The 71,013-nt window shown below is 44.9% G+C and overlaps 2 protein-coding genes across 8 annotated transcripts; one reads left to right on the top strand and one right to left on the bottom strand.

Annotated features, from left to right (window-relative positions):
* Window positions 1-20,433: 20,433 nt before the first annotated feature.
* Window positions 20,434-49,112, bottom strand: LOC102922490 (17-beta-hydroxysteroid dehydrogenase type 6). 7 transcript variants are annotated; one of them, XM_076554069.1, is made up of 6 exons: window positions 48,984-49,112; window positions 35,452-35,575; window positions 29,717-30,043; window positions 26,196-26,454; window positions 22,898-23,061; window positions 20,434-20,960 (listed from the first exon to the last, which is right to left on the bottom strand). In XM_076554069.1, the coding sequence occupies exons 3-6, from the start codon at window positions 30,027-30,029 to the stop codon at window positions 20,746-20,748; spliced, it is 951 nt and encodes a 316-aa protein (XP_076410184.1). In that variant the 5' UTR covers window positions 30,030-30,043; window positions 35,452-35,575; window positions 48,984-49,112; the 3' UTR covers window positions 20,434-20,745. The 7 variants fall into 7 exon arrangements, with proteins under 7 accessions (XP_076410184.1, XP_076410179.1, XP_076410180.1 ...); XM_076554064.1 differs by having other exon boundaries at window positions 48,734-48,994; XM_076554065.1 differs by lacking the exon at window positions 48,984-49,112 and adding an exon at window positions 48,734-48,977 and having other exon boundaries at window positions 35,452-35,651.
* A 1,508-nt stretch (window positions 49,113-50,620) lies between these two features.
* Window positions 50,621-70,773, top strand: Prim1 (DNA primase subunit 1). The gene is made up of 13 exons (XM_042263161.2): window positions 50,621-52,017; window positions 52,560-52,717; window positions 55,487-55,593; window positions 55,658-55,731; window positions 57,624-57,760; window positions 59,104-59,162; window positions 60,295-60,404; window positions 61,079-61,170; window positions 61,314-61,452; window positions 63,611-63,680; window positions 65,124-65,215; window positions 66,921-67,019; window positions 70,661-70,773. Exons 1-13 carry the CDS (start codon window positions 51,915-51,917, stop codon window positions 70,678-70,680), a joined length of 1,260 nt encoding a protein of 419 aa, XP_042119095.1. The 5' UTR covers window positions 50,621-51,914; the 3' UTR covers window positions 70,681-70,773.
* The last annotated feature ends 240 nt before the right edge of the window (window positions 70,774-71,013 follow it).

Below are 71,013 nucleotides of genomic sequence, written 5' to 3'. Positions count from 1 at the left end.
TTTGAGAAAAACAACACCCAGGGAGGTTCTCCAGTCCCAGAGATGGAGGCTGGAGAAGCCACCCGCCTGAACTAAAGCAGAGAGATTATATAGGTTGTAGGCGAGGGGTGATGATGTGTCCGCCACAAGCTGGGTTTGTGCCCAAGAAGAGTGAAAAGCTGAGTGCTTAAGGCTGCAGGGGCCACCAAGAATGTAGGACTGGAATTTCCCGATCAAGCAGGAGTGAGCTGGAGGTTCCAACCAAACACCCACACTTCTTAATAATTTTTATCAGCAGAAACACTGCCTGTTTGGGCCGAAAGACGTAACATGATTGAAAGACAGCTGGCAAACCCTCACAGGTTAACTGTCGGGAAGCTGCCCAATAAAGTTACTCAGCCCTTGTAGTTCCAGCCACTCGGTAGCTCAGGCACGACGATCATCACCTGAGCCCAGAAGTTCAAGACCAACCCTGCCTCTGAGTAAAGACGAAAACCTCTACTGTCTGTGGCGGTTTGACTGTGAAATGCCCCCCAGCTCCTGTTGGTTCCCAGCTGGCGGTACTGTTTGGGAGAATGTGGAGACTCGAGGGGGCTGAACCTTGCTGGAGGAAGACTCACTGGGACTGGCCTTGAAGTGAATAACCTTATTCCTCTGCTCCTTAACCTGCCCAGATATGAGCACACAGCCTCACGTTTCCCACCACCACCACGAGCTGCCCACCATGACTGACCACACTCCCTCATTCTGTTGGCCTAGGTAATGCCTCCCTCCATTAAGATGGCTTTTGTTTATCTTTTTTTTTACAGAGACAGGGTTTCAAGTAGCCTGAGTTGCCCTTGAACTCATAACATCCAGGCCTGACCTGGGTCTGAACTTCTGGTTTTCCTGTCTCACCTCCCAAGTACTGAGATTACAGGCTCACACCACCACACCCAGCTCTTAAATTCCTGTTATCAGGTCACAGCCAGGAGAAAGGTAACTAATATGCCTAGCCAGGTGCATATGCACGCTAGCTTCCCTGAAGCAGGATGGGCGGCCCACAGGGCAGCCCCAGGAGCATGCAGGGTCTTGACAAAAGCGTAGAAGTCAGGGCTGAGAGTGGGAGATCGTCTTGGGGTCTGGGAACCTGAAATGTGCCTCCAGGTTTACAAGCTACTCTGGTCTGGAGACTCCTTTTTAACCTTCTGTTCTATGACCTTTCCCTGATTTGAACTAGAATGTCTGTAATTACAGCCCCATAGACACACCTCGACCATGTCCTGGGAACGCATAACTCGTTCATTTAATCTCCCAGGGCCCCAGGAGAAAGGCTGTGCCCTGATTTCTTTCCACTCCTCATTTAGACTGTGTGATAACGTTGGGGTTTTGATGGGATGTAGATAGGATTTGTGTGCTTTGAGCCAACTCTACGCTGGAATGTTGTTTTGGAAAGTTGTGTGAGAGCACATGGGTTTTGTGCGTGGGATGGGTACAAAATCACAGCGATGAGAAACAGGTCGGCGGCTGCATAGGTGTAGGTGTGGTAAGGTGTGGCTTTAAAGGTGTGGTGGGACGTGTGGGAGGGGGATGAAACTATTCTATACCGTGGTTGTGGTGGTAATTACATCTCTTGGTGTGTTCAAATTCAACTATTACAAATAGAACTATTTACCAACAGTTAATTGTATTACGTGATAATATAAATATTTTAAAAGGACATTGAAAGAATAGAGAGCTTCACTAACTCAACTTCTAAAGTCCTATTACTTGTGGCAATGAATACTGGACTCCTGACTCCAGAAGGAGACTGAGAACTGGATCCCAGTCTTACAGGCTCAGCGGTAAAATTCCATCTACTTAACCTTGATGGTAACCTTTTGTTCTTTTTATGAGTTCTGTGGTATGGTGGAATGTTCCCTGGGGATGTCAGCTGATAGTACATATCACCTTTCATGATGTAGTTTCCCTGGGGCTCCTCAAAAGCAGTCAAAAACCCGGGTGACCCACCGACCTGCACGTTCTCAGTTCTCGCCATCGTGGGCTGACGGGGAGCTGGTCTGTGGGTGTGCCCACTAGGTGGCGGCGTGGAGTTAAGTGGCGCAAGGGATCTCAAGGAAGGAGGGATTTCTTGATCCATCTTCCCAGCAAGTTAACCCGCTTAAGGACCAGTTGGCGTCTCGGAGACAAGGCCTGTTACGCCACAGAGCTGTGGGGAATATATGGGGCAATGCGTGGAAGACTGCGGTCCAGGAATGGCACTGGTGTCACTGTGCTGAGCCCAGAGCAGCCTGGAGCATCCGGAGGAGCGGAGGGAGAGTCCTCATCCCCACAGCTGAGACACCAGCCGCTCCCTCCCTCCTACGCACCCCCAGCCCAGCTGAAGGCCATCCCGCCCCTGGTGCGGGTGTCGGGGGGTGCTAGCGGAGGCAGGAGGTAGAAGGGTGACTGAGGGGTGCAGCATCTTTTATGACTCATCACTCACCCTGGGGCTGGCTTTGGGTGGCAGCGGTCAGAGTCACCATCGCTCCCGCGCGCGCACTCTGTTTCTGTAGGAAACCCCAGTAAACTCGCAGGTTAACTAAAATCGACTTAGGGTGTATTCCGTACCTATGTAGTTCCCGCCACAAAATACCCGGCCAGAGCAACTCGGGAAGAAGGGGTTTTCAGCTCACGGTTCCAGGGGACACAGCCCGTCTCGGAGCCGGGGGAGGAGAGTCATAGGAAGCAGCTGTTCACGCTCTACAAAGAGTGATGAATGATGACCTCCTGGACTCAGTTCTCTCCATCCCCTCTCTCCCCCCACACCTCTTGAGAGAGAGAACATATTTACTAACTCTCAATGTCATTTTCTCCTTACTGTTCCAGGCCCGGGGCCTGGAGGCCTTGGTCAATTGGCAGGCTTAATCAAGGAGGCAGCTGGAGCCGGCAGCCTCCTCCTGAGACTCACGTGTGGGTGATGCACAGCTTGAGTGTCCACCTTCCCACCACTGATCGATTGCAAGCTAGGATAAGCTGGTCCCCATCCTTCAGACCTCAGCCTTTGATGTCTTCTTGGCAGTCAAGAGTCAGTGCCCTGGAAGCACTTGATGAGTCTGGGAAGGGACTTCTTAAGAACAAGAGCTTTGAAATAAACAGGATGTAAAATATAGAGACAACCCCATGCACTTTTGTTGCTGAGAAAAGGACACAGGAATGACAGGGAGAATAAGTCCTAAATAACATGTGAGGCCATACCCTCCCGATTGCTCCGTGGATGTGGAGGGGGAGGAGGGACTTAAAGACGGCTCTCTGTGTTCAGACACCAGCAGATCCCAAAGGACTGCATCTCAGGTGCTCACTGCCACCAAGACAAACCAGCTTTGTTCTCCTAGTTGGCAGCAGGCCCAGGATTTGGTTAAGTTGTGGTTTTTGCTGTAATCCAAGCTGCCGGACTTGCAGGTGGCCCATATCCCTCCCATCGCCGATTTCAAAATTCATATGGAGTTCATATACCTGCTGTTCTTTCAGCCCTCTGCTCTCCAATGGCCTGGGTTCCAGGGGGCCATTTCTGTTTGTAGAGAGTGAAATTTCATCCTTTGGGGATTTGAGCAAGCAAAGCCTTTTCATGGCTCCTCATAGCAGCAGAGACCTGTAGTTCAGACTTATAACACGGAAACCTTTCATTTATTCCTCTTTAAGCAACTTGACAAGAAACCCAGAACTCCCTCCCCGCAAAAAGAGGCAAAAAACCCAGAAAACAGAATCCTTGTTCTTCCTGCAGCCAGCCAGTCCCACTGTCCACGTCTACCAAACACCTGGAAATCTTCACTGCATCACAGAAAGAATTGGGTCATAGTTTTGAAAAATCAAAAAATTTTAAACTATTAACTCATTGAAAATTATTTGATCACTATTAATTCCCTTAAACCGGTAGTTACTTGTAACTCTTCTATCTCATAGGTTCAATAACTTATTTAAAGTCATAACAAATTGACTTGTTCTCAGTCGTGCTTAGGAACAGATTTGATCAACTAATAAAGCTAATCTATTTTAATTACACCCGAATTTTTTTAAATTTCATATGGTTCCTACAATCTGTAGAAAATCATGTGTGAGGCTAAAAAGAAACTTTCTGAAACTGGATGCAGCTGATGCATACAGCACTGTGGGCCAGAGGCAGCAGGCTTGCTGACTGAAGGCCAGCCTGGGCTACATAGTAAGACCTATCTAAAAAAACTAAAACAACAATGTTCAGTCCTGGCTCATGGTTTCAGAGGCTCCAGTCCCCAAATGGCCAGCTACATTGCTTTGGGCCTCTAGTGAGAATATCAAATGGTCTCATTATGTTGCCAAACCCACGTTCATCTATGTGACATTTGAAAAGCCCAATGTTTCAAGGATTAAAAAAACTTTTTTCCTGGTTGGGGGGACCATCAGCTGAAGATGGAAGGGAGTTGTGTATTCACTTAAAGAGGGTTGCTTTTACATTTAACCTAATATTCTTTGTCTAGGAATTTGGAATCCTATAGAATGTTTTTTAAAAAATCCATCTTTATCCTTGAAATATACTTCTTCTTTTTCAGGGGTCTTGTGTAACCCTGGCTGGCCTTGAACTCATATGCCTCTAAGGATGAGCTTGTGGACTTCCTGCCTCTACCTCCTCAGGACTGGAATTATAAATATGTGCTGCTAAACCCAGATTAAAATACTACTTATTTTAAAATCTTTTTTATTAGTGCATATTATTTGCACAAAATAATGGATCTCAGAATGACATGTTATACCTATATATGGTGTATTTTATGATATTCCTTTCCATTATTCTCTCTCCTCTCCCTTCATTCTTTCTTCATTCACTTTCTTCCCCAATAGTCCCTCATTCTATTGATTGACCATCTTGACTCAGCTTAGGTTACAAGCTCTTTTTGTTGTTGTTGTTGTTGTTGTTGTTGTTGTTGTTTTTCAAGACAGGGTTTCTCTGTGTAGCTTTGCACCTTTCCCGGAACTCGCTTTGTAGACCAGGCCTCCCGAGTGCTGGGACTAAAGGCATGCACCACCACCGCCCGGCCTCCTTTTTTTTTTTTATTGTTTTTTTTTTTTTTAAGATTTATTTATTCATATGAGTGCTCTATTTGCATGCATGCCTGCATGACAGAAGAGGGCACCAGATCTCATTACAGATGGTTGTGAGCCACCATGTGGGTGCTGGGAATTGAACTCAGGACCTCTGGGGGAGCAGCCAGTGCTCTTAACCGCTGAGCCATCTCTCCAGCCCCACCCAAGCTTCCTTTATGCTTGGGAATGGAGGAAGGGGGAGGGAGGCTTGAGTTGGGAAGGACTGATGATTAGAACCTTCCAGGTGCTGCTCCTGTCTGCCTGGAAAAGGCTGCTGTGAAAACTGCATTGGAAACTGGTTGGAAACCTTCTAATCCCGATACTCTCATAAATATTAAAAATACCTTGGACAGGACTTCAGAGATGGCTCAGCAGTTAAGCACACCGGCCGCTCTTGCAGAGTTCAGTTCCCAGCACCCATGTGTAACCATCTGTAACTCCAGTTCCAGGGGATCTGACACCTTTCTCTGACCTCCATGGGTGCTAGCATGCATGTGGTACACGTACATACATGCAGACAAAATACTAACACACATAAAATAAAATTAATAAGTAATTATTTTTTTTAATACCCTAGTCTTTGTTTGTTTGGTTTTTTGTTTGATTGTTTTTGTTTTTCGAGACAGGATTTCTCTGTGTAGCCCTGACAGGTCTGGAACTCACTCAGTAAACCAGGCTGTCCCGGAACTCACAGAGATCTGCCCACCTCTGCCTCCTGAGTGCTGGGATTAAAGGTGTGCGTCACCATTGCCAGGCTAAAAACCTTAGTCTTCTGTTGATACCCTCAGCTTTGAAGAGGGAGGAGAAAGGTTAGATGAGGGTAGTCAGTCTTGTTTATCAGTTTTAGTCAAACATTTCCTAACTGATTAATGTGGCTTTCTGCAGATTGAACAGAAATCTAACTCAGGGGTTAAGGAACAAATTGACTATATGAACTCTAAAACTAACGACCTGAATTGGAGAGGGTTGTTTTGGTTTTTACGATATGGTCTCACTGTGTATTACAACTTTTCCTAGAACTAGAAAGCCACCTGCCTCTACCAGGTGTGGTGGATCTTGGTGAGTGCCAGGCCAGCTTCGTCTATGTAGTGAGTTCCTGGCTAAAGTTCTTCCCGAGGGTAAATCAGGACACGGCCCTTTCCAACCTCCCAAGCAAAAGGGCAATTCCTGGAATGACTTGCAGATGGACTTGCCCGTATGACACTGTTAAAAAAGACCAGATATGGTGCTGGAGAGATGGCTTAGCGGTTAAGAACATTCACTGCTCCTACAGAGGACAGTGGGGGTCCCTGAACCTAAGTCCTTGTTCAGGGCACCATCTGCGGGAGGCCAGCTCCCACCTTTTTAAAGGGTTCCTATGAGGAGAAGTGTTGTCCCTTTTTTAGATGGTAGCTGCCCGTTAAGTCACAGCTGTCTGAATCAGCAACTGCAACTCCGTGCTTATCAGCAGCAGTTAGGCCAAAAGGGGCCATAGCCAGAGGGAAATCTGTTCCCTCAGGCTCCAACTCTTGCAAAGCTACAAAGAGAACTTAACTAAACCCTCCCCTTCTAAAGAACTCAAGATTTAAAGGCTAAGGTGGAATTCTGCTCTTCAGAGGCTGAATAGCAAGTAGTTCACCCCCTCTCCTTGCTTCAAAAAGCCCTCGTGCATTTCTTCACCCCTTCTATAAACGCTTTCTCACCTGGCTCCTCCCTACCACTTTGCATGCTCCCTCAAGTGTCCACAGCTTGAATCTTCACGAGCCTGAGACGATGAACTCTGAGCTAATATCCCAGGTCAGGGTTTGGTAACTTGAATGCCTGGCACTCTATTCCCTCAAGTCCCATTGTAGTCAAAACCCCGACAACAACCTCACTGTTGGAAGAGAACGGCCCCCACAGGCCCACATCTGTGAATGCCCAGTCGTCTGGTGACGGCACTGATTGAGAAGGATTAGGAGGCGTGGCCTTGTTGGAGGAAGAGGATGGGATTGCGGGTTTCAAAAGGCCATGCTAGGCCCAGTTCTCTCAGGCTGTGGCTCTCAGCTACGATTTTATCACCATGCATGCTGCCCTGCTCCCCACCATGATGATCAGTGGACTAAGCTTCTGAAACTGCAGGCAAGGCCCCCAGTTAAACGCATTGCACATGGTGTCGCTTCACAGCAATAGAACAGTAAGACAGCCCTTTAGGAGGTTTTTTTCCCTGGTTTCTATAATCCTAAATGATTTAATCTTGGCTTCCCCCCACACCTGGAATTTCACTAAGCTGCAAATAAGTTCCTACCAAAGTCTCCCTCTGAGTTATGGCTCTCAAAATCCACGCAGAGGGTGAGTCTAGTCAAAACCCCAACCTTCGAACCTGCCTGTGGGTCAGGACCCCTCCTCACACCTCCACCACCACTAAGAGCTCAGCTCTTGGATTCAGTTTCCAGGTTAAAGCTGCAGAGGCATCTCACCCCGCACTTGCAGATAGGGGTCGACTCTATGCTGTCCCGGAGGGGTGACTCTCAGAGAGTCTCCCCACAGTCTACTCCTGTGACCTCCTGGGGACCTCAAACTCCTGCGTAAAAACAAAACAACCAGGTGAGACTTCTCCTCCCGGGGTGTCCTCCTGCCTCCAACGCCCATATCTGAGGTAGCTAATCCTCTTAACTCTCTCTTGGCCAAGTATTGAAATTCCTGCTCTGCTGGAATTCACACTGTCTGCGGATTGCAGAGGGAACTCAGATTTCACATCACGGCCAACCGGGCTGTGCTAATCTTCTCCCATTAGAGAACACCCTGCTCAGCTCCTCTTTCTGCTCAGGATCTGTTTAGCCCCCAACTCAGGAAGTTCTTATCTCCAGTCACCTAGAAGACTCCTACATCTGCCCCTCTCTCTCTCTCTTCATCGCATCCCTTCCCCTAAGAACACAGGTGGAAATTCATGATTCAATCCTTTATGCGGAAAAATCATTTTTTAAAATATTTACCAATAGGCTAGAAAAAAAATCTCTATTTTTCTCAAAAGAAGTTAATTAATGAGATGTAGTTAAAATATATCATTCAGTGTTTCTGGTAATTGCCTCGCCTTTCTTCCCGTGTTGCGGTCAGAGACCTCTGCATCCCTTCAGTCCACTCGCCTCCACCTCAGACGCCTTCATCTCATTTTAACAAAACACGGTCCGTGACTTTGCTTTCAATATCGAGGTTAGGCAAAACGTTCTCCAGCCTGCCGTCAAGTTTTCGTGTTTTTGTCCAAGGAACACAATCATGGTTCTGTGAAAAGCCTATTCCAGCAGCCCTCCTTCCGTCTCTGAATTTATTGCCTCCCCAGGCACGAGTTCAACTAGAATTCGTTTCTTTAATTTGTCTTTATTTGCACTTGCAGAAAACTCGGCTGCTGAGTTTCTGGAAACTGCTGAGTTGGAACCAGAGTCCATTGAAGGTCGTGGGTGGCAGAAATGGGCGACTTCGTAAGACCCTTGAGTTCTCAGGGGGAAGGGGACAGACTTTTGGAAGTGACCCCAAGGGTGACTCAGAGAATTTAACAATTGCCTCAGAGCAGACAAGCCAACAGATGACATAACACGAAAAGGTCTGTGCCAACCACTAATAATCTTCCATATGAGATTTTCTTCCCAGGACTCTTAGAATTTGGGTCCCAAAGCCCAAAGTAAAACATGAGGTTTAACCACACGGAACAGTTCATCCACCTCGTGGATTAAAGATCAAAAGGGCTTACACTTGAGAGGCCCTAGGCAGAAACAGCTGAGCCGCCAGAACCGGAGCTGGCCTCAGCTTCAGGGGTGGGAAGATGTGCCAGAACCACAGCTAGGGCTACCAGCACCAGCACATGGAAAACCTGTATCTGGGTTAGGCTACAAATCCAACCCTTTGCAAATGGACTACATATATATATATATACATGCTAACCCCTGGGCCAGGAGGTTCCCCCAGGAATCCATACACAGCTTTAATCCTAGCCCAGTGTCAAGATGTGTGGTACAGACTGAGTTCCACCGGGCGCAGAATAAGAAAGAAGTTTGGATTAGAAGAGTCAGATAAGGCTTTCGAGTGAGCGAAGAATGTGGCTCAGAAGTCAGACAGCATGCCTAGCATGTGTGAAGCCCTGGGTCAAATCCCCAACACTGCATAAACCTGGTGTAGTGGCCCACACTACCTGTAATCCCGCCATGGAGGTAGAGGCAAGGGGTCCAAAAGCTCGAGACTGTCCTCTGCTACAAACCAAGTTTGAAGACACATAACACCCTATCCTCCTGGCCCCCCCAAAAGTGAACAGGATAATAAAAAGGAAACTGTTCAAAGGGGGAGACATGAACAAAGTTCTGGGAAAGAACGAGCTGGCACTCGCAGGGAGAGCCAGAGGACCTTGCTCTTTAGAACAAAGGTTGTCCAAGAGTAGGAGGGAAGCTGGATAAAGGAGCCAGGTGCCTATGGCTCGGTCAGCCATGCGGGCTCAGTCAGGGGGGTCAGAGAAGGCGCAAACACCTGCTCCCAAGCCCCTCTGAAAGCCACAGGCCTCCCCCACCGCCGGGACTCAGCACGGCAGTGCCCAGGCCTCTTCGCGGCCTTAGTCTGGCCCCTCGGCTGTCGCCGCCTCTCACCCTGGATCTGTTCCGAGCTCTGAAGTTCGGCATCAGTACTCCGCTCAGCCTTGAGTCAGGCAGGCAGAAACAGGCCGACTCCTGCCAGGGACTTGCTCCAACTTCAAAATTAGAATCATTTACACATACACAAGAATGTGTGTAAATATTATGTGGTACATCCAGGACTCAGAGGCAACTGGATACAAAGTACCTGGAACAACTTCTGATGTGATTTTATAATAAAGTTCCCTGGAGCTGAGGCGTCTTCAGTCTAGACCCAAGGAAATACGAATTCTCCCACACACTTCTTAGATCATTTTCTTTTAAATTTTCTTTTAAAATTAACAGTACTTTTTGTCCATAAGTAAGTTCTGAAGCAGATTTCTAAACAGACACAAACTTCCCACCAGTCGGGGAACTCGAATAGGGTGGATATTATCGATGTCCCCTGTGTGCCCCGAGGCGTCGCCCACCCTCATGGCTAACTACATCATCCTGAATTCTTTCTTTCCTGTCTGTCTGTCTGTCTCTTGCTTGCTTGCTTGCTTGCTTGCTTCCTTTCTGAGAGTGAAGGTGTGTGCGCCTGTGTGTGTGTGTTCCTGAGCGCACGGGCCCACGCATGCACACCCAAGGAGACCAAAGTAGTTGTTCTGAGAATTCCTTCCCTGGGGCAATGTAAGCCATGTCCGCTCCTCCTTATAAGAACTCAGCTGGCCAGTGGTGGTGGTGGTGGCGGCGGCGGCGGCGGCGGCGGCGGCGGCGGCGGCGGCGGCGGCGGCGGCGGCGCACGCCTTTAATCCCAGCACTTGGGAGGCAGAGCCAGGCGGATCTCTGTGAGTTGAGTCCAGCCTGGGCTACAGAGTGAGTTCCAGGACAGGGTCCAAAGCTACACAGGGAAACCCTGTCTCAAAAAACCAAAAAAAAAAAAAAAAAAAAAGAACTCAGCTGATAAACCCAAGATCAATCCCACCAAAGTTCATCCTGAGGAGTGCATGAGTTTCTTGACTGACTTTGGAGCATGATGAAGGGTTACTTACAGAAGCATGGGTAACCCCAAGGTAGCCTGAGTAGAAATTCTTCACCCAGCATGGATGACAGCTTCCCTGCAGCCACGAAAATGGAGTTTCCCTCTCCAGTTAATCTTTCTCTGTAACAAAATGTATTGTTAAAGCTGGCAGTCTCGGCACTCAAGAGGCAGAGACAGGCAGATCTCTGTGAGTTCGAGACCAGCCTGGGCTACAGAATGAGTTCCGAGACAGCCAGGGCTACACAGAGAAACTCTGTCTCGAAAAACAACAACAACAAAAAGTACTGTTAATTTTAAAAGAAAATGACCTGAGAAGTGTGTAGGAGAATTCATATTTCCTTGGGTCTAGACTGATGCCGCCTCAGCTCCTCAGCTCCAGGGAACTTCATTATAAAATCACATCAGAAGTTGTTCCAGGTACTTTGTATCCAGTTGCCTCTGAGTCCTGGATGTACCACATAAACCATCTTCCTGTTATCACTTCCACCCACACCAGGAATCCACAGCACATCCCAATGAGCTATTCTTCGTGTTGGCAGGGATCTTAAATGACGACCTCTACTTTCAAATCCAATGAATATTTATTAAGCAACTGTTCTGTTCAAGAAACAATCTCTTTTGGAGCCCCCTTGAGACCCGCTTGCAAGAGACAAATAATGGTACTATTGTAACTGCACAGCCAGATGCAGAATAATGATGGCTGAGAGGACATCCAGCCTTCCTTCTGTAACTCATGCTTCCAGCATCATTACAGCCACCCCAGCCTTCCCTGTGCCTTTTAAACTTTTATAACTTGAGCTGTCACGGTGGCACACATCATCTAGAAACAACTTTTAAAATCAGGACGATAAAGTTGAGGAAAAGTTTGTTCTTCACGACAGCTCCTACACCTAATGAGAAGCGATCACGGTGCGTGAGAGTGAAGCGTGCTTTTAGAGTCACGGGGCAGCAAAGTATGCTGTTCTTCCTCTTAAAACTGAGGTGTGCAGAAGTGGGAGTTTGTTGCAGACCTCCTGATACATTGGTTTACAGAGTTGGTTTTGTGTAGATAATAAGGTGAGGGTGAGATGGAGGAGTCTGGAGACACACCACGGGTGCCCTCTTTAAAGAGACTTAGTCCCAGAACTTGGGAGGCAGAAGCAGGCGGATCTCTGTGAGTTGGAGGCCAGGCAGGTCTATAGAGCAAATTCCAGGATGGCCACAGCTCCACAGAGCCTTGTCTTGAATGAAACAAAACAAATCTGTAGCGGTGACATGTACTTGAGCTCAGGTGTTCTCTTTTAAATAAGCTGTGACCTTCCACCAATCAAATTTGAACCTGTCTCTGTCAAAAGTTACCAACTTTTCATTTATAAAGTAGCTAAACTGTAAGTTGATATGGTCATGTCGATGTTAAAAAATAAACATTAAGGTAGTGGGGGTTGTGGGGGGATAAGGAGGGATAACTAACACCAGAGATCTTTGAAAAAGCCATATGGACACCTACTACTGTAGAGTTTCGTAGAGTGTGTGTGTGTTGTGTGTGTGTGTGTGTGTTGTGTATGTGTGTGTGATATGTCTGTGTGTGGTTGTGTGTGTGTGTGTCTGTGGTGTTTATGTGTGGTGTGTGTGTGTGTGTGTGTGTGTGTGTGTGTGTGATAAAGGGAGTTTAACAGTGTTACCCTATAATAGAGTGGGTGGAATGCCTCTCCCATACACCAGGGGCTATCATCTAAAAAGCCCAGTGCCAGGTATGGGTTACCTTTTGTCCAGCTGTTGCTCAGCAAGGTCCCATAGACTCCCTCCCAAACATTACAGCTGCTGCCATTGCTCTTGGTTACCCTCAGGAGCTTGACAGAAAGACCCTGTTGCAGAAGACACCCTATGCCTGTGTCGTAGGACATGGAGACTTCTCTCACACATACTTGTGTATGACCTGTCTACCTGTATCTGTATATAACTATTTATATTCTTAAGAGTTTTAGTGCTATGTGTGATACTCCATCTTTTTTTTTAACCTTTTCTTAGACAAGTCAAGCATGGTACAAATCTGTGAGTCGCAGATTTCAACTCAAGGGGCTAAGGAAGCAGGATTTTGTGGTCAGGAGCTTGAGATGTGGCTAGGCAAATTGAAAGTCCCTTTTAATATATATATAATATATGTCATATATATTATTTATATATATTATTCATATATATATGTATTAGACACAACTTTACATGTAGATAAGAAGTTGATCACTTAGAACATTTTCAAATACAATTCATTAACTTCAGTCATTTGAACTCATTAGTAATAAACTCAGAGTCACCAATAACACACTGGTGTTGCATTAAGGACAGAAATCAATAAAGCACTCCCCCTGGTGTCATTTGGCCAGGAGCAACCCCAGATGTGAGTTCTCTCCTCCACTCTCCCTGTGTCTTCCTTCTGCTGCTTGAGTCTGAATCTGTGCCTGCCTGAAGGCTGTCCTGTGAATTTGTCTCTGTGCCCGTGTGTCACCTCTGACAAAAGGCTTCACGCTCTCTCTTACTGAGCAGCACAGACAGCCTCACACAGGAAAGGAATGAGGGAAATTTTGCAGGAATCATTGACCGTGTTTAACAAGGGATGAAATCTCTGGCTCTGACCCAGATAACGTGCTGGGAGCCATTCCCCAGCAGTGGCCATGGTGGTCGGGAGAATCTTGCAGCCTGACTGACTAGCAGCCAGAGTGTTTCTTTATTTATACAGAATTTAGTTAGCAGGAATACATTTATGATGTTTTAAAACATAGATCATATCATTTTTGTTTTGGACATGTGTTTTACTTTTTTTGTTCATCTTAGTCATCATTAATAAATTATGACAGAACAGAGTTATCATTTTTAATCATTTCCCTCAAGTTTTGATATCATTAATAAACAGAGTTATCATTCTTACTCATAAACCCATAACCCAATTTTTGAGAATCTAGAGGCATATGACAGCCTGTGGTCAGGCTGGTTGTTTTGGTTGCTTTAGGGACATTAGACCAAAACAAAATCTTCAAGTCACCCTGGGCATTTTGCCATGTCTCAGGCAGTGTATTATTAACTCTTAGTGGTCAGAGTACCCAGGAAAAATCTTTAGGCCAAAACTGTTGCAGTTATTATTCAAATTCTGCCATAATACAATCAATGTTTATATTATATCCTTATAGAATTTGTCTATATGTCTAATCCTGGCATTCTGTTGTTCCTTGGCCATATGACATTATAGTGGCTCTGCATGAGCTAACTTCTAAGAGAGGAAGGTCCTGACACCTCACACTTTTATCATCTTTTCACTCTGTACTTGATCAATATGTTTCTATGTAGGGCAGGGTTGTATGCCACGTAACTGTCTGAGTGTACAGTGGGAAGAGGCTTGTAATCTGAGCTGTGGCCAACTCCTCTAGCCCACCGAATCTTGTTGACCTTTTTAATTTACTTTGTTTTGAATATCTTGTTCCAGTGTAAGTACAGAGACAGATGTTTCAAGAATGTCACATAGCCTCATGAAGAGACCTCTGGCTTCTTTTTTATGTGTCACAACCTCCAAGGCATAAGGAAGACCTTCAAGTAGATAAGGATATCTCCCTCAAAGTGGGGTGGGGTAGTATGTTCAGGACTTTCCTGGGTAAGCTTAGAAGCAGCATTCCTGGGAGAAGGCACAAATGATTTATAAGGAATTTTTTTTATCAATCCAACATCCCCAAATTGTACAAATATTAAAAATGCCGCAAGTATGTAACAGGTGGAGATGAAAAGGTGGCATGGCAGCCATCATGTGGCTCAGCTCTGCTGGATCTTTGTCAAGCAGCTGTGCTGACTTTATGACTTCTGCCGTTCCATTCAGACATGGCTGTGCCAATAACGAACCAGTGCTAACATCAGCAACACCCATGTCGGGTGTACACTCATTTTAAAAGGATGCTTTCAATCTATGTTTGTTGTTTTCAGCAAATGATTATCCTAACGCATGTACAAACACACATGCATTACTACATAGTAAGACCCTGCCCCCCCCCCAAAAAAAAAAACAACAAAATCTTAGTGCCACGGAATGCCTCCCTGCAAGTCATTGATTGGGGCGGCTGCAGAGGCCCTCAAAACAACACAGGCCGTTGCCGTTGCTCTTGGCTACCTACCATAACTAGAGGCCACCGTGGCTCAGGGGACATTGCAGAAGAGGAGGCAGGAAGAACATAAGAGCTGGGAACGAGAGCTGTAAAGTGTTATTTTCTGGACATGGCACAACTGTTGCATTTATTAACTCTCAGCGGCCGTGGTTCCCTGCACAAGATCAAGCTGTCAATATTCCAACCTGCATGGGGGCGAGGCTCATGAGGCCACACCCCTAGCTGAGGAGCATGCATGGGGGCGGAGCTCATGAGGCCCCGCCCCTAGCTGAGGAACTATTGGCAACTGATTGTGGCTGGAAGAGGAAAAGTAATTTATTTTTTAATAAATCTTATTTAATTTATTTTAATTTTTTATATGCATTGGTGTTTGACCTGTATGTCTTTGTGAGGGAGTCAGATCCATTGGAACTTGAATTACAGACAGTTGTGAGCTGCCATGTGGATGCTGGGAATTGAACCTGGGTCCTCTGGAAGAGCAGCCAGGGGTCTTAACCGCTGAGCCATCTCTCCAGCAAGGGAAAGTAATTTTTAATTAGGGATGTGGCCACTAGTAGGTTGTTCATGCTCCAGCAGATGACGTAACACCCTTGCACACACAGACAGCCCTAATTAGACCCAGGGGCTTATGAAAAAAAGGAGACATGAAGTTGGGGGGAAGAATAAATAAAAGTGCTCTATTTTAACCAGGCAGTGATGGCCCATGCCTTTAATCCCAGCACTCAGGAGGCAGAGGCAGGCGGATCTCAGTGAGTTTGAGGCCAGCCTGGGCTACAGAGTGAGATCTAGGACAGCCAGGACTACACAGAGAAACTGTGTCTCAAAAAATAAACAAACAACAACAAAAATATGCTATTTTATATATGTGTGTGTGTGTGTACACATACATACACATGTCAATATATATACACATATATATTTATAAATACATATATTATATGGTGCTAGTGAGATGGCTTGTCAGGTAAGGACGTTAGCTACCAAGTCTGACAATCTTAGTTCAATCTCTGGCATCCACATATTGGAAGGAGACCAACTTCTACAAGGTGTCCTCTCACCGACACATGCAAGCCATGACACATGCCCCCCCACAAACACACATTAACTACATAACTATAATATATACAGTATGTGGCTTATTATATTCAACAAATACTATTTACACTAAGCGAGGTACTGGGGCTGGAGAGATGGCTCAGAGGTTAAGAGCACCGACTGCTCTTCCAGAGGTCCTGAGTTCAATTCCAAGCAACCACATGGTGGCTCACTAAGCGAGGTACTAGGAACACACCAAGGTAGTTCTTGTAGTATAATATTGCAGAAACTAACCTTTCTGTAAAGTGTTGTGTGCACATGTGCACATTTGCATGTGTGTGTGTGTGTTTGTGCTGAGTAATGAAAATATAGATTTATTAAGAGTTACCAAGGAAAGTGAGAAATAACTCCCAAAATTTGGAAGAGCTCCAAGAGAGGAATAGCTTCTATATTTATTTTATTACTATTTGAAGGTTGACCAGATGGCTCAGTAACTAACAGCACTTGCCATGAAAGCCTGATGGCTTGGGTTTGAACATCAGAATGAATGCTGGAAGGAGAGAACCCACTTCTAAAAATTACCCTCTGATGACCTGGACACAAGTACTGTGGCATGCATCTGTACATGAGCACACACACACACACACACACACACACACACACACACACACACACATTCATAATAAACTAAAACGGGGCGATGGCGGCACATGCTCTTAATCCCAGGACTCAGGAGACAGAAACAGGAGGATCTCTGTGAGTTGGAGGCCAGCCTGGTCTACAGAGTGAGTACCAGGGTTGTTATGCAGAGAAACCCTGTCTCAGGAAAAAAACAAACAAACAAACCATACCCCCCCCCCAATAAACCCAAAATACTACTAATAATGAGGAACTAAAAATAGGAAACATTTGAGTCAAACACTATATAATGTTTAGTTGGCCCCTACCCTTATGTACTTAGCACATAGCTTAGGAAATACGTCACTTCACTTCCATCTCTAGTGACACCTCTCCTCCATCCCTAAAGGACTGTCCTGAAGGTTTGAAGTGTTTGCTTTTCACAATTGCTCCGCTGGACAAGGCTTCTGTGCGCGACAGGCGGCCGACATCCAAGGTTGCTGTTCTCTGAAAGAAAGAACTTGCCCTCCCACCATTTCCCCACTTCTCATAAAGCTTCCTCTGCGGCATCAAGCTTCCACCCAGAGCTCTTCCCTCGGTCTGCGCATCTTGTCCAGTCTTGCCTTCCGTCTCTGAGTTAATGGGGCGTAATAAGCACGAGCAAACTGCAGGCTAGGTCTCCACATTCGGGGAAAGTGAGTCTCCCCCACCTACTCGTCAAAATTCTCTTGGCTTCTCCTGCCTTTTTGCTCTTGCGTTAAATTTTAAAGTCAAATTCTCAATTTGAAAATAAAATGCTGCTGGACTTTTGATTGGACTGTAGTCACACTGAATTTATAAATTATTTGGGGTGAAAATGATGCTATGCATTGCTTTGTGACCCTGAGACCCCTATTTGTGAGTATTGTGTATGTTTACATTGATTTATTCTTTCTCCAAGCTCTTTCCATAAAACCTCCTGGTATTTATTTTAGGGGAGATTTTGCTCATCATCAGAGTCAGTACTAAGCACTTTCTATTTTTGTGAGTCTGTATCAGTTTTTTTTTTTTTTTTTTTTTTTTTTTTTTTTTTTTTTTTTCTGTATCAGTTTTAAAGTCCTTAGGCTGGACAAGGTCTAAGGTTCACTCCAGAATGGTCTAGGTTGGACTTCAGAGCCATGACATCATTTGATAAAAAAGTTAAATCAGGGACTGGAGAGATGGCTCAGAGGTTAAGAGCACTGATTGCTCTCCCAGAGGTCCTGAGTTCAATTCCCAGCAACCTCATGGTGGCTCACAGCCATCTGTAATGAGATCTGGTGCCCTCTTCTGGACTGCATTCATACACGCTGTATACATAATAAATAAATAAATAAATCTAAAAAAAAAAAAAGTTAAATCAACAGCCTGTGGTATGGGGAGCAAACCACTAAAGAAACACAGGAACCCAGCGGGGTTTCAAAAGGAGTAATTTAAAACACAGTGATTGGCACAGAACAAGGACTTGACCTCCAGAAGAAGTTATGTTGACTGTTTTGTCTAGTATCAGAACTACAGATGAATATGGAACTCTAACTACTAGGTTCCTTTTTCATCATGGCATTTTTACAGGAATTCTAATGGAAGCACATAAAGAGACAAATGGTTTGTGTGATGTGATTTAATACAATGAGACGCCCCAACTCACTCAGGGCAGTACTAGCTGGTGTCCCTCTGTAAGCCCTTCATACTGGCTTGCCTCTCTTCCAAAAGTGACAGAGGTAGATGCCACCACCCTTCTCTCTTACACAGTCTGTCTTAGGGTCACTATTGCTCTCTGGGGGCAAGAGACAGGAAGGTCAAGAGTTTGAGCATCACCCAGGCTATACTGTGAGACCTTAGTCACAAAGCAATGCCTTTTCAGGCTGGGGGTGAGGCTCCAAGGCAGAGCACTTGCCTAACGTAAACAAGGCCCTGGGTTCCAGCTCTAATATCGCCCAGAAATCTTAGCAATTAAAAATAACAACAGCAATGCAAGAACCTGGGTCCAGTTCGCTGCACCCATGTGGCCGCTGCACCCACCCGGGCACAGAACCCAGTTCCAGGATATCTTATACCTTCTTCCAGCCTCTGCGTGTACCAGGCATATACATGATGCACACACGTACATGCAGACACTCACACACACGTAAAATATAAGTAAAGGACTTGTTTAATTCAATAGGACTGACAGGATGGCTCCGTGGGTAAAGATGCATGATGCCTAACTTGGGTTTGGTGGGAGGAGAAATCAGCTCCTGCAGGTTGTCTCTCTGACCTCCACATCAGCACTGTGGCACAGATGCACACACACACCTGCACAAATAATAATGTTGATGTGGAATTAAATTTTCAAATTGACAGGCAAAGTGACGCACACCTTTGATGCAAGCACTTGGAAGGTGGAGGCAGGTAGATCTTTGAGCTCTAGGCCATATGCCAGTACCTCCTTGTTCTTGCTCAAATTCATGGCTTCTTTTTTCGTTTATTGTTGTTACGTGTGTCTATGTATATATTCCTAATATAACCTGCTCCATCTACATAATGTCACTCTGTCATTTTCAGGGCTGACCCTTTGGTACTAGATAAACAGTGGGTGTGCTCTTCCCTGAGGAAGACGGTTTCTCCCACTCTCAGCCTTCCTTAGTTACCTGGAGTTCTTCGTGTAGAGTTGAGGCCCCCTGGGCTTTCCTGTGGGAGCCGGTTTTCGGGTTCCTCGTGGCTTTACCCAGCAGGTCCGCATAGAGGATGATTAGGACCACGGGCCTGAGTGCAGGTGTCTGAGATGGCCTGCACTTGGCTGTGCTGGGGGAGGAGGTCTTTTGCTCCACCCCTTGGCGTCTCTATAAAAACCCTGGACCAGAGACAGTCGGGGGCCGTTGGAATAGGTTCCAGGCCCTCCCGAGGCTATCCTTTATTTTCTATCTGTTTATCTCCGCCATATAAATCCTTCTATCTAACATTTCCTGCAGCTCGCACTCAAGAAAACTCTAGGGAGCTGTGGGGGTGGTGGGTAAACGCCCCTCACTTTCCCCGGTCCGTGTCAGCATGGTGGTTGTTGTCTTTGTTCGGCTCATGTTCAGGCAGCCATGTTGGTGGGACTTGGAGTGTAGCTACTAACATGACAAGGAGACACAGCGTCACCGCAAACTCCCTTATCCGCTGGCTCTTACTCCCTCTGCTTCCTCTTCAGCAATGATCCCAGAGCCTGATGAGCCGGGCAGCGGTGCCACACGCCTGTAATCCCAGCACTCGGGAGGCAGAGCCAGGCAGATCTCTGTGAGTTCGAGGCCAGCCTGGGCTACAGAGTGAGTTCTAAGACAGGCTCCAAAGCTACACAGAGAAACCCTGTCTCGAAAAACCAAAAAAGAAAGAAAGAAAAGAAATATGAGTACAAAGAAAATATGTAAAAATGCTTTTCATTTCTCACAAGAGGAAATGAAGAATGTCTGAAGGTGATAAATGAAGAAATCTAGTGTGTTATAGTTGGGTGTGCTGGCACCTACCCAGCTCAAAAAACAAACAAACAACAAACAAAGTGAGCTCCAGGACAGCCAGCCAGGGCTGTTACACACAGAAACCCTGTCTTGAAAAAACAAAAACAAGGGGCTGGAGAGATGGCTCAGGTTAAGAGCACTGGCTGTTCTTCGAGACGTCCTGAGTTCAGTTCCCAGAACCCACATGGTGGCTCACAACCATCTGTAGTGAGATCTGGTGCCCTCTTCTGGCCTGCTGTATACATAATAAATAAATAAATCTTTAAAAAAATAAAAACCAAGACAAATAAACAAGCAAAAAGAGTCTCAGTTGGGGGCTGGAGAGATGGCTCAGTTGTTAAAAGCAGGCGATGCTCTTGCTAAGGACCCAGGTTCGGTTCCCAGCCCCCACGTTGGGGGGGGGCTCACAACCGTCTATATTCTGTCACCTTTGACCTCCTGGGACACCTGCACTCTCACACACATGCCCACACACAAACATACCTAAGTACATAAGGAAAGACAGGTTAAAATGTTCTTACACAGCTCTGTTTAATTGGACGAGAAAGGATGGCGCACTATGGCGATATTCTCAAGAAAATGATTAAAATAGTAGTAAATCTGGTGTATTTGTAATGTGAACATCTTGACTAAGAGTGAGACAGGCAGATCTCTAGGAGTTCCAGGCCAGCCAGGGTTGTAGAGTGAGACCCGGTGTCTGTGAGGGTGGAGAGGAAAACGGTTCAGGCAAGAAAGCTTGTTAGCATGGATAGCTTGGGTCCGAACTAACGATCACAGAGACACAAATGATTTCTTCACTCCAAGAGCCACCGACCCGGGAACCTTCAGACCGCTTGAGCTGGCTTGCACCTAGCTCTGAATATGTAGTCCTTCAGTGGCGTAGGCAAGTAAGCGAGAGGGATGAAGATAAACTGGGCGTCCCAGCCCGCGGGGTATCGGGTGCGCGGGTGCCTGGAGGTCAGCGCGTGCTCCATGCAGTCGGTGACTGGGCTCAGGTCGGCACTGCACTTCTCGAAGTTTCGTTTGGCGTTGCTGCAAACTGAAGGAAAACAGAGGAAGGAGGTCAGCAGTCTCTCCTCTGGATCATTTAAAAGGTGCGTGTGGTCACAGAAGGCTAACTAGGGTTAACCTACATGAGGACCAGGATTCCAGATCAGACCTGTGCGTCCTGATATAGTAGTCACTAGCCACACGCATGAAGATCAAACCTTTGCTTTTATTTAATGCTAGGAATTGGGTTTGTTTGTTTGTTTGTTTGTTTGTGAGTCAGGGTCTCTCTGTGTAGCCCTGGCTAACCTGGAACTCGCTCTGTAGACCAGGCTGGCCTCCAACTCACAGAAATGTGCCTGCCTCTGCCACCCAAGTGCTGGGATTAAAGTATGTACCACCACTGCCCAGCAGTAAATGTTATTTTTAAAACTCAACTCTAAGATTTTCTTTTCAACTGAAATTTTTATTATTCATTTATTTATTATGTGTACATTTATATATGTCTGCACATGATACATCCCATGTGTGGGGGTCGGGGGACAGCCTTGGGGGTTGGTTCCGTCCTACACCTTTATATGGGTTCTGAAGATTGAAGACAGGTCATCGGGCTTACGTAGCCAACACTGTTACCAGCTAAGCTATAATGCTGGCCCTCACCTATAAATTTGTGCATTTTAGCTGAGTTATAACTTACATATCATAAAATCCAGCCAGTTAAAATGTACCGACCATGGGTTTTAGTGTGCTTAGAGTTGTACAACCATCACCACATTTGAACTTTAGAACATTTTCTACATTCTTAGAATAAACCCTGCAGGATGGGCATGCAGCTCAGTGGCAGAGTTCTTGGCTAGAACATGCGTGGCCCTGGGATTGATCACCACATGACACCACACACACATATACACACATACATATATACACCCACATACATACACACACATATACACACATACGTGTATATACACCCATATACATACACACACACAAATACACACACATATATGAACACACACTTAAAACATAAACCACAATACATAGACATACACTTATATACAAACACACACACACACACACACACACACACACACACACAACCCTGAAGCCATTCTTCTCTCTCCAATCTATCCAAACCAAGGCAACATCTAATCTGTCTGTCTCTATGGATTTGCCTGGGCATTTTATATAAATGCATTGTATTCATTGTTGTGTGTTGTGGGTTGTGTGTATTATCGTAGCATGTGGTGCATGCCAGAGAGTGCTCTTAGAAGTCACCTGTGTTTTCTTTTTCTTATACAGGCACGCACACCACCTCTATGCTCTAGTCTACCTAAAGAAAGACTCTGGGGCTAGGGACACTGCAGGAAAAGTGCTTTGCTGTGGAAGAATCCTCTTTTACACTGTAAAGATTTGTCACTCAAATTGGTTTAATACAACGCTGATTGGCCGGACAGGAAGTATACGTGGGACAACCAAACTAAGGATGATGGGAAGGAGAAGGGTGGAGTCAGGCAGAATACCAGCCAGACGCTGAGCAAGCAGGACATGTAGAAAATGAGGTAACAAGCCACCAGCCATGTGGCAAAGCATAAATAGACATATGGGTGAATTTAAATGTAAGAGTTAGCTAGTAACAAGCCTGACCTATCGGCCAAGCATTTGTAATTCATATTCAGCCTCTGTGTCCATTATTTGGGTATTCGGGACTGGGCAGTTGGGACAGGAAATGTCTGTCTATAAAGCTTGCCATACAAACCCCCAGAATCCACATAAAAAGCCAGGCCATGTCTGTAATCCCAGCATGGTAGGATGGAAATATAGGTCCTGGGACTTCCTAGACTGTTCATTCAGAGACCTTGTCTCAAAAACTAAGGTGGGGGAGTGAGAGATGACACCCAAAGTCCACCTCTGCTCTCCACATGTGCAAACACAGGCAACCCACACACACATACACACACAGACCTACATACACACAGAGTAACTTACAATGGTCAAAAAACTGCTGTCCGTAGGCTTCCTTGACATGCTCGGGGGCTGCTTCCCAGACTTTCTTGCTTCTCTCAACGATTAAGTCTGCATCGGTCATTCTAGTTCTGAAGCTCCCAGGTTCAATTATGCTGACTTTCACCCCAAAATCTTGAATCTCACACCTGAAATAAAAGTACTTAAATTACCTCCTTTGATGAAAATAATCACTATTTTCAGTTCTCTCTCTCTCTCTCTCTCTCTCTCTCTCTCTCTCTCTCTCTTTCTCTCTCTCTGTGTGTGTGTGTGTGTGTGTGTGTGTGTGTGTGTGTGTGTTAGTTTGAATGTAATTGACTCCCATAACCCCCATAATCTCATAGGGAGTGGCTCTATTAGGAGGTGTGGTCTTGTTGGAGGAGGATGGATGGATGGATGGATGGACAGACAGGCGGGCGGACGGACAGACAGGCGGACGGACGGACGGACGGACGGATGGACGGATGGATGGATGGATGACACATGCCTTTAATCCACATCTTGAGGCTGGAGGGCACACCTTTAATCTGGCCCACACCTTCTTTTCAAAGTGTATCACTGTGGGGACAGGCTGTGAGGTCTTTTTCTTTACTCAGTATGACAGTCGGCTTCCTGTTGCCTCTGAGTCAAGATGTAGGACTGTCAGCTCCAGCACCACATCTGTCTGCACGCCGCCATGCTCCCCCATCATTGCTCATAAATGGACTGAAACTCTGAAACTGTAAGTGAGCCAGTCTCAATTAAATGTTTTCTTTGTAAGAGTTGCTGTGGTCATGGTGTCTCTTCACAGCAATAAAAACCCAAACTAAGTCTCTCTCCTCTCCCTCTCCTTCTCTCTCTCTCTCTCTCTCTCTCTCTCTCTCTCTCTCTCTCTCTCTCACACACACACACACACACACACACACACACACACACCTATAACAATAGCTTTACTGCAGATTTTAAAGGACAGAGAGCCAAGTGTAGTGGCACACCTTTATCCCAGCACTTAGGAGGCAGAGACAGGTGGATCTCTGTGATTTGAGGCCAGTCTGGTCTACAGAGTGAGTTCCAGGCCAGCCATGGCTACATAGTGAGACCCTGTCTCAAAAGCATAAAATAAAGGACAGAGAAATAGGAAAAATAATAATTTAAACATTCAATAATTGGAACGTGATTACACCAACCCCTATAACCATTAATCTGATCATCCGAACCGTTCTTTTGCTTTATTTGAATTTTATTTTACTCTGCGTGTATGTGTTTACCACATCATACCTGTAGGAGGTCAGAGTCCCACTGGCAGGTGTGTGTGTGTGTGTGTGTGTGTGTGTGTGTGTGTGTGTGTGTATGTGTGTGTGTTTACACACCGTTCCTGTAGGAGGTCAGAGTCCGACTGGGAGGAGTCAGCCCTCTCCCCCTGCTCGCAGGTATTCAGGATGACCTCAGCTGGTCAGGCTCAGCAGCACATGCCTGTGCTCACTGAGCCACCCCACCAACCCCTACGTGGCTCTTTTAACAAGAGCACAGGCTGCTCTTCCAGAGGACAAAGGTTTGTTTACCAGCACCCAGATGGCGCCTTACAACTGGCCATAACTCAAGTCCCAGGGCATCTGACACAGTCTTCTGAGCTCTACAAGCACCAGAGATGAACGTGGTACACACATCTGCATTCAGAGAAACCCTTGTACACAGAAGATGGACACGGTGCAGACACCCACATGCAGATGTGCACTCATACACGTAAAATAAAAGTGTTAAGTACCCAGGAGGGGAACGGAAGACCAGTAATGAAGAAAACAGCATTGATTGTGATGGTGCTGTGCTAGGTGTTTGGTTTTTGTTTTTGTTTTGTTTTGTTTTTCGAGACAGGTTTCCCTGTGTAGCTTTGCACCTTTCCTGGATCTCACTCTGTAGACCAGGCTGGCCTCGAACTCACAGAGATCCACCTGCCTCTGCCTCCTGAGTGCTGGGATTAAAGGCGTGCGCCACCACCGCCCGGCCGCTAGGTGTTTTATATGCATGAACTGAACATGTTAATACTGAGTTCCTCACCTCAAAAATTTCACAGTGAGTAAAGAGCCCACATCCAGAGAAGGAAGATGGTGAGCAACAGACTCTCCACTGGAGCCTCAGACAGAATGAGGCTCTGTCAACAACCTCACCAGATTTTTGACTCTGAAGAACTCTGAGGGGATAACTGTTGTTTTAAAACACCACAAACTTTAAATTCCTTGTGATAATGTATTATAGGAGCCATGGGAAGTGAATGATTACTACAAGATCATATTCAAGCCTCTTTTCCCAAGATCAAGCCCTGCTAAAGGGAGTTTGTACAAAAATATGTTGTACCAGGGGGTGGACTGCTACACATGTTCCTACGTCCACAGCTGATTGGACCACGGTACTTGCTTGACTGGAGGACAGCCGGTCTTAGGTCTAGACAGTGGCTCTGTCTATTATTACATATGACATAGGCAAATATTTAACCTCCTCTCTGCAGTTCCCAAAGACACAGACTGTCTTCCAGGAAGAAAAGCAAAAGCCATCCTCCCTGCAGAAGGGGAATCTTGGAAGGGATGAATCTTGAGAACTAACTGTGATGTAGCGACAGAAGATAAGGACTTTGGGCTAGAACACCATTCTGCCAAACCTTGACTGACAGCTGAATTTTGGAAAAAAACTTAAGTTTGGGTCTCAGTTTCCATGAATTAGTAATAATACCCACATATGGGATTTTTGATCCAGACCAGTGTGGTAATGCATGCTTTTAATCCCAGCACTTGGGAGGCAAGGCAGACAGATCTCTTTGAGTTAGGGGGCCTGCCAGGGGCACTTGGTAAGATCCTGTCTGAAAAAAAGATTGATTGATTGATTGATTGGTTGGTTGATTGGTTTTTAGATAGATGATACACCTGTAACCCCAGCCCTGGAAAAGTTGGAGTAGGATGCTCAGGAGTTCAAGGCCAGCCTCAGCTACCTGAGAAAAGCAAGGCAGAGGTCAGCCTGGGCTACCTACAACGACAACCCTGTTTCAAAACAACCAACAAAGGATTTTAGGTGGCTCATGTCCGTAATCTCAGCATGCAGGAAGCCGAGGCAGGAGGAGGGCCTAAGCTTGAGGCCAACAAGACCTAGAGAGAGAGATCCAGGCCAGACTGGGCTACAGAGTGAGGTCCTGTGTCAATCAGTACCACAGATATGGGGAGTGACCAAACACATAGCCCGAGAAAGCTCAAAGCACAATGTCCGCGGCAGTGACGTATTTGGGACTTTTGATTTTGATCCTAATGGAGTCAGTTACCTCAGTACATCTGAAAACGCTTCGACGCCATACTTGGAGCAACTGTAGAATCCTGCACAAAAAGCAATCCTTCCCAAAGCACTGGAGACATTGACGATCCTGCCCCGAGCCTTCTTCACCAGGGGAAGCATGCTCAAAGTCACCTGGATCAAACCAAACAGGTTCACTTGAAAGACATCCATGCAGTCCTTGGGTTTCAGCCACTCCATGTAAGCAAATGGTGGGAAAACGCCTGCGTTGTTAACCAAACCCCAGAGTCCTGAAACAACAGAATGTAAATCAAGACTTGAATTTCTGATGAAAATAACAGTGACTTATGCTGGCCAGTTTTCCTGCTAATAAACAACTAAAAATGCTAGAGAAAAAAAATCAAGTTTTAGCCCGGCGGTGGTGGCACATGCCTTTAATCCCAGCACTTGGGAGGCAGAGCCAGGTGAATCTCTGTGAGCCTGGGCTATAGAGTGAGATCCAGGAAAGGTGCAAAGCTACACAGAGAAACCCTGTCTCAGATAGATAGATAGATAGATAGATAGATAGATAGATAGATAGATAGATAGATAGATAGATAGATGATAGAGAGATAGACAGATGATAGATAAAATTGAGATGAGATCTCCTTCCATAGCCTAGGCTGACCTATAACTAACGATTCTCCTCCTTCCACCTCCCAAGCGCTGGGACTACAACTGTAAACTACCATGTCTGGAAATACGTATCTTTTTTTTTTTTTTTTTTTTTTTTTTTTTTTTTTTTGGTTTTTCGAGACAGGGTTTCTCTGTGTAGCTTTGCGCCTTTCCTGGAGCTCACTTGGTAGCCCAGGCTGGCCTCGAACTCACAGAGATCCGCCTGGCTCTGCCTCCCGAGTGCTGGGATTAAAGGCGTGTGCCACCATCGCCCAGCTGGAAATATGTATCTTAAATATATCAGTAGACAGGGGCTTTTGGCTTGGGGGTTTTGTGCTGCCTGGTTTTATGTCAACATGATACAAGCTAGGGTTATGTGAAAGGAAGGAGCCTCGGTTGAGAAAATGTGTTCATAGGCTGCAGCCGTGGAGCATTTTCTTAATTAGAGATTGTTGGGGGAGGGCCCAGCCATCAATCATGGTGGGTGGTGCCATTCCTAAACTGGTGGTCCTGGGTTCTATAAGAAAGCAGGCTGAGCAAGTCATAAGGAACAAGCCAGTAAGCAGTACCCCTTCATGGCCTCTGCATCAGCTTGTGCCTCCAGGATCCTGCTCTGTTTGAGTTCCTGTCCTAACTTCCTTTGATGCTGAACAATGATATTTAAGTGTAAGTCAAATAAACCCTTTTCTCCCCAAAAGCTGCTTTGGTCATAGTGTCGCACAGCAATAGTAACCCTAAGACAGGTTTATTTTTGTTGTTGTTTTGTTTTGTTTCTGGTGTGTGTGTGTGTGTGTGTGTGTGTGTGTGTGTGTGTGTGTGTGTGTGTGTGTTTGAGACAGGTTCTTTCTATGTGGCCCTGGCTATCCTGAAACTCACTATGTAGACTCACTTCTCCACCTGCCTCTGCCTCCCAAATGCTGGGATTAAAGGTGTGCACCGCCACTCGATCCTATCAATAAAAAAATTATTAAAAGTCAGACCAGGGCTGGAGAGGTGGCTCAGAGGTTAAGAGCACTGGCTGTTCTTCCAGAGGTCCTGAGTTCAATCCCCAGCAACCACATGGTGGCTCACAACCATTTATAATGAGATCTGGTGCCCTCTTCTGGTTTGTAGACAGAACACTGTATGTGTAATAAATAAATAAATCTTAAAAAAAAAAAAAAAGTCAGACCAAATGCTAAGGAATGCAATAATCTAGAGAAAATAAATAGAACGAGGATTTCTGGTTTTGATTTTTAAGGGAATTTGTCAACCACTGTGAACTTTAACTTTAGTAATTCTAGAGGTGGCAGGTTTCCACAATACCTTCTGGACTTTAAATCCTAAGAAATGTCTTCAGTCAGAAGAAAGTCATTTTAGATGGAAGATTCTCAAGAAAGAATGATGGAACTGGCCATAGACACAGACGCACATGCCTGTTATCCGAGCACTCAGGAGGCAGAGGCAGGAGAATTGCTGTTAGTTCAAGGCCAGCCTGGTCTACATAGGAGTTCCTAGCTAGTCAAGGCTACATAGTGAGACTGTTTCAATAATAATAATAATAATAATAATAATAATAATAATAATAATGGTAATAATAACAACAACACAAGAAAAATCTTGGACTGATGAGATGGTTCAGCAAGGTTGCCAGGCAAGGCTTGATGACCTGAGTTTGATCCCTGGAACCCAGATAAGAGGGAAGGAGAGAATAAACTCCATGAAGTAGTTCTCTGATCCGCACATGCACACCACGGCACGTGCATGCCCCATATAATAATAACAAATCATGTATTTTAAAGGAAAAAATTGTACTTGATAAACTAGATTAACAAACTTTGGAAGAACTGAAGTGAAAACCATGTGTATTGTAAAGTTTGGTAGTGGAGAATGTGGAACAAAAACTTTGGTCAGGGAAGTCAAGTGTGGTTGCTTATAGTCACAGCATGGGTTTCAAAGAAGAAATGGAATCTAAAAATCTCCCGAACATAAAGAATTGTTTCTTGGGGCTGGAGAGATGGCTCAGGAGTTAAGATCACTGGCTGTTCTTCCAGAGGACCTGGGTTCAATTCCCAGCACCCACAGATGCTTACAACTCTCTTACTCTAGTCTCAGGGTATCCAATACCTCCTTCTAGATTCCATGGGCACCAGGCACACAAGGGGTACACAGACATTCATGGAGGCAAAAACCTATAACACATAAAATAAAGTCTTTAGAAAAAAATTTTAGCTGGGCGGTGGTGGCACATGCCTTTAGTCCCAGTACTTGGGAGGCAGAGGCAGGCGGATCTCTGTGAGTTCGAGGCCAGCCTGGGCTACCAAGTGAGTTCCAGGAAAGGCACAAAGCTACACAGAGAAACCCTGTCTCTAAAAAAAAAAAAAAAAAAAAAAAAAAAAAACAAAACAATGCTCTATGAGGGAAAATCCGTTTTCTCCAGGGGAATGACACTAGATATATCAACACATTCTAGGGCAGGGCCCACGCTCAGGAGTAGTCAGGCAGCACAGATCAGACTCCTTGTAGTGGTTTTCTTTTTGTTTGCTTGCTTTGTTTTTTTCCCCCATAGAGACAGGGTTTCTCTATGTAACAGCCCTGGCTGTCCTGGAACCCACTTTGTAGACCAGGCTGGCCTTGAACTCACAGAGATCCATCCACCTCTACCTCCTGAGTGCTGGGATTAAAGGCGTGTACCACCATGCCCGGCTTTTTGTTTTTATTTTTAAGAGAGAGAAAGAATATGAAATTGGGTTGGGGAAGGGGCTGGGAGGAGTTGGGGGACAGAAAAGAATACAAAAAAAAAAGTGTTGCATGAAATTATCGAAGAATGAATTTTAAAATGAAAATAGATAAATACCACTATATTGAATATTTAAAAAGAGATAAAGAAAAATTAATAGTGAAAGTATTTCTTTGTACCTTTGTTCCCAACACGCTCCTTCACCCACTGAGTGGCTGCCACAATACTCTCTGTCTTGGTGACATCGAGGATCACCGTCTCCAGCCTGTTTGATGTCTTCCTTCTCAACTCCTCGGCTCCCTTCTCAGTCAGACATGCAGCCAGCACCCTCATGCCTCTCATGTCCAGCTGTCTGGCCAGCAGGTTCCCAAAGCCCGAGTCACAGCCAGTGATGAAGACATACTTGTCTTGGAGATGGCTCACCACCTGCCTCTCACGGTACCAACGCAGAAGTTGGTAAAGGACCACAAGGGTCACCAGGTACAACCACATTTTGAGGGAATGTCCTTGAATAGAAAGAGAATAGATTTTGTCATGCAAATGGATTTGGATGTGGCTTAGAGGATATGTATCACAAATTGCTAAATGGTCTTATAATAAAAAACTTGGAGCCAGATATTGATGTAAATGCTGAAAGATCAGAGGTATGCCACACAATCCTACAGGCCAAGCAGTCATAGAAAGATCAAATCAAACTCTAAAAGATATGCTAAATAAACAGAAAGGGGTACCGAAAACCTCCAGAAATAGATTACATAATGTTCGATTAACTTTGAATTTTCTCAATGCTAATGAGAAAGGAACAACAGCTGCAGAGAGACATTGGATAATAGAAAAAAATACCAAATTAAATCAGCCTGTATACTTTAAAGATGTGTTGACCTCAGAATGGAAACCAGGATATGTATTATATTGGGGAAAAGGTTTGGCTTTTGTTTCCACAGGAGAAGAAAAGCTATGGATACCAACAAAATTGATAAAGGTTTGATCTGAACAAATGAGACCTCTTAATTAGAGGAGGTGATAGTTCATCAACCAACGTGACTCTTCAATTTAAACTAACTTATACCACTAACAGATGCTTTTCATTTAGTCAGATATAACTTGCCAAAAGGGAACCTCCCCAAAGTTAGGATTGGGGAAGGGTTTTGTTTTTGTCATTCAGGAGAATGAAGGCTAAGGAATCTGAAGAACACTGGACAAATGAGACATCTGAAGAAAAAGGACAAATCATACAGAAAAAAAAGTCCCACAATGTAAGCAGTGAACCATGACCATGCCTAACAGCAACCTATGAAGTCTTTGAAAGGATGATGGGGCCCACAGTGACAATTCCACAGGGACAATAATAATCCACTAAGCTGACAAACACCACTCAAAGATCAGCTTTGGACTACAGACTGCTCAAGACCATATCAAGATGGCTAGCTGAGATGACCCAGCTTCACAGACTACTCCAGTCAGGACTTGACCATAATCCTAAATTTTCTTTGTGTGCCCAAAAGACTACCAGTGCCCCCAATCAGCAGGAAGTAGCCTAGAAAACTACACTCACATTCCCAAAAAATAGATTATGGATGTTTGTTTAGAATGGTTTGTTACCAGTGTCAATTGATAATGGTCAGGAAAAACAGCTAAACAAAAGAAATTAGATTCAGGGTTCTTGTTTAAAAAAAAAGAGAAAAAAGAAAAAAAGAAGAAGATATAGATAAGAGGTAGATTATTAAATATGGGAAAAGAAAGATATAGAAATGGTGGGATAAAGGGATAGATTATTGAATATACTCTGAAAAGAAAAAAGGGAGGATATGGATATGATAAGATAAAAAGATAGATTATTGAATCTACCTTTAAAAAGCAACTACTAGTTTTAAATATTTTACATTGGATTGGATTTTTGTATATGTATTCAAATTATGTGTATTGATACAAATTTGAGATTGATTTTGTTAGAAAATACTGTATATATATTTTTAATCTTGTTCAAGGTATTGTACCTATATAGTTCATTTAACAATGTAATGCAAATTTCTAGTCCTTGAAAGTTATTATTACCAGTTAATTAGGATATAAAGAAATGCAGGTTAATAGTTAGTCACCTATTACAATCAAACCTGTAGTCAGGTTAGGTATGTTTTCAAGGTCAAACAGAGATATATTTTAGATAGACAGGCCATCTTCAAACACTTCAGAGATCTACAGACTATGGCATTTAAGATGTTTTATTAACAGAGGTTCTTTTTTTTTTTTTTTTTTGTTTTTTCAAAACAGGGTTTCTCTGTGTAGCTTTGTGCCTTTCCTGGAACTCACTTGGTAGCCCAGGCTGGCCTCGAACTCACAGAGATCCGCCTGCCTCTGCCTCCCGAGTGCTGGGATTAAAGGCGTGCGCCACCGCCGCCTGGCAGAGGAGGTTCTTTTTTTAAATGAAAATGAGACATGTCTGCTCCTGGTAGCACCAATCTACTTCAGAGATGATGGGCATCAAAGAAACTCCATATGGAGTTTACTTTCTTTGTGGCAAAAGTTATCCACTGGGCAAGAAAGTACCCTTACATGAACTGCTGACAGTATGCTGTCCAAATGGACAAGCAGGACACAAAAGAAAGGACTGCCGAACCTTGCTAAGACAAGATAGTAAGGCCCTTTAGAAAACCCTGCTTCATAAATGAGTCTGTGAGATATTCTAGGCCTGTAGGCTGAAGATGGATGCCCCAACATTGCAGAGGAACCTTGGGTGACTGTCCAGGCAGCCGGCTGTTTCTGTCATTTCTCACATTTTTTTGGAAGTCATTTGTTTGTAATTCTGCTTACTCAGTAAATATTATTTCCTTCTCAGGTCTCTGATGGAGTTGAAGACTAGATAGTTATAGTTTTCCTTGTTAACAAATTTAGAAAAGAAACTCACTAAAGAGGCATAAAGTGTATAAGTTTGAAAGACATCAAAAGGAAGTTTTCAGTTGGTAATACAAGTTAGGATAGAAAGTAAATTAGGTACAACATTTTGAACTCACCAAAATAGGATAGATAATAGAGTATTTTCTCTGAATTTTTCAAATGTTTATGGACTGTACATTGTGTATGTAATTCTTGACTGTATATATTGTATATACTTATTGTATATAGTTTTTCTTATATTAGTTATAACCTTTTATTATTTTAGACAAAAAAAAGGGGAAATGTGATATATTGTGTACCCTAATAAAATTTGTCTGAAGATCAGAAGACAGAACAAGCCATTAGATTAAACATAGAGGCCAGGCAGTGGTAGCACACACCTTTAATCCTAGCACTTGGGAGGCAGAGATCTGTCTGGATCTCTGTGAGTTCAAAGCCACCCTGGACTACATGAGATTGACTCAGTCTATGAGAGAAACAGAGCCAGGCAGTGGTGGCACACACCTTCACAGGAAGTGAAGTCTGAGCAGAGAAAGGTATATAAGACGTGAGGAGACAGGAACTAGAGGCTTTTTCAGGCTGAGGAGTCCCAGAGGTAAGAGGTGGTTTGTTCCTTTGTCTCTCTGATCTTTCAGCATTTACACCAATATCTGGTCTGGGTTTTTTGTTATAAGACCATTCAGCAATTCGTGTTAGAAGGAAGAGCTCTTCACCAGCCCTGGGCTCGATTGCCAATAAGAAAAACAGAGAGAGTGCAGTAGAGTACAATACAGTGACAGATATCTTAGCAGAAGTTATACGCCCATTGCCAGGTGTGTGGCACATGCCCATGATCCCAGTATCAGGAAGGTGGAGGCCAGAGCACTAACCATATGTCAAGTTTTAGGCCATCCTAGGCTATATGAGATGCTATGTAAGAGGGAAGAAGAAAAGTTACATATACTACAAAGAAAAACTCCTAGATTTGTCTAAGAAAGAAAGAAAGAAAGAAAGAAAGAAAGAAAGAAAGAAAGAAAGAAAGAAAGAAAGAAAGAAAGAAAGAAGGAAAGAAGGAAAGAAGGAAAGAAGGAAAGAAGGAAAGAAGGAAAGAAGGAAAGAAGGAAAGAAGGAAAGAAGGAAAGAAAAAAAGAAAGCATGGAGGGAGACCGGAGAGGTGGCTCAGCAGTTAAGAACTGCTTGTTCTTCCAGAGGCCCCAAGTTCAATTCCCAGCACCCACACGTCAGCCCACAACCGTTTGTAACCCAGTCCCAGGGGATCAGATCTGACGCCCTCTTCTGGTCTCTGAGGGCACTGCATTATGTGGTTCACAGACATACATGCAGACAAAACATCTAATACATAAAATAAAGGTTAAACAAAGTTTTAAAGATCTTACAGTGGCAGTTGAGGGTAGATTAAACAGGGATTTGTTTGTGGGGAAATCAATTAGAAGACCCAATAGTTTGTGTGAGATATTACATGCAGAGAAATTTATAAATATAGACCAATCTGCATGGCTGTTCAAATTGATTTCATGGGCTGGGATGTATCTCTGTTGGTAGAGTGCCTGCATCAGGCCTTGAGTTAGATGCTCAGCAACCTACAAACCAAGTGTGGTGGCACAAGTCGTAATCCCAGCACTCTGGAGGTGGAGGCAGGAGGATCAGACATTTGAAGTCACCCTCAATTACTACATAGAAAGTTTGAGGTTACAGGACAGTCTGTCTCAAAAAAGATAATGAAATACATGTGACATGAAAGCAAAAACATTTCAGAGAGAAAGAGGACCAGCAAAGGGTGGTAAGAAAGCGGTGGGGGGGGGCATATAACAAAGTGTAATGATATGTGTATATCAAAATGAAATGCCATGCAGTAGCACATTGCTTTATAGGCTAACTACAAAACAATAAAGAAAGGAAAAGATTAGTGTTCAACGTTGCCTGTTTCTGTATGGAGTTCTGGAGAACTGCTGACCATTTTTTGTCAGTCTATAAGTGTTGGCTAAACAATATAATCTATGAATAGAGATCAAAGATAACTGTGGAGGTGCAAAGACCTGAGGAGGCCTCTCCCACAATGCCTGCAAGAGGGGACCCTACACAATTCATTTCTTAGTACATCATAAAGAGCCCCCCATTCCTGGCCCCTAACCTCCTCTCTCTTAGTTCATTCTATCTCTCTCTTTAATTTTTTTTTTTTTTTTTTTTTGGAGACAGGATCTCATTATATAGCCCTGGCTGTCTGGGAACTCACTATGCAGATCAGGCTAGCTTTAAGCTCACAGAGATCTGCCTGCCTTTGTCTCCTGAGTACTAGTATCAAAGGTGTGCGCCACCACACCTGGCTGTGCCATGCTCTTTCTTATAACTTGCTCTTTAATCCTAGCAAGTAGTTTCCAGTGTGCCAGAGAAGACAGGTTTTTCTGGTTTTCAATGCTATCACTATGTTGCCCAGGTTGGCCTTGAACACTTGGGCTCAAATGGTTATCAGCCTCCCGTGTAGCTGGAACCAAGGACTGGCTGCTGTGTGCAGAAATACAGGTTTTGCATTACCTCTACATATGTTTCTCTCACTACTTCTTCCTTTTTTCCCCAACCTTTATCTATTTAGAAAATAATACTTATAACCAGGCAGTGGTGGCGCACACCTTTAATCCCAGCACTAAAGAACCAACAACAAACAAACAAAACCTCAGTGTATTCTCTGTTGAATTTTCAGTCTTAGTGTGCAAACAGACAAGAAAATGCAGTCTCTGATGGAGCCACTGAATCAGTGAATGTTGCGGTCAACAGCTCCCAACCCATGTTCACGCAAGGAACCCTAATGATACTCGGAGGGTCCCTCACCCAAAAAAGTTGTGACGGTGGGAGCAGGAGCTTGTTAGGGAAAGGGACTTCTATGGGAGTGGGAGAGGGATAAGAGATTTGAATGGAGGGAATACGATCAAAACGCATTTACACACATGCACTCGGGTTCTCTAGAGGAAAAGAACTGAGAATGAAAACAGACGTTACGGAGGGGATGTGGAGATTTACTTACACAGCACGCACTCACTGTCCGTGATGACTGTCTCCACACTGGAGAGGCTTAGAACCCTGCACCTCAGCAGTCCCGGCTGTCCTGGAAGGCCTCGGGGATTCCGGGGGAGCCTCTGGTTTTCAGTCTATGTTGGCCAAGAGAGCAGAGTTCCGATGTTAATGAAGGATGTCAACACAGACGACATGCTCGCTGGTGAGGGTCTAAGGTGGGCATGCAAAAAAAAAAAAAAAATCAACTGCTTCTCCCTCAGACTTCGTGTCTAGGCCTCCACCAGAAGGTGCCACCCACTCTGGGGAAGGGGCATCCTCCTTCAGCTAATCCTTCCAGGAAATACTCTTACAAACCTGCCGAGAGGTATTTTTCTTAGTTGATTCCAGATCTGATCAAGTTGGCAACCCGAAAGATTAAGCATCAAAACCTCCCTCTTTGTCAACTTGACAACCAATCACACTTCATTTCATACCTGATTTCTAAATGAAGACAACAATGTCATAATTCCATCTCACTATCCTATATACAACTGAAAATACACTTTCTTCTTTTGTAGTTTTTTGGAAACAGGGTCTCGCTATGTAACTCTGGCTGACTTAGAATTCATTATGTAGACCAAGCTGGCTTTGAATTCAGAGTTCAAGAGCCTGCCTCTCTGCCTCCAACGTGCTGGGATTAAACACGCGCACCACCACACCTGGCTGCTATCCTTTTTTAAGTAGGATTTTTGGTTCTTTGAGAATGCCATGCAGGCACCTATGTGTTTTGATCGTAGTCACGCCTCACCTGTCCCCCCTAACTCCTCCCAGATCCACTCCCCACCTCCTGACCCTCCTCCAAACTTATGTCCTTTTTAAAAAATATGTTTCTATATTTGTGTGAGTGAACGTGCCTGGCGCCTGCAGAAGTCAGAAGAGGGCATCAGATCCCCTGGAACTGGAGTTACAGTTGTGTTAGACAGTGGGTGCTGGGAATCGAACCCAGGTCTTCTAGAGGGCAGTAAGCACTCTTAACTGCTAAGGCATCTCTCTCCTGCTCCCCAGTTTTCTTTTTTAATAGCTCACTGAATCCAGTTAGTGCTGGCCATATGCATACAGTGTAGGGTCACTCCCCAGAGGATGGTCATCCTACCATCTTTGAGAGCCACACCCTTAAAAAAAAATTCCTCTTTCTTCCCAAGCAGTTGTCTAGTATCAACAGCTCCTCCACTAGGAGTAGGGGCTGGTGAACCCCTCCATGGCTCCAGGCTGGAATGCTGACTGCCTTGAATTTGCGCCTGACTTGTTCAAGCAACCACAGACACTGTAAGTTCCCGAGGGCAGATATCCTGTCATGTCCAGGTGTCACTGTTTTGTCCGGGATCTCACGACGTCTTCCAGCCTCCTCTTCCAAGATATTTCCTGATCCTTGGAGAAAGGTCTGATATAGATGTCTCATTTATGGCCAAGACACTTTTTTTTCCCTCTGCACTTTGACCAGCCGTGAGTTTCTGAAGATGTATTCTTAACAAAACAGGACAGGGGCTGGAGAGATGGCTCAGAGGTTAAGAGCACCGACTGCTCTTCCAGAGGTCCTGAGTTCAATTCCCAGCAACCACATGGTGGCTCACAACCATCTGTAATGAGATCTGGCGCCCTCTTCTGTATACATAATAAATAAATAAATCTTAAAAAAAAAAAAAAGAAAAAAAAACAGGACAGAAGCATTGACAGTGATGACCAGTCTCATTTCTGTAATGGGTCTTGTGGCCTTAACTGGTGTTTATAATACCTGCTCTGTGTTTCCTCTACCCTCAGCAAGGACCTCAGGGGTCTCAGTTCTTTACCTGAAGGGGAAGCTCATCTTTTCAATCCTGAAATGTTTGGACCATTTATTATCCTGCCTGGATGGTATTGTAGTTTCCCATTGACTTTAATCTTTCACAGGATGTGGTTACACCAAGAGATGCCCTCAAGAATCCTCGGCATTCCAGATCTACCCACATACTTCTTCAAACATCTTTCTCACCGAATTTTCCAATCGTGTTCCTTCTGTGCCCCTGACCATTTATCCATTCCGGTGGCCACAACCCATGAATCAGTATATTTGCACATCTGGCCATTTTTCCTTCAAAGCAAAATGCTCACCCATCTGATTTACCTCAAGTTCTGCCCACTGGGAAGAACTGCCTTCAATGGTGACCTTGAGGATTGTCTCAGAAAGGAGCTGTAGTACTGCGACTGTCCACTTCTGGGTGATGCCTGCATAGTGTGCAGAACCACCCCTAAACCAGGCCCTAGCACCTGCCCTTCCTCAGTCAATCATCGGGCACACCCAAGAAGCCAAAGGTGCTTGTTTGGGACAGATGATGTGGTAACAGGTGCAAGACCCATGTACACTTGGGTAACTTCTTCATGTAACTGACTTGTGCCCTCAGGACCTACCTGTTCAGGCCCAATCACACATACACTGCATCCATTTGACGGGTTGATTGGTGCTGTTCACATCCAACTTTACAGCCGGGTGTGTCAGGCAACACCCAGTTCATATTGGGCAGCTCAGGTTGCGTGGTACCTTGGGCCCATTGTCAAATGTCCAATTTCTATTAAGGCCCAAGAGCAGACCGAGAAAGCTGTCTCTCAAAAGGAGAATAGTCGGGCGGTGGTGGTGGTGGTGGTGCACCTCTTTAATCCCAGTACTCTAAAGGCAGAACCAGGCGGATCTCTGAGAGTTCAAGGCCAGCCTGGGCTACAGAGTGAGATCCAGGACAGGCTCCAAAGCTACACAGAGAAACGCTGTCTTGAAGAGAGAGAGAGAGAAAGAGAGAGAGAGAGAGAGAGAGAGAGAGAGAGGTGAGATCATTGAAACACAAAAAGAGGAGGGAAGACTGGGCAATTCCTCAGCTCTTGCACCTAACATCCTTGTGGAACACTGCATCATCAAGAAAGATTTTTTTTTTTTTTTTTTTTTTGGTTTTTCGAGACAGGGTTTCTCTGTGTAGCTTTGCACCTTTCCTGGAACTCACTTGGTAGCCCAGGCTGGCCTCGAACTCACAGAGATCCGCCTGGCTCTGCCTCTCGAGTGCTGGGATTAAAGGCATGCGCCACCAACTCCTGGCAAGAAAGATTCTTGATACACTGCACTTCATAATTGGAAAACTGGAATACACTTCAAAAATTGGAAAAAAGAAATACATCACAAAGTTGACATGAGGACACTTGAGATAAAGTTTTTATACAGTTTAGTGAAATGTGTCCAAGTGGAAGCTTGTTGAAGATTCTGAAATTATCCTGGAAGCAGAAGTCCATGTCCCATCAACAGAATACAGATGCCGGATTGGGAGCCTGACTAGTATCATGTACTGGATGCCTGGAAAGGTGGTGCAAAATGTGCTTGATCTGCATTGCCAAGCACAGCACCACCTCCTGGAGCCTGAGTGTCCCATGCACAGTTCTGCATGAGAGTGATCTAATTCAGAATGTTTTCATAAGCCAATTTTGTTTGTTTTTCAAATAGCCAGCCTCTGCAAAAACACCGAAGGAGGAGGAGGAGGAGGAGGAGAAGGAGGAGAAGGAGGAGAAGGAGAAGAAGAAGAGCCTCCATATGATAATAGAGCCTTGCTCAAAAATCCCAAGGACCCCTGCTTTGATTATCTATGAGGGGCTTGGCAAAGGCTCCAACAGCATCCTTGTATGCCACTGCCGGGTCTGCTGGACCACGTGGCAACGTCAGCAACGCAGCCTGGACCTGTTGAAGAGACTTCTCCGGTTGCAGGCCCCATTCAAAACTAACAGCTTTTTGAGGCACTTGGTATATGAGCCAGGTGAGGAATGTGCTGCCTACAAAATCAAAATAGGTCTACTAAGCATTGTGCTTCTTTCTTGGTATTAGGAGGGGCCAGGTACAGTAACCTCAGAAGGAATGTCTTCACATGGCCCACATTACTGGACTCCTAGAAAGGTAGAAAGCCCTTGGATTTCGGCTACATTTAGTTCCCGTCCTCTGATACATAAATGCTTTACCAACAACTCCAGAGTGGTTGCTAAATCTTGCTCACTTGGTCCAAACAACATAATGTCATCAATAGAATGGACCAGCGTGAGACCTTGTAGGAGAGATGGGTGATTAAGATCCTACCAACAAAGTTATGACACAGGGCTGGATAACTAGTGTAGAGTGACATTGTGCTGATGGCCTTGCCATCTGTCGGTGATAGTTTTTGCCATTTTGACACAAACTAGAGTCGCTTGTGGCACGGACTCCTCAACTGAGGAGTTTCCTCCGTCAGATTGGCCTGTTGGCATGTCTATGACACAGTCCCATGTTTAGTGACGCGTGTGGGAGAGCCCGGGACCACCGTGGGTGGTGCCACCCATGAGCAGGTGGTCCTGGGTTGTATAAAGGAGCAGGCTGAGCAAGTCGTGGAGAGCAAGCCAGTGAGCAGCATGCCCCTGCGGTCTATGCTTGCGTTCCTGCCTCCAGGTTCCCCCTTGAGCTTCCGCCCTGGCTTCCCTCGATGATGGGCTCTAAGCTGTAAGATAAAATATACCCTCCCGGGGCTGGAGAGATGGCTCAGAGGTTAAGAGCACCGACTGCTCTTCCAGAGGTCCTGAGTTCAATTCCCAGCACCCACAACCATCTGTAATGAGATCTGACACCCTCTTCGGTATACATAACAAATAAATAAATCTTTAAAAAAGAAAAAGAGGGGCTGGAGAGACGGCTCAGTGGTTAAGAGCACTGGCTGTTCTTCCAAAGGTCCTGAGTTCAATTCCCAGCAACCACATGGTGGCTCACAACCATCTGTAATGAGGTCTGGTTCCCTCTTCTGGCCTGCAGGCAAACATATAGGCAGAACACTGTATACAGTGTTTATTTATTTATTTATATAAATTTTATAAAGTTTATTTATATAAATAAATCTTAAAAAAAAAAAGAAAGAAAAACATAACCTCCCTTCCCGCATCGATTCTTGTCACCGTGTTTATCACAGCAACAGAAACCAAAGTAAGGCACCAACTGAAAGCAACTTGCTTCTGGTGATCCTTATCCAAAACAATAGGGAGATGGTTCCGTGTTAAGAACACTTCCAGAGGACCCAGTTCAATTCCCAGCACCAGCACAGCAGCTCAAAACCGCTTGTAACTGCAGTTCCAGAGGCTCCAACATCCTCCTCAGGCCTCCACGGCCATCAGCACACATGTGGTGCATATACATTCATACATTCAGGCAGACACACACATATACAAAAAAAATCTTTAAAGCATGCGCATGCATACACCCATACATGTCAATGTACAGTCTAACAGAGGCAATTCTTCAACTGAGCGTCCTCCTTCAAAAGTGACTGTAGTTGGGGAAGGATGGGAGAAGGATTAATAACAAGCATTTTCAAGGAGGGAGGGTGGTCACAAAGTTTCACCCCTATGCTAGGAGCTACTGGCCATTGACGGCTGCAGATGGAAATAGAGTCAGTTTTCTCCAGGGTTGTGGCCCCTGAGGGGCTGGCTACCCATGCTCCAGTCCCACACCCACTACATACTGGGAGGGGAAAGTGATGAGGGTAAATAGAGGCGCATTAGAGATGAGAAAATGGCAGTGGATTTGAAAATGGCGGTGGATTTGACCAAAACGCATTATATGCGTGGGTGGAATTCTCAAACAATAAAAAGAAAACCTTTTTCAGTATTGTAGCAAGGTCCTTCCTCAAGCGGATCTGGTCTCCCCTTTCGGAGCTCTGAGTCTTTAAACCGGCTCAAGTCTGGAAATTAGTTGAGGGGCCTTAATTCTCTGCTGTTATAATTCAAGGTTGTAGTGGTATTGTGTTCCCCAAAATATTGTACACCCTAATAAACTTATCTGGGGTCAAAGACAGAACAGCCACTAGATACAAAGGCTAGAAAATGGTGGCACTCATACCTTCAATCCTAGCATTCCAGAGGCAGAAATCCATCTGTTCAAGGATACAGCCAAGCATGGTGACTCACGCCTTTAATCCCAGAAAGGAGCCTTTAATCCCAGGGAGTGGTGGTAGAAAGCAGAAAGGTATATAAGGTGTGAGGACCAGAAACTAGAAGCATTTGGCTGTTTAAGCATTTGCCTGGTTAAGCTTTCAGGCTTTGGAGCAGCACAGTTCAGCTGAGATTCATTCTGGATGAGGACACAGAAGCTTCCAGTCGGAGGAAACAAGACCAGCTGAGAAGTTGGCCAGGTGAGGTTAGCTGTGGCCTGTTCTGTATCTCTGATCTTCCAGCTTCACCCCAATACCTGGCTCACAGGTTTGATTTTATTAATAAGAACTTTTAAGATTCCTGCTACACAAGGTAGCTGTAATGATTTGAAAGAAAACGGCCCCCAAAGGAAATAGCACTGTTAGGAGGTGCGGCCATGTTGGAGGAAGTGTGTCACTGTGCTTTATGGGCTTTAAGGTCTTATATGTGCTCAAGCCATGCCCAGTGAGACAGTTCACTTCCTGTTACTTTTGGATCAAGGTGTTAGGACTCTCAGTTCCAGCGTCTGCCTGCACCCTGTCATGCTTCCTTCCATGATGACAACGGACTGAACCTCTGAACTGTAAGCCAGCCACCACAATTAAATATTTTCCTTTGGGGTTGGGGATTTAGTTCAGTGGTAGAGTGCTTGCCTAGCAAGCTTAAGGCCCTGGATTCAGTCCTCAGCTCCAGAAAAAAATAATAAAAAATTGTTCTCCTTTATAAGAGTTGCCCTGGTCATGGTGTCTCTTCCCCGTAATGGAAACCCTGACTAAGACAAGAGCCTTTCATTAATCTTTTCTAGAAATTTTCTGCATGTATAGACTGAACTTTCTACCTGTGTCACTTCTGGGAACCAATGTGGGATTAGCCAAAGGTCGACTCAGACCGCTGTGAACATCGCTTTGCCTACACTGTGCACACAGCAAGGACACTTACCTTGCCTCTCTGGTGCTGACTCGTGGCCCTTGACACTCTGTGATCCATGATCCAATTAGAGCCATTGCTTTGAGTCAATGAGCGGCCACAGTGCCCGCTGTCAGGTCTGGCATAGAGAGGACAGCAGGAACCAAGCTCTTCAAGTACACTGTGCTCCTCTCACTAATCTGCTTCTTACGGTATTAGTGAAGGACGGTTCTTCTGGAGCCACACACACATCACGGCCACACACACACACACACACACACACACACACACACACACACACACAGTGGGGGGGCAGTAAATTAATGTTTGTAAAAAAAAATTTAAGCAGGGACTGGAGAGATGGCTCAGTGGTTAAGAGCACAGCTGTTCTTGCAGAGAACCGGGGTTTGATTCCCAGCACCCACAGGATGGCTCACAACCGTCTGTAACTCCAGTTCCAAGAGATCTGACACCCACCTCTGTCCTCTGTGGTCACTGCAGGCACATGGTTCACAGATATATATGAGGTCAAACATCCAAACACATGAAATTTTTAAAAAAAAAATCTTTTTTTTTTTTAAATTAAGGTAGAGGCTGGATAGTGGTGGCGCACACCTTTAATCCCAGCACTCAGGAGTCAAAGGCAGGCGGATCCCTATGAGTTCGAGGCCAGCCTGGGCTACAAAGTGAGATCCAGGACAGCCAGGGTGTTTACACAGTCTCAAAAAACAAAAAACAAAAATAAATAAATAAAATTAAGATAGAGATTGATAAAGGAAGACATCTGACCTCAACCTCCCGCTTCCAAAAGCACACTCACAGCTGTGTTCATCAACACACATACACACACACACACACACACACACACACACACACACACACACTAATACAAAATGCTGTTATACTGCAAAAATTGTAAGTAGAGAAGTAGCATCTACAATATGGTTCTATTCACACACAGCAAGTATTTTGCATCCATTTTATTTATTTTTTATTTATCCCGTGGTGCTGGAGAATGAACCTAGGGTTCCATGCATACTAGTCAGGTGCTCTGCCACTGAGTCACATCCCAGCTTCCTTTCACTTCCTCTTTTGAGGTGGAATCCCACCAAATGATCTAAGCTGGACTTAAACTCGCTCTGTAGCTCAGACACACATACTTGGTTTCTGTTTGGTTTTTGTTTTTGTTTTTCTTTTGAGAAAGGGTCTCATACAGCCCAGGCTGGCCTCAAACTTGTTCTGTAGCTAAGGATGACCTTCACTTTCTGATCCTGCTCCCTCTACGTCTCAGCGTGTTCCATCTTACCCACATCCTGCAGTGTAGGGACTTGAACCCAGGGCTTCACACTAAGGAAACACGTGACCAACTGAGCCGCGTCCCCAGCCCATACATACACGGTTTTTAAATATGTTATTGTGTGTGTGCTCATGAGTGCTTTCAACTGCTGAGCCATCTCTCTAGCCCTTATAAATACACATTTTTAAACTTGTAAAATAGGGGGCAGGAAAGTGTTATGCAAGAATAAATATGATCAAAATACATGATAAACATGAAACCTATTATTGTGCATAATATACGATAATAAAAACTAAAGAAATGCAAAAAAGTCACATATTGTTGACAAGATAGATTTGAATAAAAAATAGCAATCATAAAAGTGGGAATCATAAATGCTAAAGATAGGAAAAGCTAACATCCAGACTAACTTCAGGGAGAAAGGTGTTTATGCACAGGACCTTTAAACATTCTTGTGAAAAATATGGAAAACATATGTGATGGTTTGAATAAAATTGGCCCCCATAGGCTCATTTAGTTGAATGCTCGGTCACCAGGGAGTGAAACTTTTTGAAAGGATTAGGAGGTATGGCCTTGTTGGAGGAAGTGTGTCACTGGGGTGGGTTTGAATGTTTCAAAAATCCATTCCAGGCCTAGTCTCTCTCTGTCTCTGTCTCTGTCTCTCTCTCTGTCTCTCTCTCTCTCTGTGTCTCTGTCTCTCTCTGTCTCTGTCTCTCTCTGTCTCTGTCTCTCTCTCTGTCTCTGTCTCTCTCTGTCTCTGTCTCTCTGTCTCTTTCTGTCTCTGTCTCTCTGTCTCTGTCTCTCTCTGTCTGCCTACCTGTGTGGATCAGGATGTTAAGCTCTTAGCTGCTTCTCCAGCACCATGTGCACTGCCATGCTCCAGCCATGATGATAATGGACTAACCCTCCAAAACTATAAACAAGCCCCCAGTTAAAGGCTTTCTCTTGTAAGAGTTGCGTGGTCATGGTGTCTCTTCACAGCAACAGAACAGTGACAGAGACAGCATAATGACATATAACGTTGTAATAGTTAATTATTATTTTGTTTGTTCTGAGTAGGAGATACAGAAAGACCCGCCTGGAAGCCGGAAAACTTCACAAAAGAGGAAGAAGTAATGGGAAATTTAAAAGAGGGGGTGGCTTCCAGTTATTGTGAACCCTGTGTACAAAAGCATAGATGCTTCAAGGCCTGGAGAGGTGGCTCAGAGGTTAAGAGCACCGACTGCTCTTCCAGAGGTCCTGAGTTCAATTTCCAGCAACCACATGGTGGCTCACAACCAACTGTAATGAGATCTGGTGCCCTCTTCTGGCCTGCAGGCAGAACACAGTATACATAACAAATAAATAAATCTTTAAAAACCAAAAACTACTTCCAGGCTGCTTAAGGCCGGGGACTGTGGCTCAGTGAGTGGTAGAAAGCTTGGCAGAGCCTGTGTGTAAAGCCCGGGGTTCAATCCCCAGCACATCAATAAACAAACTGATTTACACCACCAAAGTTCAAACTTCAAAGAAAGCAAAGGTGTATGAAGTAAAAGAATCGAGGAAGGGCTGCGTGTGGCGGCACAAGCCTGTAACCTTGTAAGAAAGCTCAGACCAAAGGATCGAAGTCCAAAGCCTGCCTGGGATACATAACAAGTTCCAGGCCAGGCCAGACAACTTAGTGATACCCCCATCTCCAGAATAAACTGTTTGAAGTGACTGGCAAAAGCAGTGGTAATCTGAATCCGGGTGACGGCGGAAGGGAAGGGCACATTCCAGAGATACTGGAACCAGGAACAACACAGCCTATCGATGACTTTGATGAGGGAGCGAAGAGGTCGAAAACTCACAGTGACTCCCACATTCTTCTCCTGGGCAAACAGGTTCATAGTCTAGCATGGAACAGTTAGAAAGACCGGGAAAGCAGGAAGCAGGTCTGCCTGCTGGCTTTGCAGCCCACTGGAGAAGCTGTCTGTCTGTCCCAACCATTCCATAAAACAGCTCTGGCAGAGAGTGTCCATGACTTCCTACTTGCCCAAACTGCTGGGCCCTCTCTTGGCTCTCTCCTCTCTTCTCGTGGCTCCCGTGAAATTATTCCTAGCTCTGCTGTTCTTCGCTTTCTTTGGCCCTTACTGGCTTCTTTTCCTCTACTCAGTGTTAAGAGAATACCTGTAAGAGTCTTCTCCTGGCCTCCTTCTCTCTTCTCACTATACACATTCTTATTTGGTGATCTCGGTCATCAGTCTGACCTGAATTCAAGTGACCCCAAATCTCTGATTTCAACCCAGATCTCTCTCCTGGCATCAAGTCTATAATTTCCAACTGCCTGCTGAACACTTGCCTCCTGGGTCCATCTAATATTTTGTAAACTTCTAGCCCCTTCTTTATAAGCAGGCCCTGTGCTGGCTACTAAAAATAGAGGCTCATAAGGTGGATGTACCATTTGAACTCTCAGAATTTAAGTCTTTGCTTTCTGGTGGTTTGTTTGCTGGTCTCAAACGGAAGACCTCATACATGCTAAGCATTACCACTGAACTGCATACCCCAGCCCTAGAATCCATGGTCTTAATAGAGAAAACAGATAGCAAACCCAAAATGCAGCATACACCACTAATACATTGTACCAAGGGACACTGTGTAAGGACTAGGAAAGAAAAGCAAAGGCCACTTTAAAGGTCAATCACCTTAATGCCTTGAACTCAACCTGTTCAAAACTGAAATAATCAAGATTTGTGGCAGTCTGGTCTTCCTCCTGTTTTTATGTCTGTACATGTATCTCCAATCTGTACATCTACTCAATAAATATTTAACACACTTATCAGTACTTACAAGGTTCAAGAAAATCCCCTTCTACCCAGTTGCCCTAGTCCACAATGTGGCAATCATTTTAATCCCTTTCCTCCTCCTCCCCCACACGTGGACAATATTAACTCCGCCTCTAGTACCCATCCCACCACCTCTATCTCCAATCACTGCCTCAGTTCAGGTCGTGGATTTGTCCTCTGCTTCCAGCCACCGCATCTAAAATCGCCATCTCTGTTTGCTTTTCTTCCCTCCTACTTGCCAGCCTGTGGCTCCAGAATTTATTTCTGAAACACAATTCTGATTATGTTTCTCCAGTGGTGAAACCCAGCCATGAGGTGATAGGTACCATCCTCTGTTCTTAGGAGGCTGTGAGTCGTGAGTCCGAGGCCAAGCATAAGCAGCATACGGAGAACAGCACGCCCCTCCCCCACTGTCTTCAGATAAATCCAAATTTCTATGGGAAGAGCAGAGTTTGATGTTATGTTCCGGTTGAAGTCTAATAATCCTTTCTTGTAGGCAGCCTTCAGGGAGAGGGCTAGATCCAAAGCATATGTAGCTTTATGAATAACAAGAAAATGTGCACAAGGACCCAGTCAGTCGATAAAAGTCTAGTACATAAATTTATAGGTAACCTTTAAACTTTTCAATTTCCTATACCAAACCTGTGATATAGATTAAAGAACCCTTGCGAGGTTCTATAATGAATGTTTTATTAGCTTTTGTGGCCATCACTTGCTTTGGCCTTAAAGGAAATGCTAGTTTAACCTGTGGATTAAACTAAAACTTTCTCATTAAAAAATACGGTGTTGGTAAAAACACACTCTGCCAGTTTGCTGTGATTTTAAATTTATCAAATTTAAGACATCTAGGTATCATGGTCCTGTGCCAACAAAACACATTCTCCTATCTCTTGTTCTTATCTTACCAAAAAGGAAATTAACTGGCATAAAGGTCCTTTGAGTTGTCAAAGAACTTGCTCATTTCAATAATATTTTCACTCCCCAAATTTCCCATCAAATATTGGCATGATAGGCATTCTTATTTCCTCTTGATCGAGCTGAATGAAAGTGAAGGATGAATACCTTTAATGTCACTGCCCTCGGCTTGGATGCAGTGCTTACACCTTGCTGGCCTTTTTAGATCCGCTTCCCATTTTGCCATCGCTTGAACTGTGTCCGTGTAGAACTATTGACAGATTCCTGAACATATTCCAAGCCCTTTATACGTTTGTGTCTGTATTTCTATGCCAGTCTTAATCATTATCTTCAGGAACTGTGTTGCGTCAATAGAGGGCGGCTCAGGGGTTAGGAACACTTGTTGCTCTTCCTAAGGAGCCAAGTTCAGATCCCAGCACCCATATTGGGCAGTTCAAAAGTGCCTGACACTTGAGTTCCAGAGGGTTTGATGCCCTCTGCTGGCCTCTGTAGACACCCGAACATACGTGATAGACACAAAAATCCATACACATACATTTAACAAAAGTTTTAAAATTTCTAACTACGCCTATAACACTTTATTAACCTTGTTTGTGCCCATTGCCCCAGCTAGACCTTCAGATCCTTGGAAGCAGAAACCATATCATTAATCTTTTTCTCCCCAGAGCCTCCCTTCATGCCCAACATAGATCGTGATAGCGAAAGGACCAAGCAGACGCCATGACAGGATGTCAGTCTTCTCTCAGAGATCAGGCCTCAAGTTCAGTTTCCTGAGACTTGAGCAAGCAGTCTCTGGGAGGGCTGTGAACAAAAGACATAGTCCTCATGGTAGCTCCCTTTCGGCACGTACTCTGACTGCTCAAGGTTCAGCCAGTTGTTTACTGTCTGGGACCCCTCACCAACTTAGAGCTACATGTATGAGTCAAGGACAGAGCCGGGGACACTGAGACAGCCCCCACAGGCAGTACGTGCTAGGCCAGCCAGCCTCCATGGCAGCTCAAGGACAGAGCCTGGGACTTGTCCAGGCCTGCCCAAAAATGATAACTATAACCCCCAACCAGTAAATTCAAAGGTTATATACCTCACCCAGTCATATGACGCAAAGGCTTGTACCACCCTGCTTTCAGTTTTTTTTTCCTTTAAAAACCCCTCAGGGCCATCCTTATCCACCTGCTTAGTCAGCTTGTTGGACACGGACCAAGCCCTGGCTTGCTTGTTATCAATAAACCCCTGTGTGTTTTGCATTGGGTATCAGCTCTGTGGTGGTCTTGCTGGGGGAACGGGGGGAGGGGGGGTGGTCTCGAGACATGGGCACAACAATAGTATTATCTGAGAGGCAGAACCACCAAGCTAAACAGAAATAGATATATGGAAGGGGATTACTAGGGGCATTGGCTCACATAATCGCAGAGGCTGAGAAGTCTCCCAACGGGCTGTCTGTAACTGAAGTCCCTGTCGAGCCGATAGGGAGGCTCAGTCCAAGTCCGAGTCTTCAGAACCGGGGAAACTGACCGTCTAACTCTCAGAGTAAAACCAAAGGATGCTGTGCGAGACACTGGTTGACTCCTGGAACGCAAAGGCCTGGGAGTCCAGCAGTCTGCCCTTGAGGGCAGAACTGAAGTGTTCCAAGGTTGGGAAAGAGTAAATCACCTTTCTTCTGCGCTGTTTGTTCTTTCTGGTCCCCTAGCTGATTGGACGGGTCCTGCCCACAGGGAAGGCGGATCTTCCCATTCAGATTAACAATTCATTCATTGATGTGCTCTTTAAACACCCATAGGCACACCCAGAAGCAATGTTTTACCAGTCAATATTCTAGGTATGCCTTCCTTGATCCTAGGTGGCATGTAAAACTATTGTGCATTTATTCGTTAATTATTTGCAGACTAAGTGAATAAATTAAAGAAAGTCCAATAGGTTTAGGAGACGGGAGCAGTAAGGTGCAAGTTTGAGACCAATCTAGGCAATGTAATGAGTCTCCTTCCTATCACCTCCAATATATTGATAATTTTAAAGCAATGTGAGAAATAAAAAAGATTAAAAAAAAATATACTTCACAAAATAAATTACTCTTTTAGCTGCCAAAAAAAAAACAAAACAAAAAAAAAAAAAAACACGAAAACTTGCAAACTAATGCTAGAAATTGAACTAAAAAGAAATTCCAAATGATAGGTGTCCTGCTCTGCCGAGCTTGAGGGAAGAGGCTGGGACTGATTAGATATTAGCTCTCGAAGAGGAGAGGATGGTATAGTCAGACGGCATAAGTCTTGAAGGGGGAAATGGTTTTACTACTTCTGGATGAACTCGCAATGGGAATCAACAACCAAAAAAGTGGCAATACTGCCTCCCAGTGGCATTTGGCATAAAGGCCGCCACCCCAGGGCCCTTGTAAGATAAATCACTGGGGTGGATCCGGTCTATGACCTCCACCTCCCACCCCCTGCTTCACACTGCCCTGCTTCTTTACCCCATAAATACCCCTTCAACCATACCCTTGAGGAGAAAGCTTTGAGACTTACGACCTCTTTATGTTGCCTGTCCCTAGAACAAACCCTCTTGCCAAAGCCCTTGCTTAGGTGATTGACATATAGAGGCCCTGGGTCCCCAGAGAGCTCTTGATGCTGAGTCTGCATAAGTCTCTGCCGGGTTCCTTCTCCTTTATCGGCCTCTCTTCACTGGACCACTCCTAAGAGGGTAGGGACACTCTTTCCCAGGCATTTCTATTCCCGCTGGGCACACCCTAGAGTATAAAAAGTAGTGTGTTAATTGCTTTTTTTTTCCTAATTGTTTTGTTGTTGTTCGTATGGTTTTTGTTTTGTTTTGAGACAGGGTCTCCCTGGGCAAGGGTCTCCCTGCTGGCCTGGCACTTGATAGACCATGTTGGTCTTGAATTCTCTGAAATTCTCTGACTCTGCCTCCTGGGTACTAGGCTTAAAGGTGTGCGCCACCACCCAGCTGTTTGGTTGGTTGGTTGGTTTTGGTTTTTCAAGACAGAGTTTCTCTTGGTAACAGTCTTGGCTATCCTGGAACTCACTTTGTAGACCAGGCTGGCCTCAAACTCAGAGATCTCCCTGCCTTTGTCTCCCAAGTGCTGGGATTAAAGGCAGGCGCCACCCACACCTGGCTGTTTGTTTTTAAATCTCAGTTTAATAATTTAAAATTAATTAAAAAATCTCAAGGAACATAACAAGGCATGTAATCGTATCACACAAGAAGCTGATACAGGAAGGTTGGAAGCTCAAGGCCAGTTTAGACTGGTCTTAGTTTAGAGACAAGATCTCAAAAGAAAGGAAAAACAAACAACAACAACAGTCCTGGGAAGGTGGCACACGTGGCTTCAGAAAAGAAAACTGGGTGGGAGCTCCACCTCAGCCCCTGGCACCCTGGCATCCTATACCCAAGAGTCTGGAATGTTCTGGTGGGAGATCCACCTCAGCTCCCCTCCCCTGTCTCTTTCCCCAAACCCGCCCCTTCAAAGCCGGCCAAACACAGCTCCTCCCCCAGAGAGTCTCGAGACCACTCCCACCGGGTATTTGAGCTGCATCCCAGAAAACAGACAGGTGGTTTTCTGGTCTCTGCAAGGCTGGAGAATCACCCTGGAAGGCTTTACCCATCAAACCGGGGCTTTTTCTAATTCAGTCTGATTTGGTTTGATTTGGATTGCTGCGTCGGTGGAGAGGTTTATCGGGGTGCAAAAACTTATCAAAAACTGCAATGTACTACTCTTGACAAGACAGCTGGAGTGAGAACCCTGTCAGCAACAAAACGCACTTCACACAAATAGGATATGCAGGGGTTCAGGAAATCAGCTGTGTTTTGTGGAAGTTACCAGGTCCCTAAGGAAATAAGAAAGCTCTTTGCCAACCGGAGTGGGGAGTCCATTTTTGGAGTTAGGTTGTTAATTTACTAAAACCTTTTTGCCTCTTCTCGCCCTTCCAATATTATTGAAAAAATAAAACTTGTGAAAAGTACGGGGATTAGGTGGCTGGGGAAATTGCTCAGGTAAGGGTGCAAGCCACCAAGTCCGATGACCTGAGTTCTATCTCCCAGACTAGGACGGCAGGAGAGAACCCACTCCTGAAAATTGTCATCCTCCATACCCACGACGTGGCACATGAACACACATCCACAAAATAAATAAATAAATGTAGTTAAAATTTTTAATGAAATTTGAGATGTGTTGAGCTAGCCAGAGCTACACAGCAAGAAGCTTTCTTTCAAAAAGGAGAGGGGGAAGCTGGGCAGTGGTGGCTGACATTTTTGATCCCAGCCCTGGCTGCCCTGGAACTCGCCCTGTAGACCAGGCTGGCCTCAAACTCATAGATACTGGGTTTATTTGTTTTGTTTTATGTGTATGGGCCTTTTGTGTGCATGCATGTCTTTGTACCACATGCATGCAGTGCCCACGGAAGCTAGAAGAGGGCGTCAGACCGGTCTCCAGAAAGAGCAGTCCTGCGGCACAGCGCGTAAGAACTACAATTCCCGGCAGTCCCTGCGGCGGCGCGCCACGCCCCCGATGCGTGCGCAGCCGTGGAGCCCTGTGCCGTTCCCGCCAATTCTCGTGTCAGTCTAGTTCCTGGCTTCATGGAGCCGTTTGACCCTGCGGAGCTGCCCGAGCTGCTCAAGCTGTATTACCGAAGGCTCTTTCCTTACGCCCAGTACTATCGTTGGCTCAACTACGGCGGAGGTGAGGGAGGCGGGGAGCGGGACGGGCGGCGGGGCCGGGAGCGGCGGGGAGGGTATTCCTGCACCATCCCCGTCCCCATCCCCATCCCGCCCCACCACCGCAAAGACACAGAAAGACAGGGGGACCTAACTGTCCTGCCCGCAGACGGTGTTAGCATGGGGGTGTGACCTGCAACCAGGTCTGCCAGTGCCCGCCGATGACAGACATTTCGTCTTTAAAATATTTACACCTCCCGTTTATTGTTCCCTAGCAAATGTGGAATAGTACGACCCTTCACATTACAGGCTAAGTAGAACAGTGTTGGGCCTAAAGGGGACTCCTGAAAAATATTCTAGAGGGCCTAGTGACTCACACCTGTAATCCTTACATTCGGGAGGCTGAGGCGGTGAATTTTTTCACGAGTTCAAGGCCAACCTGGGCTCCATAGTAAGTTCTAGGGCAGCCTAGTCTATACAGTAAGACCCATATATGTATATTCCCCTTAGTTGAGGTTATATAATGCCCTAAACTGAATAAAGTACCACATTAAAATTGTTTTGCAGTGACAAAGAATTACTTTCAACACCGTGAATTTTCATTCACGCTGAAAGATGACATTTACATTCGCTACCAGTCCTTCAGCAACCAGAGTGATCTGGAAAAGGAGATGCAGAAAATGAACCCGTATAAGATTGATATCGGTGCTGTATATTCTCACAGAGTAAGGAGTCTTTTTTCTTTTTCTGTATTTTGTTTCATAAGCTGGAGTGGGTTGGTGCCCCCAAGTTTTGAAGGTAATGTTTTAGAGTTCGTTATAGTTGATGGAACACACTGGTTTTGCCTGGCATGCATGAACCCTTGAGTCCATAAACCAGGTGTGTTGGTGCGTTACCTGTAATCCCAGTGTAAAGGTAGGGGAGGCCAGAGGATCAGACGTCCAAGGCCATCTCGGCTGCGTAGGAGTTGGAGGCCAGTCCGAAATACATGAGACCATGTCTTTTAAAAGAAAAAAAAAATTCTTGCTGGGGTGGTGACACACTCCTTAAACCCCAGAGGCAGGTGGATCTCTGAGTTCGAGGCCAGCCCCGTCTACAGAGTGAGATCCAGGACAGCCAGGGCCTGCAAGAGAAACCCTGTCCCTGAAAACAAATGGACAATAAACCTTTGATTTGATTGACTAAAAGAGAAAAGTAAATCAATATTCGAAATCGGTAAGCCTGAGGCTGAGAGATAACTCAGTTGGTAAAGTGCTTGAGGACCTGAGTTGAGAATCCCAGTACCCATGTCCCAAGGCTGAGACAGGGGGATCCCTGGAGTTCGCTGGACAGCCAGACTAGTGGCATCAGGGAGCTTCAGCTTCAGGAAGAGACCCTGTGTCGCTAAGGTGGAGGGTGGTTGAAGAAAACACCCAACTTCAGCCTCTGGCGTACATACGTGCACCTGCACACACAATAAGTATAGAAGTTTTTATTAAGTTTCTCATTAGAGGAGCTGGGATGTAGAGTAGTCACAGAGCCTGTGTTGTGGGAAACCCTGCATTTGATCCGTGTTGCCCCAGGGGTGGGGACTAATGCTATTCTAATGCTCTTTCTAATGCATGAGACCTGGGAGCTCTTAGGAGTTTCCGTCAATCCTTTCTTTCCCTAGTTCTAAAACTATACAACTGTGCGCCTTGGTATGTCCCTTTATCGTCTGTTCTGAGATAGTGACTAGACCGTTACCATACTTGTGGTCCTCACTTGTGGGGGGAGCTACACTTTTTGTAAACATCCTGTCCTTTTTCTTTGAAATATCTTATTTCTGGGGATGTCGATGATAGTTTATTAAACTCGCTTCTTTTACACTCAAACCCACCCCACCCCACCCCATTCATCATCTTCCTGCTTCTGCCTCCTGAGGTGCTGAATTTACCAAAGCACCCAGCTATGGATGTGATGTTTTTACTGGAAAGTGATTTGGCTGAGCCGTATTCTTAGGGACTCTGAGCTAAGTTTCTCGGGTCTTTCTCACAATAATATCTCCACTAGCATAGAGATCTTCGTTCAGTCACTGGCCTGTCCCTAGAGCCTAGAACAGTGCCCGACGCATCTGGTCAGATTCTTCTGGAAGGAATCTAGTTTCCTGCCTGAGTTGTCAGTGGAAAGCAACGGACGTGAGGGGAAAGGACTGGATCTCTGCGTAAGGAGATGGCTCAGCAGGAAGAACCATGCTTTGGGCCCGAGTTCAAACCTCCAGCATCCACCTAAAAGCTGGTTGTGTCTACAACCTCCGTGCTAGGAGGCAGAGGCAGGTTGTATCTGCACTTGCACCTACAACCTCCGTGCTAGGAGGCAGAGGCAGGAGGATCACTGGGGCTCCCTGGCAACCCGCCAAGCTCAAGTTCTGTGAAAGACCCTGTCTGCAGGAGAAGTAATCAAACAGGACACCCAACATCCTGAACACGTTCTCTCTCTCTCTCTCTCATACATAGACATAAAACTAAACACAATTTAAAAGAAAGGGCTGAATCTCAGCATTTCATGTATAAATACCCGATCCATCTCTCTGATAGCAATATAATATACCCTTCTTCAACTGTGCCTTTTGCCCCCCAAGTCCCAAGGCCCTCTTTTATGTTTTCCAAGTAACAGATCGGGTACCTTCTGGGAGGGCAGTGGAGGAGCAGTCACTTAGCTCTGTAGATTTACAGAAGAGCTAAGTGCTTCGAGGAGAGCTGGCTGCTTCAAGGGCTGGGGCGTGCTCAGTCGATTGTTTTCCTAGCATGGAGGCTCTGGGCTCTGGCTCCGGCTCTGCATCATCTGGGTGCAGGGCACATGCTAATAATTCCAGCCTCAGGTGGCAGCAGGAGGACGAGAAGTCCAAGATTATCTTTGGCCACATAGGGAGTTCAAGGTCAGCGTAGGCTACTGAAACCCTGTCTCAAAACAACAACCAGGACTCATATATTTTAATCTGTTGATGGGAATCTAAAATAAGTAGATATTTGTTATTTGTATGTACAGTAACAAAGATTTGTGAAACATCCTGTAATAGGGAATTATTTGTATAGACATTTAAAAAAAAGATTTATTTTATTATGTATACTGTGTTCTGTCTGCATGTACCTCTGCCCACCAGAAGAGGGCACCAGATCTCATTACAGATGGTTGTGAGTCATGTGGTTGCCGGGAATTGAACTCAGGACCTCTGGAAGAGCAGCCAGTTGCTCTTAACTACTGAACCATCATTCCAGCCCATAATTTCTTTGTTAGGAGCCTAAAATAGCTTTATTATTTCTATCATGCAACATATATTTATAGAGAATTCATTAAACCCTATTCTAAGTAGATTAAAAAAAATAAAACTACCATTAATTCAGATTGAGTGAGATCCCAAGTAATGGACTCAAAGTACCATAGACGTTGTATTATGCAACTTCTGTGACTCATTTTTCCATATGAATAGACATGGACAACTCTCACGGAAACTGATAGGTATTTTGTATTTGTAGCCCAGTCAACACAATACAGTGAAGCTAGGAGCTTTCCAGGCCCAGGAGAAAGAACTGGTCTTTGACATTGACATGACAGACTATGATGACGTAAGGAGATGTTGCAGGTAAGCACCTTCCTCCTGGAGTGGGTGGTGTCACTGACAGTGAGTAACGATGACTGTGTTCCAGTTCTGCAGACATATGTGCTAAGTGCTGGACTCTGATGACAATGGCCATACGAATCATAGACCGAGCGTTGAAAGGTACGTGCCAGTCAGGTCTGCTTTCCTAAGTCTCCGTATTTCATGATCAGATCTCCTACGTTTCTGGTGTTTCCCCCTGAAGCATAAGAGAAAAAGAAAAGGGAAACGTTTGTAGTGAGAACATTAAGACAGGTGTCAGACACACTAGTGTATCTTCCCCCAGTACAGTCCACTAGAGCAGCTCTGTGTGCTAGGTACTGTTCCCCACAGGAAAAGTGAGAAAGCAAAAGGAAGACTCTTACCCAGTCTGGTTTTAAACTTACTATAGTGCTAAGGATGACTTTGAACTCCCGATCCTCCTGTCCCCCTCCGCCACCCCGCAATTACAGTGCCTCTGAACTGGTTCCCAGCAACTGTGTGGGTTGGCTAACAGCTGCTTCTAATTCCATCTCTAAGGGGTCCAATACCATCCACTGGCTTCTGCGGGTAACACCACACATGAGCACATAAATATTAAAGAAAATAAGTCAGGAAAGAAAGAAGTCCTGTCAGAAAAATGAGAATGAGTTAAAAAAAAAAAAAAAAAAGCAAGAGCTCACCAGACAGTGGTGGTGCACGTCTTTAATCCCAGCACTCGGGAGGCAGAGGCAGGCGGATCTCTGTGAGTTCGAGGCCAGCCTGGGCTACAGAGCGAGATTCAGGCTCAGGACACAGCAGGCTGATGTAGGTCGGTGTGATTAAAACAAGAAAGCTATTGCTGTGAAGAGATACCATGACCACGCAACCCTTATAAAGGAGAACGTTTGTTTGGGGTGGCTCACTTATAAACCAGAGGTTTCGGCCTATTATCGTCATGGTGGGACATGGCAGCGTGCAGGCAGACATGGTGCTGGAGCTGTGAGTCCTACATCTTGCAGGCAATAGGAAAAGATCTGTCTCTCTGGGCATTACTTGAGCCTATGAGACCTCAGCCCGCCTCCACAGTGGCACACTTCCTCCAGCAAGGCCACACCTACTCCAATAAGGCCACACCTCCTGATAGTGCCACTCTCTTTTGGGGGTCCTTTTCTTTCAGACCACCACACTGTGAGCATGACACCTGGAGTTGGATTTCCAGCACCTGGTTGTGAAAGCCAAGCTTGGTAGCACACGCCTGTAACCACAACCTGGGGATGTAGAAACAAGAGGATTCCAGAGGCTTGCCCAGCCAGCCATCAGCTGAATCAGCAAGCTCCAGATTCAGTGGGAGACCTCAAAAAATAAGAGGACAGGAATGGAAGGACATACAGTGTCAGCCTCTGAATTCCCCACATGTATGCACGGGCACACACACCCACATATCATAAACACAAACGTAAAAATAAGAGAAAGCCGAGTCTGGTGGTGCATACCAATAATTTGGGGGGTGGAGTTAGGAGAATCAGGAGTTCAAGGTCATCCTTGGCAATATAGCAAGTTTAAAACCAGCCTGAGTAGCGGAGCGATGGTGGCGCACGCCTTTGATCCCAGCGCTCAGAAGACAGAGGCAGGTAGATCTCTTGAGTTCGAGGCCAGCCAGGTCTACAAAGTGAGTTCCAGGACAGCCAGAGCCACACAGAGAAACCCTGTCTCAAAAATTAAAAAAAAAAAAAAAAATCAAACAAAAAAACCAGCCTGGGTAACATAAGACCTTGTCTCAGAGTACAGCCCCCAGGAAGTGGGGGGCGGGGAGATTAAAGTACTTATGGAAAACATGAGAAATGAGTAAGCAAAAGCTAGGTTGTAAAACTGTCTTAAGGGGCTGGAGAGATGGCTCAACCACATGGTGGCTCACAACCATCTGTAATGAGATCTGGTGCCCTCTTCTGGCCTGCAGGGACACATGCAGGCAGAACATTGTATGCATAATAAATAAATCTTTAAAAAAAAAAAAAAACTGTCTTAAAGCCTACTATTTCTGCCCCCCCCCCCAGAGGACTTTGGATTCAAGCACCGCCTCTGGGTGTACTCGGGAAGGAGAGGAGTTCATTGTTGGGTCTGTGACGAGTCCGTTAGAAAGCTGTCCTCTGCCGTGCGCTCTGGGATAGTGGAGTACTTGAGTCTTGTCAAGGTAAGCCTCTCTGAAATAGCAGTTCCCGTGTCCTTACCTAGTAGATACTACCAAGCACGGGACTTTCAGTAACACAGAAAATTACCTTTATAGCATTCATGTTTCAGAGTAAGCAATCTTAGCAAAGATCGTTCCAAGTCATAGTAACTAGTTTTTGAAAGATGCTTCACTCGTGAGCTCACTGCAGCCGTCTGCACCCACTCAAGTTCTTCATGTGATGGGGGCCGTCAACAATTCATGTCTCATGGGTGGAAGACGGGTCCCTGCGGCCCCGCCCCTTCCTGTGGGACAGGTCGGTGACGACATGTAGCCACGAACAAGTTTCCCGGCTCTAGGAAATAACCTCTCACCCACACTGGGGCAAGAAACCTGAATTAACTCGGAGTCACACACACAAAAGAGCTGATAATGAGAAGACCCGTTGGGAAGAAGGGTTTCGGTGAAGGGGGCCGTGTGAAAATAACTAGAATTCATCGTGTAAATACGTGAAACTCAAACAATAGCTAAATTATTTATATCTCTAAAATATATATGGCATCTCGTGTCCCTAATTATAGCACCCAGGGACTGAGGCAGGGGGCTATGAGCTCCAGGCCCAGCCTGGGCTTGAGAGTGAGACCCTGCCTCCAACAACAAAAATGATGCCAATTTTTTTTCTGCTAAGTATCCTCCTCTGTAGCAACAGGGAAATTAGTTTGCTTCTCTAGTTAACTTTGTCAAATAAAGTTAAGAGGAAGTTGGAGATCTGGAGAAGATCCTGGGCTGGTTGCTCAGTGGTTAGAGGCCCTTCCTGCTCTTGCAGAGGACCCTGGCTCGGGTTCCGCACTGACGTGGTAGCTCACAACCACCTGTGACTCCAGTTCCTGGGATCTGACTCCATCTTACGGCCTTCACAGCTACAACTCTCTTGTGGTACACACACACACGAACACCCAGGTACACAGACACAAAAAGAAAACCTTTTTAGTAATGAAATAGCATCCAAGCTGCTATACTTCCAAATTTAGCCACTGTCTCTGGTTTTTATATGGCTCTAAATGGGATAATAGAATATATTAAAGATGGTTTTAAATAATTTTTTTTTAGATTTATTTATTTATTATGTATACAGTGTTCTGTCTGCACGTATCCCTGCAGGCCAGAAGAGGGCGCCAGATCTCATTACAGATGGTTGTGAGCCACCATGTGGTTGCTGGGAATTGAACTCAGGACCTTTGGAAGAGCAGCCAGTGCTCTTAACCTCCGAGCCATCTCTTCAGCCCCGGTTTTAAATAATTTTATTTAGGCTTTATAATATACATAAATAAAGGTCTTTTTCCCCCCTCCGGTGGTTTATTTTTCAGGGTGGTCAAGACGTTAAAAAGAAAGTCCACCTGAGTGAAAAGCTTCATCCGTTTGTCAGGTCTGTTGGGAAAGACTCCCTGAGCGTCTCTGGTTTGCTACATGTGTTTCTAGAAGTCTCTTGCTGTCAGTCTTCACCCCCGAGGAGTAGTCACTGTTGCAGCTATCAGCCTCCTAGTTTATGTTCTACCATGATTCTCAGCGACCTTCACGACTTCATGAGAAATGTGACAGTCTCGGTTGAAAGATAAGAAGAGTGGGTTCTAGAGAATTATGTGGGCTGCTTACCATCCCACAAGGCACCGTTAACGTCTAGCACACAGGCCCCAGTTTACCAACTTCTAAAACCCATGCTTCCTCTACCCCTGTTCTGCCCTGTGCCCTTCATGATGGAGGCACCACTCCCCTAAGTGGATGATGTGGAGGGCTGGGCCTGCTCTACTTAACTCTAGAGTTGTGGCAAAAACAAATGAAACAAGGTGTGAAGAATATTTGTAAATTCCAAGCATTATGTCCCTGTTGCCAGTTTTTTATTTTTTTTTTTTGAGAGGGTCTCTGTGGCCCTGGCTGGCCTGGAACTCACTCATTGGACCATGCTGGCCTCTGTAGAGATCCACCTGCCTCTGTTTCCCAAGTGCTGGGATTAAGGCGTGCGCTACCATTGCCAGGCAGCTGTTGTGATTTTAAAGCAAGAAACTAGATCCTACATGTAACACTGATATGTTGTCCTAAGTCGGTTATTTATACCAGTGTTGCGTGTTCTATGGTGTTAGTAACTGTATAGATTGTAGGATTTAAGAAGTAATCATTTAGACCAGTCATGGCAGCACACACCTGTTTTTTTCAAGACAGGGTTTCTCTCTGTAAGTCCGATCTCTACAGAGGCCTGCCAGGTCTCCAGAGCGAGTTTCCGGGGATCCAGAGTTATACAGTGAAATGCTGTCTCAAAATAAAATAAAAAATTTGTAAAGAAAGCAAACTTTTCCCCAATACCTACCCATCCTATGATAGGTAACGTGCTAGGTTATTTACCTTTTAAGTGTCTAGTTTTAACTAACTAACTAAAAGGTCTCATTCCATTCATCTAGTTCTAGGAATTCAATAAACAGTAACTTTGCCCAGTAGGAGAGTGCCTGTGTGTCCTGCGTGTTGCTAATGCTGTGGGGATTTTGTTGTTACTGTTATTCCTACAGGAGATCTATAAACATAATTAGAAAATACTTTGAAGAGTATGCCTTAGTTGGCCAAGATATTCTTGAAAATAAAGAAAACTGGGATAAGATTTTAGCCCTTGTTCCTGAGAATATCCTTTCCTGTGATTACTGTGGGGGTCAGTCCTGTCAGCCTGTGACGTTACAGATTTACACTGCTTGCATAGTCTCCTATGTTTCTGGAAGTTTAGTCTTTTTGTTTCTACACGTCTACATTTTTGTATCACTGGGCTGCAGTAAGAAATGGGACCACTTTGTAAAATAGTTTTCTCATTTTGTAAGTTGTTCCTAGAATTAATGGTTAAAGAATAGGGAGTCATTTAGTCTGGATATGTACAAGACCTGGGAAAAACTTCATTATGTTATAATAACTTATAATTATTTTAGCATCTTTCTGTCATTTCACTACTAAATTTTTATAAAGGGTTTTTTTCTTTTTGTTTTTTTTTTTTTTTTGTTTTTTTTTTTTCAAGACAGGGTTTCTCTGTGTAGCTCTGGCTGTCTTGGAACTCACTCTGTAGCCCAGGTTAGCCTCAAACTCAGAGATCCACCTGCCTCTGCCTCCCGAGTGCTGGGATTAAAGACATGTATCACCACCACCTGGCTATAAGGGAATTTTTTTGCTGCTGTATGTGCCCAGCATTTGCGTTTTAGGAGTCACTGATAGTGTCCAAGTGTGTGAGGCTTCAGCATCCTTGCAACAGCACACACCACAGACTGACTCACCGAGGTCCCCAGGTTAGCGTGTTCCTTAATGATGTATCACCGATTCACGATGAGCTTCAGAAAGGCTTTCAACGCCTTCACAGTTCGTCTCAGCGCTGGGACCATCTGAGGAAAGTGATCAGCGCCTCCCAGGTATTGAAACCTGTCTTTGCCAGTATCACAATACAATTCATGATTCAGTTAAAGATGGCTGAAGAAGATCTTTTTTAACCATCTTTGAAGCAATCCTCAGAAGTCCCTTCTGACCCTCATGGCGGCCTTACGTCTGCTTCTAGAATATGAAGAGTGATAAATGCGGTCCCTGGCTGGAGTGGGAGATCATGCTGCAGTACTGTTTTCCACGCCTGGATGTCAACGTGAGCAAAGGCGTCAATCATTTACTGAAGAGCCCTTTTAGCGTCCATCCTAAAACAGGTGCAGTGTGAGGAAAGTGGGGAAGACGAAAAGAAAGACCCTTTTCTTCTGTTTTGAGACAGGGTCTCACTGTGTAGACCTGGCGGCTTCCCTCACAGACATTTGCCTGCCTCTGCCTCAGAGTGCTGGGATTAAGGCGTGTGCCACCACGCCTGGCTCGTTCTTTTTGGTGTTAGTGGGGATGTCGTTAATTGTGAATAGATATATATGTCTGTGAAGTTGAGGTTGAAGGACCAACTTGTTGGCTAGTATCTGCATGCTCTGACCTTGCCTGCTAAGCAGCTACCAGGTGAACTGCTGCTCTGTCAAAGTTGGAGGGTTGTGGGGGGTGAGGCTCGGTTTGTAAAGTGCTTGCCTAGCCTGCACAGAAGCCCTGGGTTCCATCCCAGCAACCATAAGAGGTGTGTGATGGCACAGGCCTATAATCCCCCCGATCAGGAGAATCACAAGTTTGACGTCATCGTCAGCAACATGGAGTCGGAGGCCAGCCTAGGCAATATGGGAGCCTTGTCTCAAAAAAAGAAAAAAACTGTTAGGAAAAGCAAACTGGAGCCAAGTACAAAGTGTTTGTTTATACTCCTGTGCTTCCCGCACTCGGGATGTAGAAGCCAGAGGGAAGCAGAAGGACCAGAGCCATTCTTGGCTACATAGCAAGTTCCAGGCCAGGTCAGGTACTCTCCATAGTGGGACCCCATTTCAAAAGAAATCATTATATCCTCAGCCCTTAGATGTGAGTTTTATGTATTGTCCTGGGTGTAGATTGTTTTGTTTTGTGTTTTTTGTTTGTTTGTTTATTTTTTCGAGACAGGGTTTCTCTGTGTAGCCCTGGCTGTCCTGGAACTCACTCTCTAGACCAGGCTGGCCTCGAACCAGGTGTAGATTTATAAGATGTCATCAAAGGTCGTATGTCGCTTAGCAACAGAAATGCCTTTAGAGAAATATCATTTACTTTATTATTGTGCAAACATCACAGTATATTTTTATACAAACTAAGCTGCTTATTGCTGGACAATATCTTATAATGTCACCACTGTATGCAGCCCATCAGTTGACCAAAATACCTTTCTGGTCACATGACCGTATATTTCCAAAACGCTCCATAAAGATGTCCAGCGTGCAACTGGTGAGGTATCGCGGCAGGTAAGAGGCACTTGCCACCACACTTGATGACCTAGGTTCAATTTTCTGGACCTACATGGTTGAAGGAGGAAACCAGCTTCTACAAGAGGACTCTGACTTATACACACACATATAAATAAATGCTTTTTTTAAAAAATGTTTAAAGATGTCCAGGGGCAGGCTGGAGAGATGGCTCAGAGGTTAAGAGCACTGACCGTTCTTCCAGAGGTCCTGAGTTCAATTCCCAGCAACCAACCACATGGCAGCTCACAACCATCTGTAATGAGATCTGGCGCCCTCTTCTGGCTTGCAGGCATATATGCAGGCAGAACGCTGTATACATAATAAATAAATAAATCTTTTAAAAAAAAAAAAAAAGATGTTCAGGGGCTGGATAGATGGTTCAGTGGTTAAGAACACACACTGCTCTTCCAGAGGACCTGAGTTCAAATCCCAACACCACCGCCTATAACTCCAGCTCCAGGAGAATCTGCTGCCTCTGGCCTCTGCAGGCACCTGAGCTTGTGTACACAGAACACACACACACACACACACACACACAGAGTTAAAAATAAGAGGTCTGATGTAGTCAAATATGGTGGTGCATACCTGTGGTCTCAGCACTTAGGGGGTTCATAAGTTCAAGACCAACCTGGGCTACGTAGTGAGGCCTTGGCTCCAAACAGCCTGAGCATGATAGCTCATGCATATAATCCATCCCAGTACTCAGGCAGAGACAGGAAGACTGTTGCAAGTTCAAAACCAGCCTGATCTACATAGTAGGAGCTATATGTCTCCAAAAACCCTATGATAGCAAAGCCTTTGGGAAAAAAATTGTGTGTGTGTGTGTGTGTGTGTGTGTGTGTGCGCGCGCGCGCGCGCGCGCGCGCGCGCTAAGGATTGAATATAGAACCTCATGCATGCAAATCAAACACTCTACCACTAAACTATATCCCAGCGCTTTGTAAAAATTTAACCAAAAATAATCCAGAGACACAACAGCCTATGATCATGTGTTTATAACTTCTGGTTCTTACAGGTCGCATTTCTGTGCCGATTGATTTTCAGAAAGTTGATCAGTTCGACCCATTTACTGTTCCAACTGTAAGGTATGTTCCAGATCATCGATCATTCCTTGTTTACAACTATTCTCCTGAATTCTAAATAGATTATCCTAGATCCCTGGATAGAGATGTAGCTTTACGGGGTGACCTATTTGATTGTGGAGGTACTTAGTACTAGGGATTATATGGTGATACTTTAGGAGGGCCATGCATGGTTTTAGCTGTTGTGTGGGGAAAAGCATTTTAAGATCAAATAACCCTCTGAGGGCTAAGGGGCACAGCTCATTAGCAAGAGTATTGGGTCCAGTCCACAGCATCAAAAATAGTAAGTCTGGGAAATACTGATTCAAGCATATGAAAAGTTTTAGGCGGCGCTTGGGAAGATGGCTCCCTGGGTGAAGTACAAGCATTAAGACCTGAGTTGAAGCTGGGCAGTGGTGGCACACACCTTCAATCCCAGCACTCGACAGGCATAGCCAGGCAGATCTCTGTGAGTTCGAGGCCAGCCTGGTCTACAGAGCGAGATTCAGAACGGGCACCAAAACTACACAGAGAAACCCTGTCTCGAAAAAAAAACAAAAGACATGAGTTGAAGTCACTAGACCTTCTTAGAGCCAGGCACAGTGACACGTATCTGTGATCTCTGTGTCTGTGGTGAGATGGGAGCAAGAGACAGGACAATCCCCAGGAGCTCGCAGGCCAGTTAGCCCAGAAAACACCCAACAGGTCGAGGTGAGGGTCAACTTTGGCTGTATGTGTACTGTAACTCACATACACATGTGCATACACGAAAGTTTTAGCCTAGAGATGTATACGGATGTAGCGCAGTGACAGCACTTGCCAGGCGTATAGCTTATACAAGGCACTGGGTTCGACCCCAGAACCGTGCTAAAAACAGATCTTGCCAGGCATAGTGGCATATATACCATGGATCCAGAGGCAGAAGGATCACAGTTCTAGGTCAGGGCGTGGAATGTGGTTTAGCACATAATCACGGGTGATGTGGAATAGACCTGTAATCGCAGGCGCGGGGAGGGCGGAGGTGAAACAAGAGAATTCAAGGTCATCCTTGGCCGTGTGACAGTTTGAGAACACCCTGGAATACGTGAGACTCTTTCTCAAAATTAAAACAAACATTCTAGTCACCTAGAGCTACATATTGAGACCTGCCGAGTGTGAGAGCACTTGTATGTACAAGGCCCTGAGCACACACACTCTGCTGCTGCCTTTCCTAATCCTTAACAATGTGCTGGAAAAACTCCAAGAAGAGATGATGCAGCCTCAAATCTACTTGACAGGTTGTTTGTTTATTGTTTGGTATCAGAAGTGGTGCCTGGGGTCGTTTACATACTAAGACCGTCAGTCACCACCAAGCTACCCCTCAGGCAGATGTTTTTTCACAGAGAGTTTGAGCTTCCTGTGCTAATGTCAGTGGGTGATGTGAGTCTAGGAACCAACTTTAAAATTCCCGTATTCTATTGCTTGTAGCGCCATCTGCAGAGAATTGGACCTGGTTTCCACTCATGAAAAGGACAACGAGGGGCATGAAGCCGGATCTGATAGCAAACCCAGAGTCAGAGGTAAGTTAGTGACCTGGAGCTGCTCTGACAGACCTGTCCGCACTCCTGTAACTAGTTCTTAGAGTCAGGCCACGGTGGGGCATCGGATGCTGTCACTGCTCTGCCCTTCTCTAGTGTAGCCTGTGGAGTCTTTAAAGAATTGTGTCATCACTGGGCAGTGGTGGTGGCACATACCTTTAATCCCAGCACTTGGGAGGCAGAGCTAGGTGGATCTCTGTGAGTTTGAGGCCAGCCTGGGCTACCGAGCGAGATCCAGGACAGGCTCCAAAGCTACACAGAGAAACCCTGTCTGGAAAAACCAAAAAAAAAAAAAAAAAGAAAGAAAGAAAAAAGAAACATACCTCAAAATGATAAAGGCTACTATAAACAACCAATCCATAGTCAATGAAGACAAACCAAGGACATTTCCTGTAGAATCAAGAACAAGACAAGACAAGGGTGTCCATACTCTTTTTATGTTTTGTATCTTTTTAGGTTTTATTTATTTTTATTTCATGTGAATGAGTGTATGCCTGAATGTAATTGTTATATCTGTACACCATACACACGTAGTACCCATGGGAGCCAGAAAGGACATTGGATCCTCCTGGAACTCGAGTTACAGCCAGCTGTGACTAGGGGTTGGGGGTGGGGAACTGGAAATTGAACCTGAGTTCTCTGCAGGAGAAGCAAGTGCTTTCTACTGCTGAGATATCTCTCCAGGCTGGCCTTGAATGCACAGAGATCCGCCTGCCTCTGCCTGTCAGTGCTGGGATTAAAGGCGTGCGCCACCACCGCCCGGCTGAGGTATGTTTCAACTATTCCTAAAATCTCCAGAACTTTATCATGAAGGCATGTTAAACTTTTTCAGATGCCTTTTCAGCATTAATAGAAATGCGTGTGGGGTTTGTCTCAAGTTTATTTATATGATGTATTACCTTTATTGATGTATATATGTCGAACCAACCTTGCCTCTCTGGCACGAAGCCTATTTGTTCATAGTGCATAGTCTTCTTAATGTGTTCCTGAATTCAGCTTGCAAGTATTTTGTAGAGAATGTTTACGGCTATGCTCATCAAAGAGATTGGTCTGTGGTTTCTTTTGTTGGTGTGTCTTTGCCTGGCTTTGCTACCAGGATAAGATTGGCTTTGTAGAGTGAGTATGGTAGTGTTCCTTCGTTTTCTGTTTTTTAAAAATTGGCATGAAATCTTCCTTGAAAGTTGGATAGGTCAGGCAGAGTAGCACATACCTTTAATCCCAGCAGGAGGCAGAGGCAGGCAGATCTCTGAGAGTTCTAGGCCAGCCTGGTCAACAGAGTGAGTTCCAGGACAGCAAACAAAACAAAACAATTCAACAGTGACTGTCCAGTCCTGGGTGTGTGTATGTGTGTGTGTCTTTTGATGATACTTTCCATCTTATAGTGGGTCTGTTTAGTTATTTATATCTTCTAGACTTATGGGAGATGATATGCACTTAGAAACCCTGCTTCTGAGTTATCCAGCTTTTTAGAGTACAAGTTTTCATAGTTCTCTCTAATAACGCTGTTTCCTTGGAATCTGGTGGAATGGCACCTTTATTCTCTAACTTAGGGCATTTGTATCTCCTTTCTTTCTTGATTTTTATCAAGGTGGTTGAGGGTTTGTCAGAGAACCAGCTCTGGTTGTTTTAAAATATTCGTGCTCTTCTGCCAATGTGCTAGCTCTGACGTACACCCTTTATACTCTAGATTACAAGAAGACCAGTCTAGCACCATATGTGAAAGTGTTTGAACAATTTCTTGAAAACCTGGATAAGTCCCGGAGAGGCGAACTTCTCAAGAAGAGCGGTAAGATGATGTCCCCTTGTGTCTAGGATCTTCTGAGTTTGAATAGTTTGAAGCTCCCAGCAAATGAACAACTTAGTGTTTCTAGTCTTTGTAAAACTAATCTTTGTCTAATCTAGCTTAAAAAATACTGATTTGGGCCGGGCGTGGTGGCGCACGCCTTTAATCCCAGCACTCGGGAGGCAGAGCCAGGCGGATCTTTGTGAGTTCGAGGCCAGCCTGGGCTACCAAGTGAGCTCCAGGAAAGGCGCAAAGCTACACAGAGAAACCCTGTCTCGAAAAAACCAAAAAAAAAAAAAAAAAAAAAATACTGATTTATTGTAACTTTAGTGGGTTTTTGTTGTTTTTTAGTTTTTTGTTATTTTTACATTTATTTAGGGAGGGGTGTGTGTGTGTCTGTGTGTAAGCACATAGCGCATCTGTAGGGATCAGATGACCATTTGTGAGTCACTTCTGTCCTTCTACCATATGGATCAGGGGATTGAACTCAGGTTGTCAGCCTTGGCAGTGAGCACCTTCACCTAATGCAAACCCTTAGGTTTTGTGTGCCGGTCCTGGAACTCACTCTGTAGACCAGGCTGGCCTCGAACTCTCAGAGATCAGCCTGCCTCTGCCTCCCGAGTGCTGGGATTAAAGATGTGCACCACCATTTGTTTTGTTTTGTTTTTGTTTTTGTTTTTTTTCTTTTTCCAGAGCTGAGGATCGAACCCAGGACCTTGTGCTTGCTAGGCAAGCGCTCTATCACTGAGCTAAATCCCCAGTCGTTTTTTTGTTTGTCTTTAATAAAAGTTTCTTCATTCAACAAAGGCCTGTTATCTCTGGGGTGAGGCAAGAGGATCAAGAGTCCAAGGCTAGCCTGGGCTAAATGAGACCCTGCCTCCAAACAAGAAAAAAAAAGTGATTTTTTTTTCTTCCATGAATAATAATGGTTTCTCTTCTTTTTTTGTTTGTGTTTTGTTTTGTTTGTTTGTTTTGATTTGATTTTTTCTGAAATAGGGTTTCTCTGTGTAGCTCTGGCTGTCCTGTCTATAGACTAGGCTGGCCTTGAACTCATAGAAATCCACCCAAAGGCATGTGCCAACACCAGCCAGCTTAAATGAAGGTTTCCTAGTCCAGCACATTTATTGAACACACTCTGTCAGGTAAAATGACATGAACAAAGATGAATTCTACGCCATCCCTCCTGGTCTGCCAGTAGGACAGGTCATGGAGGGCCCGGGAAGGCTGAGGAGGAGAAGTGCCATACGTCAGAGGCCAGCTGGCCCACACAGTTCCAGGCTAGCTTAAGTTTCAGTGTGAGACCCTGTCTTCACACACACATACACACACACACACACACACACACACACACACACACACAAACTTGATACCGAGCAATGCCGTCCGAATGCTCAGAGAGAGAGATCTGTCTGAATCTGAGCTGTGATGTGAAAGGTTCTCTAACTCCTTTCAGTAAATGTCTTTAAGAATGCCAAGCAAATAATCTACTACTGAGTTACATCCGAAGCCCACGGTGCAGGGGTGTCGGGGAATGACAGATACATCTGAAGAAGCATGATAGAGCCAAAATATAGGCAGCCTTAAATTCCAGATGTCGGAGTCTGGGTCTGGGTAGGAACAGGAAAATAGTAAAGATTTTTAGGGAAGAAAACACCTTGATTTGTGCCCTCACTAAAAGCAGATCCCGGCTAGGAATGTAGCTCTGCTGGTAGAGTCCTTCCCTCGCATGAACAAAACCCTGTGTTCAGTGCCCAGCACCACGTACACCTGTGCCCGGCTCAGCTGATGCACACCTGTAGTCCTAGCACTTCAGAGGTGGAGGAACGGGGGTCAGAGGTTCAGGGCTGGCAAGAGAGCTCAGCAGGTGGATGCTTGCCACAAAGCCCGAGAACCTGAGTTCAGTCTGCAGAACTCACGTGGCAGAAGGAAAGAACCACGTGTTCCCTGCCCCTGCCTTTTCCTCGCCATACTAAATAAGTCAGCGTGCCATTGCAGGAGAGGCTGGAGTGACATGTCAGCAGTTAAGAGCGTGTGCTGCTTTTGCAAAGACCGGAGCTCAGTTCCCAGTGGCCACACTGGGCAGCTCACAACCATCTGTAACTCCAGTTCGAGGGATCCAGTGCCCTGAGCCTCTGAGGGTACCTGAATAGAAGTGAGCATACCCACACATAGGCACATACACATAATTAAAAAGTAAAGTATTGCAACATCACTGCATGCCCGTGGTGCACAAGCATACGTACACGAGAGCAGAACGCCCTTACACATAAAGTGAAAGTAAGTCAATCTTTTTAAAAGGAATAATAAAGGAACGAGAGAATTGGGAAGGGGAGGGAATTGTCATAGAAGCCAGAAAAGGTTTCAGGGAGATGATCAAATGTAAATACAAGAGGGAACTATCAAACCTTATTAGATGTAATTACTAAAAGGAGGTACTCAAATGAGGAGTTTTCTGACTAGGAAAGACCTCATAATATGTAAATTAAAGAAAAAATCAGTGAACATGTTTTTGGTTTTTTTGTTTGTTTGTTTGTTTTTTTTGCTGTTGTTGTTGGTTTGGTTTTTTTTGAGACACGGTTTCTTCTCTGTGTAGACCTAGCTGGCCTCAAACTCAAAGAGATCTGCCTGCCTCCTGAGTGCTGGGATTTAAGGCATGAGCTACTAACATTCAGCTAAACATGTTTTTAAATAAGTAAAATGCTTAAATTATTTACAGTGTATTTCTCTTATGGAGATTATTTTCTTCATAGAGAAAAGTGAGTCTGTAAGCCGGGCGGCAGTGGTGCACGCCTTTAATCCCAGCACTCGGAGGCAGAGCCAGGAGGATCTCTGTGAGTCTGCAGAGTGAGTTCCAGGACTGTTATACAGAGAACCCTGTCTAGAAAAAATAGAAAGCCTGGTTTTGGTGGGGCACAAAAAAAAATTATTTTTAATTTGAAATGTATGTATGCTTTATTAACTTCCTACAAAATATTTCTGTCTTTCCAGTAACAAAACTAGATTATTTTTCTTCATGAATTTTCCTCTTAGAAAAATTCTCATGTTGCTACAGAATGAAGTTTTCAAAAGCTTGATGGATACCCTAGAAAGCAATAGCAATATTATAGAAATACCAACACTGTTCCCACTTATTAATTTGTGTTGGATTCCAGAGGGCCTAAGACAAAGTTTTGCTCATAGTGAGCACTCAGATTTGTCTTTATTGGATAAACTTAAAGCCTCATCATTGCTGGTATTCCAAGTAGCCATACGAAGCCCTTTGATTTCTTTTTATTTTAGACATGGAGAGAGAGAGAAACAGACAGACAGACAGATAGACAGACAGACACAGTGTTTGCATGCACACTTGCCGTAGAATGTGTGTGGAAGTCAGACGATCCTGGGCTCTGAACTCAGGCTTGACAGCAAGCGCCCTTACCCACTGAGCCGTCTGGCCAGCCTTTAGATTCCCATTCTTTACTGGATCAGCCTATAATGTGGGCCTCAACACATGTAAAAACAAGCCTTTATGTGCGGTGTGAATTTAATAGAAGCATTAAACAAATCAGAATATGGAAATAAATGGTTTTATTTTCCTTTACTAATTTTCATTTTAAAAAAACTATATTTTTAGTTTTTAAATTTTGTTTCCTATTTTGTTGTAGATTTACAAAAAGATTTCTGAAGAGAACAACTCCTATCACACCAATGTCTTCAACCCTGAACCACGGACCAAACACTTTAGGAACCATTTAATAAATTCATCTATGTGCCTTAATCCTTAAAGCAGAATGTCCTTCTTTCAAGAAATAGTTTATGTTGAAGAGATTTCCTGGGACCAAGAGAGTGTCAAGGATCCTAAAAGAAACAATAAATCAAGGAATAAGTAAACTGCAGGACTTTGTAAATTTTAATATTATGAAAAGATAATTCTTAGGCTTCTGATATACTCAGTTCTACCAGTTGCTATGTATAGAGGTCTATGTGAGCAGTAATAATGCCAAGACTTTCATTTTAG

This window comes from Peromyscus maniculatus, chromosome 18 (assembly GCF_049852395.1).
Source record: "Peromyscus maniculatus bairdii isolate BWxNUB_F1_BW_parent chromosome 18, HU_Pman_BW_mat_3.1, whole genome shotgun sequence".
Lineage (NCBI taxonomy): Eukaryota > Metazoa > Chordata > Mammalia > Rodentia > Cricetidae > Peromyscus > Peromyscus maniculatus.
Note: the sequence above shows the minus strand (reverse complement) of the source record. Positions and strands in the feature narration are given on the sequence as shown.

Bases quoted from the DNA above. Each gene is read 5' to 3' on its own strand.
- LOC102922490 (XM_076554069.1), bottom strand. From the start codon at position 30,029: ATGTGGTTGTACCTGGTGACCCTTGTGGTCCTTTACCAACTTCTGCGT. The intron at 26,455-29,716 runs GTACAAAGAAAT...CTGTTGTTTCAG, and splicing joins GGAGCGTGTTGGGAACAAAG to GACTCTGGGGTTTGGTTAAC. The intron at 20,961-22,897 runs GTAAGTTACTCT...GTTTTCCTTCAG, and splicing joins ACAGCAGTTTTTTGACCATT to TTTGCAGCAACGCCAAACGA.
- Prim1 (XM_042263161.2), top strand. From the start codon at position 51,915: ATGGAGCCGTTTGACCCTGCGGAGCTGCCCGAGCTGCTCAAGCTGTAT. The intron at 60,405-61,078 runs ATATCCTTTCCT...ATGATGTATCAC, and splicing joins TTTAGCCCTTGTTCCTGAGA to CGATTCACGATGAGCTTCAG. The intron at 61,171-61,313 runs GTATTGAAACCT...GTCTGCTTCTAG, and splicing joins AAGTGATCAGCGCCTCCCAG to AATATGAAGAGTGATAAATG.